This window comes from Cataglyphis hispanica, chromosome 9 (assembly GCF_021464435.1).
Source record: "Cataglyphis hispanica isolate Lineage 1 chromosome 9, ULB_Chis1_1.0, whole genome shotgun sequence".
Classification (NCBI taxonomy): domain Eukaryota; kingdom Metazoa; phylum Arthropoda; class Insecta; order Hymenoptera; family Formicidae; genus Cataglyphis; species Cataglyphis hispanica.
In genome coordinates this window covers 1,262,626-1,323,573 of record NC_065962.1, presented here as the reverse complement: position 1 = coordinate 1,323,573, position 60,948 = coordinate 1,262,626, and the positions used below count along the sequence as shown (strand labels likewise).

Below are 60,948 nucleotides of genomic sequence, written 5' to 3'. Positions count from 1 at the left end.
TCTTATTTTATTATTAATAAGTTATTTCTCTAACATAAAAAATGGAAGATGAATTTTATTTATTTTATTATGTATAATATAAATATTTTTATTCTAATTTGTTTTATTATTTGGATTTATTGCGCAAAAATGCACATATTGCAAGCGAATAGGAAAATTCGACGACCGAACATTTGCGAGCGTTTTCGTGATCGCTCAGTGTCTATCTCTATTCTCTATCCCCACGCATTTTGACTACACGTACACGCAATGACGTAGCGTTACTGTGTTAGAAAGCTCCTGATACACTTCACTTATATGATAAGTCGTTCGACAGAGTTCTTATTCTTACCGCAGCATTCTTATTCCTATGTCGCCACAGTCAAATCAAATAATTTTTGAGATATTTTATATTTTATACTAAAATATGTCAGATTAAGATACAAAATAACTCAAAAAATTCTTAATGAAAAAATACTTTATTATAGTGTTTTGGAAAGCTCTCGACATAAGCTATAAGAATATGCAATAAAAAGTAAGAGATACCATTTAAAAAATTAAAGGTATCCTTGACTTGACCTTAACGATGCCATCCAAGATCAAACCAATGATATCATCTTATGTTTCCCTCAAAATCATACAATTTTTGTTCCAAACATTTTTCTCTAAAATACTTAGTTTTTGAAAGAAAAGGGGGTATATGGGTGGTCTAGGACACCCTGTATATATGTACTTGTACGTATATATTTGTATATATATATATATATATACCGGTTTAAACATGTCCCACGATAAGCTTCTCTTCGGCTCTTCCTAGAAAAAAATTCCCTTCATACCGCACGTATAATAGATACTATTTTATAATAAATATAGCAGCCGGATATCGGCACTCATCTTTGAAATGTGTCCGCTCCCGCGATAAGCGTCCCCTGCCCGAATGACATCATACCGCCCGCGACCACAAGTTCCCCGCGCGGCTTCCCCTCGACCCGCACCCCCCTAAATATATATATATATATATATATATATATATATATATATATATACAGGGTGTCCGATAATTCGCGGATTACCCTTTAAGGGAAGATGGAGGATATTATTCTGAATAGAAAAGTCCTGTACCATTTTGTGATTTTCTCAATATTTAAGAAAATATAAATTTTAAAGATCAGCCAACGAAGTGCCGCGAAAGCTCGCGGCGCGAAGATGCCTCCCACTGTCTGCTGATACTCGGTCCGCGGCGAAGCAATGGGAGGAACAGTTTGCGAGCATGCTTCGCTATGGCAACCGAAAGAAATACACACATAATGCGCGCTCCGTTTTATGTATGTGATCTTTTCATTATGTGTGTAATTCTTTCGGTTGCCATAACGAAGCACGCTCTCAAACCGCTTCTCCCATTGCTTTGCCGCGGACCGAGTATCAATTAACAGTGGGAGGCATCTTCGTGCGAGCTTTTCGCGGCACTTCGTTGACTGATCTTTTAAAATTAATATTTTCTTAAATATTGAGAAAATCACAAAATGGTACAGGACTTTTCTATTCAGAATAACACCCTCTACCTTCCCTTAAAGGGTAATCCGCGAATTATCGAACACCCTGTATATATATATATATATATATATATATATATATATATATGTATGTATGTATATATACAATTATAAACATATAAGTACATATATATACAAGTATGTATATATATATATATATATATACATACAAGTATATACGTACAAATAAATATATATATATACATAGTTATAGGGGGGTGCGGGTCGAGGGGAAGCCGCGCGGGGAACTTGTAGTCGCGGGCGGTATGATGTCGTTCAGGCAGAGGACGCTTATCGCTGGAGCGGACACATTTCAAAGATGAGTGCCGATATCCGGCTGCTATATTTATTATAAACAAGTAGTATTACACGTGCGGTATGAAGAGAATTTTCTAGGAAGAGCCGAAGAGAAGCTTATCGTGGGACATGTTTAAACCGGTACATAAAGGCGAGCGCTGATGTCCGGCTGCTTTATAAACATTATAAACAAATAGCGTATATTGCACGTGCGGCCTGAACGTTGAGAATTTTTTTCTAGGAATAACCGTTAATCGTTATCGTGGGACATGTTTAAACCGGTGCATAAAGGCGAGCGCCGATGTCCAGCTGCTTTATAAACATTATAAACAAATAACGTATATTGCATATGAGGTCTGAACTTTGAGAATTTTTTCTAGGAATAACCGTTTATCGGCGCTGGTATAAACAAAAGACGAGAAAAGGAAAGAAGGAGATGTCTTTTTAATATTAATATAATTTTTCACATGCATGCAACCATTAGTGCTGTGTCTCTCTAACTCATCGCCTTACGAACGCCTCGCGCTATCCTTCTCTAACGTATCCCTTTACGAACGCCTCGAGCTATCCCTCGTCCACCGGTCGCGCCGCGATTATATCTATTAGCGATATTATCTATGTTATATGTAAGGAAGGCAAGCGAAAGAAATAGATCACAAATAGATAGAATCATTTTTTTTCATTTTCTTTTAACACATTTATTTATATTACCATACATCATCCCGTTTCAAGGTTTCACACAAAAGTTCATCCACAGCATAAGCTACTAATTCACAATATAAATTCACAATATAATAGATGTTTTATCACAAACGTCGCGCAAAATTTTGACTGCATCTTCTCTCTCATGACACTAAGCATATTACTTTGCAAACATCGAACAAATTGATCAAAGCTCGCATTTACGTCTTTTATATTCTCATACAATGATGACTTCATCAGGGGTTCTCTTGAAGATCAACTCGTAAAGACCAGATGTGCCGGCGTATCGTACGCCGATAATAATGTTATCTGCGTTGTCCACGTCAAAACGTTTATTACCGAACATCATTCCATGTGCCTCGCCCGTCCATAAGTGACCATTCAAATATTATTATTTTTCTACAAAGAATTGCCATGTATTAGCGCCGATGTCTGGCTGCTATAATTTATAAATACTATAAACAAAATAGACGTCGCGCCTATTTATAGACTCTCGAACGTTAGAAAGTTAAAACCGTGTGGACGCGAAGATAAACAGACGGATCGGATATTCGAACTCTAAGGTCTACACAGCAGACTTAGGAATTTCTAAACAAAAGATAATGAGAAGAACGACGCATTCACAGATGATTCGATAGCCGAATAAAATATATATATATATATATAATGAAGAACGAAGGGTCAACACTGCAGTATACGATTTGAGACGGTATACATCAGTCGAAAAAAAGTTGTAACGATGCATCCCCCCATCGTTCCCGACACGTCGCCCGTCGGAAGTCTGCCGCCCGGCGAACACCAGCCGGGCAAGAGCAGAGGCGCTTAGCGCCCTATTTTTAAAGCTAGTGTTTATGACAAACACTATTTGTCATAAACAACCGAGCGCCGAACGGCACCGTACGTTTCCGGCGAACGCCGAACGCCGAACGCTCAACGCCGGAGGTCCCGCGTCGTTTCTTCCACCCCGAGGGGGATGTGAACGGCACGGGTGTCGCGACCGCTCCGGAAGGGTATAAGAAGCCCGACCGACCACCAGACCATACCAGACCGGCACCTGAATCCGCTCGAGCAGTACGCTCCGAGATAATACCAGAAACCGATCCAAGCCGTCGAAAGACAGTGAACCGGAGGTTGACGAGTTCGCAGCCTCCGTCGAGTATTCTCGACTATCTGTTCTCGAGACGAATCCCGTCTTAAAACACATCCGTAAAGGACAGAGAGTGGACGAGCCGCTTTCCTCGAGGATTCTCGAGCATTTATGATCCGTACATCTGACCGTCCGAACTCCGCGCACAGACGCATCCCACGATCTCCATCTGGGAACACGCGCCGCGTCACCGACATCGACGCATAAGAACGACTGCAGGCCTGACACCTTGCAGTCCGCGCCGAACACCCGGCCGCATACGATACGCGCCTCACCTCGCGTATCTCGCACGATATCGCTCAACGAGATATCGAAGCATTGACACGCGTTGTCAACACGCGCCCGCCTTACCGCGCGCACCTCGCGCCTACGGGCACACACCGACAACACGCGCCCGTTTCACCGCACGCGCCTCGCGCCACGAACCGGGCCCATTAACCAGACGCGCAAAAACACTGTCTAGACCGGCGTCATAACAGTGCGCTATTATTGTATCGACTAGTATAAAGATTATAACAGCTGACCATTGTCTTCGAGTGGCAAATAAACGACGTACATATCAATTCACGTACAATTGTGTTTCAACACCTTCACGAATCCTGATCCTGATTGCGCTGTCCGCGCACGCGAAACCGCACGTAAAGCGGCCCGTTACAAAGTATAGCGGATACGGTATTGTGTGTTCAGTATAGAAGAAGATTTTGTGATAATCTTTGGTGATAATCTAGAAAAATGGAACAGATAAACAATAATAATTTCGAGGCAATATTAGACGAGTCTGATGAAGATCACGCATTGTTCGATGATAATAATTATATTATAGTGATCAAAGTGAGGACCTTACGAAAATAGTCGACAGGGTAGTGTCTCATTCGGAAATCATTGCGCTAAATGGACGTACAAAGTGTTGCACCATCTACTTTTGTTATTCCACAGATGGTGCTTTAGCTTTATGCACTTCGTGCATGATTGCTGTATCAGAAACTGATTTTTCGGATACATGTATGCTATTCGGAAGCATGTGATTGAGTTACATGATGCAGTGGATGGTTGATTCTGCTTCAATTGCAGCAATCCATTGTATCAGAGCTTTCCGTAATATGTGCCCAATTTTTACACAATAAAAAGAAGAAAAAAACATGGAAAACACCGAACAGACTGAACGCGACCTGTTGGAGCTGCCACCGCACCAAGTCACTACCTTAGGCGAATATTTCGCGTGGACGCAGTGGTGCGAAGAATTTATCAAACAGCTCGAAGAAAGTAGTCGTGCCAAGCGTCCGCGACTCTCGATCGGAGTTCGACAATCTTTGGTGGCCAGAATCGCGCGACTCGAAGGTGTAAAGACTCGATTACAGAGACAGTTTATAGTGGTGGTGATTATAGTGGTAACAATAACGCGGAAAGACTCGTTTGGGGAGAGATCGATACCACGTTCGAAAACAGCATATTGACCGGTGCGGTGATTAGCACAAACTATATCGAACTATATCGAACCGCGCCAATTTCTCAAAAACATTGTGCTCGAACACGTGCAAAACGCGATAAAAAAACATTTTAATGTGAAAGTGAATACTATGTTCAACGGCGAGTTTGTGACAGGTGACAAGCGAGCAAATAAAAGCATAAATACAAGAAAATATGAGCTATTTCGCACATCAGATTTATGCAAATGGTACGAGCGGCGCGTTATCGAGCCCACTCTAGCATCGCTCGAAGAATTTCAAGAACGCGGCAGTGGGTGGGCTTTGTCGCGAATACTTGATTTAACTATAAACATAAACAAGTATAATCCAATGCACGCAGGATGTCAAAATTGTAAAATTACCGCAAGAAATAATGAAGAAAAGAGCGATAATAAACATCTAATGACAATGCGTATTTCGCGTGGTCAGTGGTTGCTGATCTATATCCAGTTGAAAGAAATGCAGAACGAGAATCATCGTATCCACATTATACGATAGTGCTGAATCTCCAGGACATTGAGTTTCCAGTGACTGTGAATCATATTAAAAAATTCGAACGTGCCAATTATATCTCCATAAATGTATATTGCCTCGAAGAAAAGAACATTGTCAAAAAATGCACAAAAAATATATTTGCGATTGGTACGTATATTTAATAATAATAAAAAATGCAATATATATATAATATATACAAATAAAAAAGTAAATAAAAAAAAATTTTTTTTACAGATGTTTACACTATTTTGAATCCGACAACAAGTTGCAGTCACATACGGTGGACTGTAGAGAAATGAACGAGTGCGCCATCCGTTTACTGAACAAGAACGACAAGCGACTCGAGCTTCGACAATTATAACAGAAAGGAACGGCTTCCATTCATTGTTTACGCTGATTTGGAGTGCCTGCTAAAGACCAACAGTGATCCGACGACGTCTATGTTCACATTTCAACATCATGAGGTATTTAGTGTATTACATGCAGTGTTCGTATGACGAAACATTATCCGCGTATCGCTCTTATTGCGGCGCCGATTGTATTGCATGGTTCGCCGACGAACTTGAAAAATTAACGCACCGTGTAAAAAATATAATATCCACGAATGTCCCTATGGTAACTCTCTCGCACGAACAGTGGCAAACATTTCGCAGCGCGACGCATTGTTACATTTGCGAGAAAACATTCGCACCGGATGATACACGAGTACGCGATCATTGTCATCTGACAGGGCGATATCGAGGTCCCGCGCATTCAAGTTGCAATTTAAATTATAAGGACTTTTTTTACATTCCAATAATTTTTCATAATTTATTCGGTTACGATTTTATTATCAAGGAAATAGCTACAGCGTTCGAAGGGAGAATCGACGTATTACCGATAACAAAAGAAAAATATATATCTTTTACAAAAAATGTTAAACTTGCAGAAGAAAAAAATTATATCAAATTGTTTTTTAAATTCATATAAATTTCTTTCAGCCAGCTTTGACAAATTGGCATCTTTTTTAAATAAAGACAAACTTAAAATTTTAAAATCGAAATTTCAAAATGAAGACAATTTCAATTTATTAACACGGAAGAGCATCTTTCCGTACGAATATATTGACTGCGTCGACAGGCTGGAAGATACGTGTTTACCACCGCGCGATTTACAGTTCTTTGACCGATGACACTATATCCGAAAGCGATTACGCGCACGCCGAGACTATCTGGAAGCGGTTCTCCATTCGAACGCTAGGCGAATACAGCAATTTATATTTAAAACAGGTGTCTTGTTATTAGCAGATATTTTTGAAAATTTCCGCAAAAGTTGCATTAAAAGTTATGGCCTCGACCCCGCGTATTACTTTACTCTTCCCGGTTACACGTGGGATGCCATGTTGAAACATACAAATATTACGTTCGAATTACTTACTGATATCGACATGGTTATGTTTATCGAACGGAGGATACGCGGCGATTTGAGTCAATGTTCCGGCAGATACGCGCATGCTAATAACAAGTATATGCAGTCGTACGATCCATCAAAATCTTCATCGTATTTGATGTACTTTGATGTAAACAACTTATTACGGATGGACAATGTGTCAGCCATTGCCTTATGCCGATTTTCGATGGGTCGATGACATCTCTGATTTTAATATTAGCGCGATCGCTTCGGATTCGCCAACAGTTATATTCTCGAGGTCGATCTGAAGTATCCGCAATATCTTCACGATGCACGCTGATCTACCGTTTTGCCCGATACGCGATAAACCTCCCGGTAAGCGGAAGGACAAGCGGGAGCTCCTCGCGACATTATACGATGAAAAGCGTTATGTCATACACTATCGCAACCTGCAGCAGTGTACGCGTCATGGTCTTCACGTCACAAAAATACATCGTGTATTGCAATTTGCTCCGCATGGCTCCGCGATTACATCGAACTCAATACAAAATTTCGAACACTCGCGAAAAATGATTTCGAAAAAAGTTTGTACAAATTAATGAATAACGCGGTATTCGGTAAAACTATGGAAAACGTGCGCATTGATCACATTGATGTAAAATTATTAACAAAGTGAGATGGACGATACGGTGCAGAGGCAATGATCGCAAAATCGAATTTTCACAGTAAGAGTGTCTTCTCTGAGAATCTGATCGCCGTTGAACTGCGCAAACTTGAGGTAAAATTCAATAAACCGATCTACGTCGGTATGTGCATACTTGATATATCGAAAGTGTGTTTGTATGAATTTCATCACGAATACATGTTACCGTTATATCGCGAAAATTGTAAAGTCATGTACACCGATACAGATAGTTTAATTTATTACATTAAATGACGATATATATGAGAATATGAAACGCGATATCGATAGATTCGATACGAGCGATTATCCGGCTAACAACATGTATAGTATAGCGCTCAAGAACAAGAAAGTACCGGGTTTAATGAAAGATGAAAATAATGGCGCGATCATGACCGAATTCGTTGGACTTAGGGCAAAAATGTACGCGTTGCGAGTAGATGGTAAAAAGGATACGAAAAAGGTTAAAGGCGTCAAAAATAACGTCGTTGCAAGAACGATAACGTTTGACGATTACACGCGATGCTTGAACGAAGAGACTGAAATGACACGTCAACAATCGTGTATTAGGTCAAAATGAAGTATATACCATCCGCGAGACAAAAATTGCTCTGAGTCCGTACGATGACAAGCGATATATCGTACCCGAAACGGCCGATACGTTATCATGGGGACATTATCGGATACCTTTATGAAATACAATGTAGCGTAATGTAATGTAATGTATAATGCATGTATGTGTGTGTATGTATATATCAACTTATCGATAAGTAATCAAGAAATATATATATATATATATATATATATATATATATATATATATTATATCTATTTATATATATATATATATCCATTTTTCTTTTATATATATATATATATATATATATATATATATATATATATATATATATATTTTAGATATTTTATATGTATTTCATATTTTGCATATGTAAAAATAAATACAGTTTGTATTAATTAAACGACATTGTCCTTGTATACCCAAGAATTGTGCGATCCATCGAATTCCAGCCATTTCACGTAAACCTCATCACCCTTCCTGTGCATTACTTTCTCCACGAGGAACACATCCGAATAATTCGCGCGACGCAACTCGTACTCATAGAACGCTCCAGCGATGGATTTTCCGCGATAGTCCTTGAGTAGATAGGTTACGAAATTAGTACGCTGCACTTTAACGCAACTTTATCTTAAACACCTCAGTGGTCCAATTCGGTGTATAACCTTTGTCGAAAATCGTCTTGTATTTGCTAACGCGTACCGAGTCACCTATTTTGAACTTTGCTGGACCCGCTATTTTTATTGCGCTGTATACCGTAGCCAAGAGTTTTTCGGTGATCGCGGGGGTAACATCGACGGGTCGCATACCAATCGTTCGATACTTGCGCGTGTTGTAATTCGACACGAGTTGCAGCAACTCATCCACCCATTTGTAAGATCCGTTGAGCGTAAACATCTTCTACATAGCGTGTTTTAGTGTACGATTGAATCGTTCGACGACCGATGCCTTCAACACCGAATATATGGAATAATGATTAATGTTATGTTTCTTCATGAGGCGTTGCACATCGGTGTTGTAAAATTCCTTCCCCATATCGGTTTGCATGTTTTTCGGACATCTCTTACTATCTCGAATTATTTCAACGATAGCATTAGCCGTCTCGCTTCCACCTTTACTCTTGGTACGGCCCAAGCGTACTTGCTCAGCACATCGATGACTGTAAGTATGTAGTGATGGCCTCTGTTGAAACGCGAGTACGGACGCATCTCGATGATGTCAGCCTGCCATAGGTCATCGTATCCCTGCACTATGATGTGTCTTCGAGGAAAATTTCTTCTCGCCGGAGTTTGCATGCAATTTCTCGACAAGTCGTAGCTTCTCAATATTTTTATCAGATTTTAACAATGTCATATTTTTAGCGATGCGACTGGTCTCTCGGCGCGTAATAATATGTATGAAAAAATTACATTATCATTTATATCTCAAACTTTTTTTTTCCAAGGTTTATCCTTCGCTTGTCGAGGCATCGTTTAATTTATAATAATAACCAGCTTCGCGAAGTTCCTCGATGATCGACAAGATTTCGTTATCGTGACCGTTATGACCTGCTTGGCGCGAAGCGTCGAGCAATCATAAACGATCCACCAATTCGTTGAGATTGTTCCAATGCACGTAATAAATCTTATTGTCGGTTAGCGACATCGCGCATGAATACTCCTTTTCCAGATTTTTTCTTTTTCGGTTCGATCGACATCAACGGTGCGATTATTAGTACTTGTATCCTGTGTTGCCCCGTATTCGACCATGCGCATCGTGATTGTCTTTATGCTCGCTCGTTGCCAACAGCATGCTCTTGTACGTTTGCTTATCATCATCTATATAGATGACATCATCAAGGGTTCTCTTGCAGATCAACTCGTAAAAACCAGGTGTGCCGGTGATCGTACACCGTCGATTATGTTATCCGCGTCGTCTACGTCAAACGTTTATTACCGAACATCATTCCATCCTGACCGAGATAAACACCAAACACGTTGTCCATACTGCTATGGTGATCACCGCTCAGGCCAGATGTACTTTTGATCCAGTGGACCTAACTGATCTTGCAACATTTCTTGACCTTCTGGCGTTTGCAATTGATTTCGAACGGACGAGTCGGTGGTTTCGAAAACATCCTCGCGAGCAAGTAATTCGGGCATCGTAGGTACAATTCTCGTTGTTGCAGACGGTGTAGAGGTTATCGGCGGTTCGTCCAGTGGAATGTCCAATCGTTTTGATTTATGCGGTGTCGCTGAGTGATTCGATCAGATGTTAGATTGTTTTTCTCTCTTTTTCAGTATCGCATCCTTCTCACGCTTCTGGATGATTAACGGTTCGATCTCCGCGTCGATGTTACTCCCCGGCTCGTTCTTTATCACGATCGAACTAGAGTTTTCGACAATCTTTTATAGCAGTCCGATGAGAGGTCTAAATTGTCTGTCTAATATCCTCTTCGATTTTACCGGTCTTCAAAGCGCGATGTTTCTTGCGAATCGATTCGCTCGTTTTAGCAATTTTCCTCGCAATCTTCTCGCGCTCACAAATACCCTCGCTGCCAGCCATATCGGTAGAGTGTCAATTTTTCACGTTTCACCACGATGTATCGGCAACGACTAATCTCTTTGCGGTATCGCGAACACGTTAAATCCTTTTCTGTACCGACCATCGTTGAGCGAGCTGTTTTTGTCTATCACTATAAATCCATACTTGTGCTACCAACAATCGCGATACAACGCGCAAAATTTATCGTACGATATATCGGTATTCACGTGATTGTTATACATGTTTCAAGTTGGTACCATCCTGTTTGAACAGAATCAGCAGGTTCGCATTGTCGCGTATCAGATGTTTAGGTATTCTTGCGTACGTCTGACAGAGATAAAAGCAGTCGACGCTCGAGTGTCGACCCATTGAAAAGTACTCTCTCACCGCATTTTGCTTATCGCATGCCACATCATCAAACACGAAGATGGAATTTGGACGCGTCTCGCTCGGCGAAATGATGTCACTGTTGTTGCAGAATGTAAAATAACCAATTTCGTCGATCGATGTCAATAAATTCTTCAGATATCGATATTTCGGATGTCGAAGCGATTTTGAGTACACGTACACTTTCTCGAAACGTACACCGTGTGGACTTTCTATCAAACTTATCAACACGTTGGTTTTACCGCAATTCGAAGGACCGCAAATGATACCGCGTATAGTAGTCGGTAACATTGTACTATGCTTGCGCATCTTCGCGTTGTCCCCTATCGACTGTAATTTATCGTCACAATTCGTCACATTGATTATCGCCAACGTTTATCGCACGAATTTCATTTTCACACTGCCGTCTGAGAGGGCAGTTAGATCGAACGCCTATTTATAGGTGTGTGAAACTGCAAATCGCTCAGTAGCGAAAATGTTCATCTTGCTATCAAAACCTTTCGATATTTGCAATTTGAGCGCCGAACAGTTACAATTTGTACCGAAAATCGTTTTGCTGCGAATGTGCGGCGATCACATCCATTATCTGTGGGATAAATTTCCGGAACATATAAAGGCGGATTCGGAGGTTCAACAATATCGTCGCTACGAACATTACAATCAATTGTGGCAACGAACGCATCGACGGGCCAGCGCCGTTGATAAAAGATTACAGCGAATGTCAACGAAAATAGGTAGAGGCCTATTAAATCGCGCGATAAACGCACTTCCTATCGAATTACATATTCCTGGCTATCAATTTTGCGACCAGGGTACTCATTTGGAAAAACGATTGGCGAGAGGTGATCAGGGTATAAATCCATTGGACGCGGCGTGCCGCGAGCACGACATTTAATACAAAATGCGTATTCTCGGAGCACCGATCTCACTGAGAGACACGCGGCTGACAGGATACTCACTGAGAGAGCGCAAAAACGCATCGTCGCGAAAGATTCGATTCTGAGTGAGAGAGCCGCAGCTACAGTTGGGCAGCGATGAAAGCTAAGACAAAGATCGGTATGGGTATGAAGACGAAGACGAAGAAAAGGACGGTGAAGAAACGGATACTTCCAATAGTGAAACGAGGCGGTGTATTGCCGATTTTACCGATATTGAGCGCGCTCGGATCCTTGATCGGTGGAGCGGCCGGCGTGGCAAAAGCGATGAATGATAGCAAAGTCGCGCGGCATCAGCTAGAGGAGCTGCAATGCCACAATCGCGCGATGAAAGGTCACGGGCTTTATCCGTACAAATATGGACAGGGATTGTATCTCGGCCCGTACAAACGTGGACAGGGCGTGGTAAAGAAAAAAAAAAGTCAAAGAGATGTTAAATATGCCTATGTATGGGCGTGACAACGAACATACAATTAGAACAACTAGCAAAACGTATGCGTATACCATTCTTTAGAGGTGTTTTTATGCGTGATTCTTTACCAATCGGTGGTATACGAGAGTGGCATCGTGAATTTGAATAACACCAAAGGACCAGGTACTCATTGGGTGGCCTATGTAAAGAGAGAAAATCGCGTTATATATTTCGACAGTTATGGCAATCTTCGACCACCGAATGAATTGGTGCGATATTTTGGACGGAACGTGACGAATATACAGTACAATCACACACCTGTTCAAACTTATGATTAGAGTATCTGCGAACAATTGTGTCTGCAGTTTCTTCGTATTATCGACGACGATCGGTATGAATTTAAAAGCCTGACGATGCGCTGTTAAGACTCAGTATTTGTTAAACAGTTTTCCCGACATGTCTATGACATTAAGGCTGACTGGGAAGAGTAGCGACCATGCGGCATACTACCATCCGCCATAGATTTGAGCGACGATGAGTACGAGCTCGGTCTAACAAATTTTAAGACTTATCATACGATGTCGAACGTGAATTCCTCGAATAATAAATTTTATTTCGATAAAAATGACACGGAAATGTTACGATTCCCGAAGAATCGTACGAGATACAAGCCATACATGAGTTTTTAAAACGTGAAATTTTACGGAAACGCCCGCGAAGCGTGTTTCGTTCCGACAATAGTGTTGATAAACGCTGTGATATCCTGTCAGGAGAAGAGACCGTTCGAGTGGACGATGACGAGGACGAAACTGTAGAATACCCGATTAGTACTCCGTGCTAATTATAATATGATGAATAGCGAGATTAGGTGCGCTTTCAGAGTAAACTTTAACAAACCCAACAACATTGGATCTTTATTGAGATTCTCGAACCGCATATTACAGCCGAGACAATGGCATCAATCGGACGTACCGATTAATGTCATCAATGTAAACATTATCCGCATAGAGAGTAACGTGACCGCGGGTGCGTACAGTAACGACAAACGCGTTCATACGATACATGAATTTTCACCGAGCATGCCGCCAGGATATAAGATATCGGAAAGGCCTGCGCAGATCATTTACCTGCCGATCATTGCGCGGAGAATTACAGAGCTAACGATACGCATCGCGAATCAAGACGGACGATTGCTCGATTTTCGAGGAGAAGAGATCACCATCAGATTGCACGTACGACGGCGACAAAATTAGCATGTGATACATGAGATGCTCGTGTTGAATGACTCGAAGAAGAACGTGAGATATAATAATATCTTTACGGTACCGATTCATGATACCATCCGATCATCATCATCATCATCATCATCACCATTGCGCTACAAAGACGAGAAAAAAGCTCAGCGCGTCGAACATTGAATTTTTACAATCTTTGGGTTTCGCGATACGAAATATCTGAGAAAACATGACCGATATCCTTTAACATTGGAAGCGAGCCAATCTTTGACGATCGTATCGTACTCACACGTACAGTTCGTATGCCAACACAACATTTGAACACAGCGACGAGATACGAATACCCATACAACAACAGGATCTGTATACATTGCCGTATGAGAGTTTTTTATACATTGAAGGAAAACTAACGCTAAACAAACCTGAAAGATCTGATGTAACTCTGGGAAATAATTGCATCGCGTTCATGTTCTATGAGATATGAACTTGACAGTGTGGAGATTAATCATAACAGAAATGAGGAAATAACTAGCATTCAAGAATTATGTAACGATATCATCCGATAGAATCGTTATTATGAGGAACGTCAGCTGAGAAGCGCAGACTACTGCGACTGGATACTTTAATTTTTGCGTACCACTCTACATGTTATTGGGATTTTGCAAAGATTACAAACGCATTGCGATTAACGCTCGTCATGAGTTGATTTTAATACGATCACGCAACGATAATTGTCTGATTGAAAATTTGGCATTGGAGCATTAACATATTCAAGACACAATGGCGAATGCCACACGTTATATTGAACAAGGTCAACAAGCTGTCGATGCTGTTCGCCTTGGAAAGCGGACGATATCTCATCATTTTCACTCGTGGGATCTGTACGAGTTTCTGCTATTGCAGCGTACAACTAAACATTTGTGGGCCATTATGACCGCGATTCAGCTGGAGAAACCGCGATATGTTGTCTTCGCTCTGTAGACAGGCCGAAAAAATGTCATGTCTAAGGATACGAGTCGATTCGACGACTGCAAATTGAACAACGTGAACTCTATCTGAACTTGGAATGTTATCCGTACGACGATATGAATTTGGATTTCGATAAAAACAGATGGTCGATTTTGTACGACACGTATCAGCGTTTCTGCAGAAATTATTACGGATACGAGTATCTCGAGCCGAGTCTCACCGTCACACAGTTTCTACGCAACGGTCCGTTCGTGATCATCGATTGTTCTTGACAAAACGAATCGGTCAAGAGCGCAACTGTGGATGTAAGATTGGAATTCGAGTGTAAGGAGAACGTGCCGATGAATACCACTGCATACTGTCTCATCATACACGATCGTGTGACTTTAATACAACCTGTTGACTAACATTGTGCGGGAAATCACCTAAGTGTGGGGGCATAAGACGATATAAAACCTATAATGCATTAGGATCAATTGCAGTTTTCTTCTCGACGTGCTGATATGAAAAACGTTATGTCCGTACCAGCGTTCGTGTACTTGCAAGCATTCCTCGTCGGAATGAAATTTGTCGTAAAGGAAGTGGCGGTGCTAAGAAAGGGGACCGTTCTGGCGTATTACCTATTTACATGCCCCATACCATGGAATCTTCTCACAAGATCCGACAAATCATGTGCTTCCTGGCTGATTGCGAATCACCATGGATTATAATGGGAAGACGGAAACCGTGCAGCATGGCTAAACGTTTAATTACATCGACCGTGCTTGGTACTGAAAGGATGACGAGACGTCGACTCTCGTGTACGTCAAGGGATGTCAGAAACGAGAATGGATGGTGGACTTGCTTGAAAATTATGCGAGAAAACCTGATTATCGAGACTTTGGATGCTGATTATGATGATATTGATTCTTTAAATAATCTAGATGTTGCTAAGGGAGCGGCGCACTTGGACATAGTACAATTGGACACGGTGAAAATGGACACAAGATTTTGCACACGGTTCAATTGGACATAGTGCATTTGGACACAGTAATTTTGGACACAGTAGTTTTTGGACACGTAGGAAAATACGTATCGTTTACTTGGACACCGCTCACTTGGACACTGTTTCGTTTGGACACAGAAAGACGTTTGTTTGGACACAGAAAGACGCGCACCATTCGTTTGGACACCGTTCATTTGCCCACTGTTCGTTTGAACACCGTTCATTTGCTCACTGTTCGTTTGGACACCGTTCATTTGCTCACCGTTCATTTGGACACCGTTCATTTGCCCACCGTTCATTTGGACATCGTTCATTTGCCCACCGTCCGTTTATTTGACATACACAATGTAGCATGTACTTTGTAAGCTATTAAGGGATTCACCTTGCCTATCGGCGGGTGCAAGAGGGGGGCCGAAGGCCACCCTTCCACTCCCCCGTGTATGTGTGTGTGTGTGTATGTGTGCGTGCGTGCCTGCATACGAGCAGTTTCCAAACGGACAGTGGGCAAATGAACGGTGTCCAAACGAATGGTGGGCAAATGAACAGTGTCCAAAAAAACGGTGGGCTAATAAACGGTGTCCAAAAGAACGATGGGCAAATGAACGGTGTCCAAGTGAATGGTGCGTGTCTTTCTGTGTCCAAAGGAACGGTGTCCAAATGAACAGTGTCCAAGTAAACGGTGTCCAAGTAAACGATGCGTATTTTTTTACGTGTCCAAAAGCTGCTGTGTTCAAAATTACTGTATCCAATTGAACCGTGTGTAAATTCTCGTGTCCATTTGCACCGTGTCCAAGTGAAGGCCACTCTAATACTATAAGATGTGAAAAACATGTTAAGAATTGCGCATTACAGAATGTATTAAAAATATTTAACTGGTGGTCGCAACGTCAAAAAGAATTGCGATATTTTTAAAAATAAAAATATGTAAACATTATTGATATGTTTTATCTCTTATTCTCACCACTCTTTTCCTCGCGAGGCGTTTCTAAGAATTTTTTTCAATTGGCTGTCTCTCCACTCTCTTCAATTTCTAAACCTTCAATTGGCTGTCTCTCCCTTCTCCTAAATTTCAAAGCATTAATCTCCCAACACATCATACTTTAAAAAAATAAACGTATACTCGGTTTTATATGATCAGTGTCATGTCAACTGCTCTACTTTTCATAACCGTTCTACTTTTCATAACCGAGAGACAAAATGTACTCCGCTAAAAAAAGTAGCAATAGTGGTAAACTCTCCGCTGAAGGAAACAGCAATAGTGTTAAACGCATGAATTATTATGTTCCTCGAGATGAAATTAAGTCGTTCAAGAAACCGCTTGATTCGTAAGTATCACAAAATGTTTCATATATTTTTTATATATGTTTTTTCCATACTTTTCCATATTTAATTGTATTCTTTTTTTCAGACGTGATAAACCTCGTTGTATACCACGAATTTTGGTACGCAGATTTGCATTGACCCGCACGGCGTATAAAACTTGGGCATTCGAATCAGCGTGGGACCTGAGTCCTTTGTGGAATTACATCTTAGCGATATCCGAGGAAATCGCATAATATTACTTCATGAAACGTAAGAAATATTCATCAAAAGACGTGTCGATATTGAGCGATTCCTGCAGTCGAATACACCTTCTTCGCTAAGAATTGAATATCTAGTAATGGAACATGTTAAAATACATGATGCAAGTGATGTTGTTAAACTTACAGTAGACGATTCTTGCTTATACATGAAACCAGCAACTATATTATTTTTATTCGAACTTGAACATTGTGTAAATCACGAATATTTAAAATTGTATGAGAATACAGAAAAAATAGGTAAATGCGAGCTTTGATTAATTTCGGTTCGGTGTTTGCAAAGTAATATGCCTAGTGCCATGAGAAAAGATACAGTCAAAATTTTGCGCGACGTTTGTGATAAAACATCTATTATAGATTGCTAATTAGTAGCTTATGCTGTGGATGAACTTTTGTGTGAAACTTTGAAACGGAGTGATGTATGGTAATATAAATAAATGTGCTAAAAGAAAATAAAAAAAAAATGATTATCTATTTCTTTCGCTTCCCTTCCTTACATATAAGATAGATAATACCGCTAATAGATATAACCGCGGCGCGATCAGTGGACGAGGGATAGCGCGAGGTGTTCGTAAAGTGATGCGTTAGAGAAAGATAGTGCAAAGCGTTCGTAAGGCGGTGAGTTAGAGAGGGTCAGCGCTAATGGTTGCATGCATGTGAAAAATTATATTAATATTAAAAAAGACATCTCCTTTTTTCATTTTCTCGTTTTTCTCCTTTCCTTTTCTTTATACCTGCGCCGATAAACGGTTATTCCTAAAAAAAAATTCTCAACGTTCAGACAGCACATGCATATATACGTGCAATATACGCTATTTGTTTATAATGTTTATAAAGTAGCCGGACATCGGCGCTCGCCTTTATGTACCGATTTAAACATGTTCCACGATAAGCGTCTCTTCGGCTCTTCCTAGAAAAAAATTCCCTTCATATCGCACGTATAATAGATGCTATTTGTTTACAATAAATATAGCAGCCGGACATCGGCACTCGTCTTTGAAATATATCTGCTCCCGCGATAAGCTTCCCCTGCCCGCGATAAGCGCGTGACGTCATATCCCCCGCGCCAACAAGTTCCCCGCGTGACTTCCCCTCGACCCGCACTCCCCTCAGAGGACCAGAGTTAGAACCGACCTACTATACCGATCTATCATCTGTTACAGTTTTTTCCAAGTCAAGTGATACTGATTTTTACTACACAGCTGATTTTATTTTGTCGTTTTCTATGCTTATGCCTACATCGTATATTATGGCGATAGGCTAATATTAACAAGTATTAATAAATCTTACTGGAAAACATTTAATTTTTGAATAACTTAATTAAATATTTGACTAATTATATAATTATTAATTATTAATAATAAATATTAATAATAAATAAAATTATCAAAAGTAATAACAATACACTGGAAAAAAAGTCTTGTTGCATAAAGAATTTTGGTAGATTCAACTAGTACATCTATTCGAAAATGGACGAAACAGAATTCTTATAGAAATTAGACGAGCATGATAAATTTTTTAGTTAATTCGTCAAAAAATTTAGTAGATAACTAAATTCATTTAGTTACGTTATCAAGAATATCTGATAGATCTAAATTCATTTAGTTAGATTATCAAGAAATTCTGGTAAATTTAACAGGAAGGAATTTATTTCACTACTAAATTGATTTAGTTAGGTTAATAAAACTTTTTAATTATAAAACAAATTTTTTATTTGGTTGGTATGGTTTTTATAAATAATAAAATAATAAATTTATATTGAAAGTATATATATATATATATATATATATATATATATATATATATATATATATTTATATACAGGGTCCGATAATTCGCGGATCACTCTTTAAGGGAAAGTAGAGGGTGTTATTCTGAATAGAAAAGTCCTGTATCATTTTGTGATTTTTTCAATATTTAAAAAATATTAATTTCAAAAGATCAGCCAACGAAGTGCCGCGAAAAGCTCGCGGTGCGAAGATGGAACGGTTTGCGAGTATGCTTCGCTATGGCAACCGAAAGAATTACACACATAATGCTCCATTTTATGTATGTGATCTTTTCATTATGTGTGTAATTCTTTCGGTTGCCATAGCGGAGCACGCTCGCAAACCGCTCTTCCCATTGCTTCGCCGCGGACCGAGTATTAATTGACAGTGGGAAGCATCTCGCGCCGCGAGCTTTTCGCGGCACTTCGTTGGTTGATCTTTTAAAATTAATATTTTTTAAATATTGAAAAATCATAAAATAGTACAGGACTTTTCTATTCAGAATAACACCCTCTACCTTCCCTTAAAGGGTGATCCGCGAATTATCGGACACCCTGTGATATATATATATATATATATATATATATATATATATATATATATATTTCATACATTATATTGTGTACAATTGTTATATCATTATTTTTCCAATAGAACAATATAATATACAAAATTTTATTAGATACGATACTAACTTATATTATAAAAAATTATTATTAATATATTAAAAAATAAATACAGAAAAATTATTATATATGGAATTGACTTATACCATAAGTGTGCCACAGGGAAAAAATTATTATATATTATACCATTATTTTTTAGATTAATTATTATACCACAAGTAAATAAAAATGCTATACCACAAAGTAACTTAAAATACTATATTATTACAAAAAATATAACCATACTTTATTACTAATTATTAATAATATTATTATTATAAATGACTGTAAATTTATAAAGCATGTTTAATTGAGACCAAAAGTATTCCACTTTTAGGTAAACGTGCAATAATAGCAGGAAAAGGATGACATAAATTTTCAACAATCACACAAGACATTTGTGATAATATTTCAACTTCATAACCATGAAGATATTCGCAAAATTCTATATTGAAAAGGTTTTGGCATACTAAACATAAATTATTAGAATCATTACAAGAAACGTGTCTCACAATACCAAACTGAGGAAGATGATTAGTACAAATATTTAAAACGACACATAAATCAGGTTTATAAATAATTCCTCTAAATTCAACCCAAAAAACTTCTAAACATTTGCCCATAAAATTTGCTGTTAAAGAGTTCTTAAATGTATAGAAATTATTTGAAAATGAAATGTTATCCACAAAAAGTATTGGACCTAGTTTCTGATTATCAATCAAACCTCTTTTACATAAAGATTTATAACAAAGATAAAACTGTTCTTTTGTTGCAAGTGTTATATTTTTACGAGAACAGGTAGCATTTGTAGCAAGTTTCAATAATCGATTTTTTTAATTCAAATCGTGCAACACTTAAATGAGACGGAGGTCCACTTTTTTTCAATATAGTTTTATAATGTGTCATGTTATGATGTTTTGCTTTTAGATTATTCATAAAAAGATTGCAATATTTTATATTTGATGTTCTTCTACTAATACTTCAAACAGTTCAGCGCATTCTTCTTGGAGATATTTTGCATTAACCAAATCATGAATCTTACGTAAAATCAAATAATATTCCCATACATCATCATGGCAAACATCTTCTCCAATAATAAATGGAAATAAAAGCAAAAAATAATTCATTTCACTAGCTGAAAATGATAATCTCTTCTTTTTCACATCATCTTCTCTTAAAGGTGGAAGTCTGTTAGAAATATTATTTGATGCATCAAAACCTTTTAAACGCTCATTTAAAGTATTAAGAGATACATTTTTGATATTATAAATATAGTGATATAATATATGGCTCATCCCATATTTATACACTCCTTCATCAAAATCATGCATTTTATCTACAGCAGCATTAATTGTCATATGAAAATAATTAACTTTATTCCATACACTATTTTCTTTTACGCCAGTTTCCTTTATATTGTTCAAAAGGAGATCATTATTATAATTTTGTTCAGTGCGCAAAAGAACTGTTTTTTCAACTGGACATAAATGAGAATCATTTTTTGATATTTTACAGAACCGACAAAAATAGCATTAAAACTTTCAGTGAAACCTAAAGCTGAGCTTAATCCGAGATTGTCACCCAAAACAAGACCTAAAACAAAATAAATATGGAAAGAGCCTACTTTTGTTTGTATTTCTAAACCTTCTTTCTGTAAGTAATTTATTTCGTCAACAAGAATGGTAAAGATGCTTGTATTTGAGAAATGACTTCAGTCAACTGAGTGAAAAAGAAGAGCCATAAAAATATTTTTTAGCTGAGAAAGAAACTGAGGAGGTAGACATGGAATAGAATAAAAAACAGCTCCAAGTTTTTGAATTGAAGCATGAGATCCAAGTGGATTGCATACTTCAAGATCGTCATAATAAATAAAAAGAGGGAGGACTGTTTTTCCTTTAAAAAATGCATGTATTTTATATTGCCATAATTCGCCTTGAATAAAATTAGATATTATACCTTTTTCTTTTGATAGACTATCCATGTAGTCTAAAATAATTTTCAAAACTCCAGGAAGAGATAAAAAACTCTGAAGAACCTTTCTCATAGGTATAAATTTGGCTTTAATATTGCATGTTTTTTTCATTATTCTATGTTGAATTATTTTGTCACGAAAATAACTTCCAATAATATATAATCATGGGATTTGATAAAATATCCACTATTTTGAAAGTTTGTCAATTGAAGATACTCTGTTTCCATACCTTTAAAAGATTCTTTGAAAAGTTCTTTGAAAAGTTCTAATTTACTTTGTATTTCATCCAAAATATTTTGATCTACTGATTTACTTTCTAAGTAAGAAATAAGTGATGAATTTATCGAGTTTACAATAATATTCAAAAGATCACGAGTATTATCTATAATATCCTGTACAATACTCCGAGAGAGATTAGGATTGGCATAAAATTTGACTACGAATGATAAAGCAAAATCCTGTACATATTCAACAGCATTGTCAAATGATTTATAATTTTCATTGTCACTAATGTTTTTATCAATATCGTTACTCTCGTTTTCAAAATCGTTATTTTGTTATAGTTTTTTTATTATTATCAGCATTTAAACGATAATTTGATGATACTGAACGGAATTATGGAATGTGAGTAAATGTTTCCGAAATGATCGCCATCCATTGCAAGCTCTCAAACATTGGTGTTCGGGACACTTAATTTTTCCTTTTAAATTTAGTTTGTGATAAAGTTGAATATGAAGGTAAAATGCTTTTATCGTACAAAGAGTCTCAACCTTACATGCTTTGACTATACAACGAGGCATATTAATGATTCAAATATTTATATGATTTAAAAGATAAGATTTATTCTATCTAATAATAATATATAATTATTGGATATTATATCAATTTCTAATATGATTTCTTATTTTTTTTTTAAATAATTTTGTTTTATTGTGATTTTTTTTAAAGAATGCTTTGATTAATTAACGTTTTGATTAATAACAAAATTAAAAACACTTTGATAAGAGAAATAAATCTTAAAGATAATATCAATAATACTATACAATAATAAGGTAGACAATTAATCCATTATATTTTCTAAATTTTTTAGTTCTTTACTTACTTGTGGTATAACTTTATCCCAAGAAGTTTTTAATGGATAAAGACCATGAGAAAATACCAAATTGTTTCACCCTGTGGTGGATAATGTGCATGAAGTGCATGAATTGCTTTGAAACAAACATCCACAGCAGTTTTGCAATCATTAAAATGATAGTAGTTTTTATCAATCACAATGTAGAAATCTTTACATTCAGCCAATGTCGCTCCAACAGCAATAATTAAAGGTTGAACTTTATATTTCATGCGTTGTGCTTTTAAGATGATTCTTTCCATAGATGGTGCTAAATCGTTGTTTACATGCCAAAAATACATATATTTTAAAGATTTCAAAAACAATAATTAAAATGTAATTATAACTTTATTTAATAATTATAATCATTGATAAATTAAATATTTATTGAATAAGTATAAATCTATCAAGTATTTCTTGAGCGTTTGGCTTCCACCTTTTATTATTTTCTAGTTGTACTGGAGTAGGAGTGAAAAGATTTCCCAAACTCATAAAAATAACAAAATCACTTTCATCTATGAATAGAAACAATAATTTATTAATAATTTATATTAATTCAGCTAAACAAAATATCATAAATTTAATTTTGTAACCTATTTTTGTTATATTTAAATATAATACACATATACCTTTTAATTTCAGAAGTGTACATATTTTTTGTGAGAAAGAAGGCCATTTACTCCACATGTGCAAATCATAATTTGAGTATAATTTGTTAAAATCTGATAACAGCTAAAAGTGAAATCAAATTCTTATATTAAACTTGGAATCAAAATAAATATATTCAAATCATTGATATCTATTTTAAATTTGTTGCTCACCAATATATAACCAGTACTCAGTTACAAAACACTAAAGTCGTTTATATAATCAGAAATAGTTTGTGTACTTTGTGTATTTTTTATAGTATATAAAGTCTAGCTTCATGAGTTGCTTCCCATCTCGCCTTTACATCCTCAAATGGTTCCTTATGAGTGCGTAGCCATTCTAATTGGCCTTTAATATTTTCACTTACAACTGAAATTAGAAGTATATGTGTTTATAAAAAGAAAGAACATAATTTATTTAAATATTCTTAAAAAATAAGTAAAAATATACTTGGTGCAGTCTGAGTCTCAATTGTATTTCTGGAGAGAGGAGCCAATCCATTATTTCGCAAACTTCGTAAAAAGTTTACGTGTTTATCATACAGTTTATCTTTGGCATTAGATTTTTTGTTAAGCAATTTTTTGTAGGGAACATAATATGTTTCCTGAAAAAAATATTAAAAATAGTCTAACATGTAGCAGTAAGACAATATGTTTATACAATTAATAAAAAAAAAACCTTAACCTCTTCTGGAATATACTGTGATATTTGTTCAGCCAATTCTTTTAATCGTTCTTGATGTATCCTATATAAAATATAAAAAATATCAAATATGACAACCAGTTAGAAATTGAAATACAAATATTATATTTATTATATTTATTATTAATTATTATATTTATTGAACTTGCCTCATAACAGAATTCTTTGTAAGTTCATGTTTTGTAATAGGATGCATAAAGTTTAGCTCTTGCTGCATCCTTCTTTTCACAATTAGAATTGTTTAAAACTTGGTATGCAGCTTTTGCATCCAGATCTATTTCAATGATTTTGAGAATATCCTGGTTAGACAAAGAATTAAAAAGTTATTTATTTGAGCACACTAATTATATTCAAGAATATTAAAAAATATTAAGACAAATAATTTTTAATTTTTATAAAGATTAATTAATTTTTAAAAATTTTTATAAAAATGTATATTATTCATACTTAAAAAGAATAAAGGTTTAATTAGTAGCTAATTTAACAATAAAGCATAATATTAAAGATTATAAAATAATATTGAAATATTTTTAAATATTTTAAAATAAAATTTATATTATTTAAATATATATTTATCATATTTACATTTGTTGTTTCTTTCTCTTTACTTAGTAGTGTATGTGCAAGATTAGATTGAAGACAGTCTTTTTGAATTTCTTCTTCCAAGCTGCTAGAAGAAGTAACATTTTTAATAATATTGGCAGAAGTGTTCAGAAAGTGCTGAGATGAGTCATTTTCTTCAATGTTTGATACAACGATGGTTTCAATCTTATCTTCATCAAAAAAGAATTTGTGTTTCAACCTTATTTTCATTTAAAGATAGGATTTGTGGAGAAAAAGTAACCTAAGGAACAATTGAAAAAAAAGAACAGGAATAACATATTATGTTTTATTTCCCTCATAAAAATATTAGAGTTTATCAACCTAATGTTACATATATCAAGCAACATTACAAAAGTGTTTGTTTTATTTTAAATGCAAAATTACATAAATTAATAAAAATAAAGAAATAAAATCAATAAAATAATATATAAATTATTTAATGTATAAAAAATTATATTATCTTTAATAATCTTCTTAATGTAAATAAATATTTTTAATACTGCAAAATTACATGTATGCAAATTTATACGAAAATATAATAGGCTAATAAATAAACAAACATTTTAGATATTTTAAAGTAGACAAAATTGATGCTTTATTGCATTGTCAATATCATTTGGAAATAAACATGGCCATTTAGTTAATATTTGTGTACTTATACCTCAAGTGTTACGATTTTATGAGCTTCCAGTTTTTTTTTAAATTTTACTCTAGATCCTGTTTTAGGTAAAAGTGATAGTAAATCTTTTGCTTCTAAACAAATGAGCGCTTCATAATCTATTTCTTGTTCTAAAAAAGAATTTCACACATATCGCAAATAATAATAATATAATATGCAAATGTTACGAAGAAATAAGTATAGAAATCCAAATTAATGGATCCAATATTACTAACCTTTAAAACTTCTATATATTTCTCGAAATTCTATTCTCGTAGAAGAGACGAAGTTTTTTTATCTGCCATTCCTTGTTTTCACCAAGATAAACACGACACGAAACAGAACAAACGTGCACAATAACACAAAACAAAAGATTCGATTATTGCACTGTTTCGCGTAAGTTGCACAAGTCATGTCAAACGGTCCCGGACCTCGGTAACGTTCGATAGCACGGGAAGGGATGCTGCACACAAGTTACAATCGTGTATATATGCGCCACGTACACAGTCGTAGCTTGTGTGTAGCATCCCCTCCCATGCTATCGCATGCTGGCCGGTCTCACTGAGGCCGGTCTCATTGCGATTAACATCAATATAAATAGAAGTTTTGTAGATTCAACAAAAATATTCAATCAGATCCTTACAGTAAACTCTATCAAACGGTGTAGTTATAAAATATCGAATTCTGTCATGATAACCAAAAATTCTGCTTTGTTTAACAAAAATGCATTTTACCAGAAGCATTTTGTTGATACAACAAGAATATTTTTCTCAGTGCGCGAAACCCCCCCCGTCCCACGCCTCTCTCGCCATACGTACCCCGTCTCTGCTACCGCCGTGCCGTCTCCTCACTTCCGAGATATCTTTCTATCTTACTTTTTTATATACCCATCTCTCTTACTCTTTCAGCGTTTCTTAAGAGCGAAGTGGGCTAGAAGCGGCCTAGATTACCTACTAACATTGTATGCTATGCGCTGTTACGTTTAATAATGTTATTCAAATTGTTATGTTATAAAAAATACAATGGTGTAATATTTTAATTATATGTATAATAATTATAAAAATAAATGTGAGATTTTTACTTAAATTGTTTGATTTTTTCATGCTTTCTTTTTTCGACGATATGACGTCATATTTCTCCACCACGCTACCTGTATTTTTCAAGACGCCACTATTATCACCTCCTTGGCGTCGCCATACGTCTACTTTTCTAATTCACTAAAATCGTTGGTTCCCCACTTATGCTTCATACAATTCTAATTTGTCAAAATTTTGAAGAATCCTTTCCAAAAATCAGAATAGCCTTCCGAAAAAAATATAAAAAGAGAAGCCTTAGGATTTAGAGACAGTTTTCCTTCAATCTTCGCTAAGAAATTTCAGTTATCGGCAAACATCGTCTACTGTACCTGCTCGGAATATCCATCAAGTTTCTCACGACAAAAATTTACCGGAAGGACAATAAAAGTAAGTGTTTAATAATAAATTTTATTCGTTTTAATACTTTGCTTTTATTTTAATAACATTTATTAATTAATATTTTTGTCTTTTTTGCACAGTGAAAACTAGATCGGGTAAGGAATATTTTTATATCCCCACTCCCTTCAAGCAATGCTGTCTCGGGAGGAAAAAAGGAACTCAGCCCATGAACGAGCCCGATATTGTTTTCGTCGGGTGTTATAAAAAGAACATCGGGCGACTACCTTCGCCGACTTTTCTTCGGGTTTGTTACTCACCGGTATACCTTCGGGATGATTCTCCTCCATCATCCCCCTCTTCAGCAATAACAATTATTTTAGAGGATACACCTCCCGCTTCACCTCGAATTTCATTGGACCACATCCCCGACGGGGAATTATTAATCATGGTCGAGGAGGCCTTCGCCGAAAAAAAAAAAAATTTGTTAAAAGCAAAAGCTTCTTACTATGTACATCTTTTGTAAATGCTATAAATATTATATTTAACTGTAAGTCATTTGTACAAACCATTTCTGTAGCATAAATAAAAATGTTATTAATCTTAAATATTACCTGAAAACGTTTAATTTTTTCCTTTTCTCTCCTTCCTTCTTTCCTTCCTAGACTCTGCGGCGCCATAACTCTTTAAATCTCCGCTAGCGTATCGTCTCCGACGACGACATCGCGTCTATCTGCGTTGCATGACTCGACCGGAGGGACAATCATGTCCGATCATGAACGCTTCGTATTTCGTTTGTATAGCTAGATATCTGATAATTCCACACTAGACGATTTTTCTTTTTTCAGCAAGAAGGAGAGCGGGCGACACGCTCGCTGCAGTACGAAGTTTTTCCGTAAGAGCGGTCGAAGGCGAGAGATGCCGTATGTCGAGCGATATTTTTCGATTTTCCATAGGGCGGGAGGAGGAGGGGAATGCAATGGGACAACTCTGCTGTCTTCGGCGCTCGATATTTTACCGGCTGTTGACACGTCGGACATCTTGTCGACTTTCTCTCTCACGCTATTTTCTCTCTCGTTTTTCCAGCTCGTCGGAACCAATCAAACAGCCGGCCACTATAGGAGAAACCAATCGGAGCGCTCGGTCGCTGGGCCGGAGAGACCTACTCCTCGCTTAAATGCCATCTAACTCTCACTCTTGTAAGATTTCAGTTAGCCCACCGCACTAGGACCCCGACCAGAAAAGCAGAGGACCCAGGTTCAAGCCCGAGTATTTCCAGCCCAGGAAAAAATAAAAAAATTTTAAAATTGCCTCGTGGACGTCCACGACTCCTCACTTTTAAAAAATTTTAAAAATTTAAAAATTGCCTCGTGGACGTCCACGACTCCCCACTCTTAAAAAAAATTTAAAAATTAAAAAATTGCCTCGTGTACGTATGTCCACGAGTCCCCACTCTTTTTTTCTCAGGTACCTGCGCAAGGGGGGCAGGGGGGACGGGAGCACAGCGGGGGGCTAGCGCCAGGGGGGAAAAGGGGAGTCATTCCTGTCTCACTATAGTGGCCCCTGTACTACTTATATATATATATATATATATATATATATATATATATATATATATATATATATACACCATAGATACTCAAGTGTATTAATAAAAAAATTTAGTTTATATAAAAACAAATATATTATTATTAATATATTATTATAAATATATAATTAACTAATTTCTATAAACCACTTTATTTTATTTAAAATTAAATTTATATAGTTTAAAATAAAAACATTAATTTTGTAAATTAAAAATAAATTAATTTAATTTTATAAATATAATAAATTTTTAATTAAAATATAAATAAAAAAAATAATTATTATTATACCTTTAATCTCCAAAATTAATATTCTAATTTAAATTATTTCTTGATATTTCTATTCATGCTTCCTTCTTTACATACATACAACTTTTTAAAATATATTATAATCTTTTTATTAATTTATTACCTATATACATATACATGTAACATATTTACATAAACATATACATAATATATGCAACATAACATATGCATATATATATATATATATATATATATATATATATATATATATATATATAGTATATAATAATATATTTGTTTTTATATAAACTAAATTTTTTTATTAATACACTTGAGTATCTATGGTGTCTGGAGCATCTATGGATATATATATATATATACACCATAGATACTCAAGTGTATTAATAAAAAAATTTAGTTTATATAAAAACAAATATATTATTTATATATACAAATATATTATATATATATATATATATATATATATATATATATATGCATATGTTATGTTGCATATATTATGTATATGTTTATGTAAATATGTTACATGTATATGTATATAGGTAATAAATTAATAAAAGATTATAATATATTTTAAAAAGTTGTATGTATGTAAAGAAAGAAGTATGGATAGAAATATCAAGAAATAGTTTAAATTAGAACATTAATTTTGGAGATTAAAGGTATGATTTAATAATAATTATTTTTTGACTTATATTTTAATTAAAAATTTATTACATTTATAAAATTAAATTAATTTATTTTTAATTTACAAAATTAATGTTTTTATTTTAAACTATATAAATTTAATTTTAAATAAAATAAAGTGGTTTATAGAAATTAGTTAATTTAAATAATTAATTAATAAAATAAATATTAAGAAAATTTTAAGTTAAAAATAAGGAATTTAATAAAAAATTAATTAATATTGATATTTTAATTTTTAGATATTTATATATAATTATTTTAATTTTATTAATTTTTATATATAAGTTTATACTGGTAGTATTAATAGTAGTAGAGTTAATAATTTTAAATATTTCTTTTATTATATATATAGTTTTCAGTATAATAAATATGGAAATGTATATAATTTATTATTTAGTGTTTAGAGTTTGTGGGGGGTTTTAGGTTTGACATTGTTAGTATTAGTTGTTCGATTTCATGGAAATGAATTATACTATTTATTTAATATTAGAAAGTTTTAGATTTGGAAAGTTTAAATTAACTGGAAAGGTTGATATTAAATTTTATTATTAATTAAAATTATTAATAATTTTAATTTACTATTAATTATAAGAAATTAAATAATTTGAAAAATTTAATAAGAGGTAGAGAATATTTATGATAAAAATTTTTTTTATGGTTATATTTATATTATTTATATTAATAATAAAAAATTTAAAAGTTATATTTTATTATAATATTTGTTTTTTAATAAGATTATTTTTTTATTTAAATTTATATTTAAAGATTTAATTTGATTTGATATTAGAATATTATTGGGATACGATTTTTTTTCTTATTATTTATTAATTTTACGAATATGGGTATTGGGGTTGATATTTTTAGTAATTCAGTATAGGAGGGAAAGTTCATATGAAGATAGGCAAAAAGAATAAAAAAAAATTTTAATATTTTTAATAATGTTATTAATTTTAATTATATTTTTTTCTTCTATAAATTTGATTGTATTTTATTTAATATTTGAGTTGAGATTAATTTCAACATTTATTATTATTGTTTATTGAGGAATAAATTTCGAACGTTTAAAAACTTATTATTATTTGTTAATATATACAATATTTATTTCATTACCATTGTTACGTCCAGACCCTTTAGAATCAGAGTCAGCGGGAGGGCGTAACCTATTTAACTCCGCTAGACAAACGCTAGACAACGAGTGTCTCGGAGATGAACGAATTGACCGGGGCCTGAGACAGGTCAACGACCGGAAAGGTCGCTTTTACTCTGTCAGTAGGCCGTTCGTTCGGTGGTCCCCTTTTCGGTAAAGGAACTAAATCCTTATTACCCGGGACGGGACCTTGTGCGATCTCGGGAGATGAGATAGGGAACGAGTTAAACAAGAAAAAGAAAATTATTTATACATATCAAATTTTCACATTTATTTTATAATAAAAAGAAAATTAAGAACAAAAGAAGAATTATATAGATTATTTAGATAAACATTGTTACTTAGTTTATTACTTAGTAATTATATATTGCTAGTAAGTATATATTGCTTATTAATTAATTCTTATTTAGATGTTTTTGTGCGTATGTGTGTGTGTGTTCTACGGGATTTCCTCTAAGATGCAGGTAGAAGGGGGGAATTGCCTCTACAGGATTTCGATAGGAACAGCGACAAGATGTTTACACCCCGGGACGAACCACGGGATTACGCTGTCGGGTAGGCCTTCCGTTAATGCAGTCCGCAACTCCTCGAGGTCCACCGGGCCGGGCCCTATGCAGATGGCTCCGTCCGGAAGTGGGTCGTAAATCGGGGGGAACTGGCCCAATATCCGGAGGCGGAACTGGTCCTCGGAAAAGCTTTGTCAGTGGGGTGACGGTTCCCGTTCGGACCGAGACGAGTCCTCGGTCTCTGAGGATACTCCCTCTGCTTCGTTGTCGGTATCCCGTAGTTCGAGGGGGTCTTCCTGGTAAGAGGGGCGATGAGGGAAAGAATAGGGGGAGTCACTCAAGATAATAATCGAGGGGGTGGGCGACTCCGATCTTAAACGGGTAGAGAGGGGTGGAGGAGAAGTATCTGGGGTAGGGGAGCGAGGAGTGTCAGCCGTGGATACATTAATATTAATATTGACGTTAATATCGCTTGAAGTGTTAGTTTCCGCCTGAGCCCGAGTCAACCTCTTCCTAAGCCGTCTATTCCGACGATTACGCGCACGCTTCACCGACGCACGGGAGGAACGTTTCCGATTTACTCCTTCCACTGAGGGAGGATATAATAATAATAAAAAAAACGGTTTCGGGATATAAAAAAAATCCGAAATAATTCTTGGGGTTTGCAACGAACTTGATAGTTGATAGAAAGGGAGAGTGAGAGAGTGAGAGAGTCACGGGTAGCTCCGCAAAATGCGAACCACTCTTGGTGACTGATAAAGAGTTTCGGAAGTATGGGAAGTAGAATAGAAACGTAATAATAATAATTTAATTTTAATGAAAATTCCAAATTGTTAATAATCGTAGTATTTAGTTAAATATTCAGTAAAAATTTAGTTAAGTGATTAAACCCAAGAATTATTTTGGGACTAATTAGTTGAAGAGTGTAAGCACTTACTACTTATTGAGTGCGATGATACTTGGTTTGTAAGTGTAATCTGGTAGACCTTGGCTTGCGAGCTCGTCGGATGGAGGTTGGTTCTCTCACCACAGTCAGGTTCTTAGCTGGTTCGCAAGGTCTTTTTAACACAAGATTCACTATATATATATATATATATATATATATATATATATATACACTATATAATAAAATTTTGAATCGAGAGACGGGTCACTATGAAGTTTTCAGGTCCTTATAATTCTGCGGCGCAAAGTCTTTAGCACAGCACACGATGCACTTCGACCAAATTGTTGACCAAGTATATCTTGGAATGAGATGCAGTTAAGTGACTGATAACTTCTTGAGGGAAAAGAACGTTAGAAAGTGTGACGCGTGGTCTTGTCCGACGTTTTTTAAGCCCTTTTGCTCCTCCTCTCCATTGGTTTGTTAATCTATTTTAACGAACAGTTGTTTCTAATCACGCCCTCCAATTTTTCCTAGGGCGTTGCTCTAGATTCTTAGATCATAGATATTGGTGAAGATCTTCGCTGAGTTTTGACCAATGGAGAGTAGTTGCTATTGGGTGAGGGTGAGGCTTTCATTTTACGGATTGAGTCATGCCCAGTTTGCTTTAATCTCCTAGGTTGACATTTTACTTGAAATTTATGATAAACAGATAACATAAGAGGGTGGTCTGGCAGGCAAGCATGTGGTGTCAAATGTCGCGAGTTTTCAACTCCGGATCGTCTATGCATTGTTCTGGACCTCGCTCTGCTTTTTGCTTAAAGTTCTTGGGTCTGATACTTGAGCTTGAGCTTGGATATCTCGCTGTCTGTTTGTCGTTCGCTTCCACATGGTTTTATATTTTTAACGCTTGACCGTCTGTTATCTTTTGTTTAAAATTCTCGAACCTTCAGAGTTGTAACGTTAAATTTATAGATCCGCTGACTTTCGACAGCGAGATTACACAGTCCTGCTTCCCAGACTTCGCCTGCTTATTTTTTCTGTCGGTATTTATACATAGTATTTCTTAGAAGGTAAATTTATGTCGCTAACGGATTTTCGATGAAATAAAACAACCATGCGGTCTGCAGGACCCAATAATTTATATATTAGAGAAGAGGAAAAAAAAGAATATTCGTGAAGTCTACCGGACGTAACATAACCATCCTTATATTCTGTTGGTTCAGTGATTATTTTTACTCTTCCTTCAATGATAGCAAGCATATTCTTTCGTGGATGTTTAAAATGTATAGTAGGTGCTAGTATACCAGTTTCCATCGCTATTAAAATCTTTACTCAAAAATAACGTTTAAGTAAAAAAATAATGCATTAACTTACATATAACATTAGATTATATAGTTTTGTCAATCCTATTTTGTTGTAAATTTACCTTTGCAATTTGACAATGACCACTAGTAGCTTCTGAATGTCCAATATTCGACTTTATTGAACCCAATAACAAAGGTAGCTGTCCTTTAGCGCATAAAGCTTCATCTATGGCTCGAAGTTCTACAGGATCGCCCGCTAGAGTACCAGTTGCATGAGCCTCTATGTAAAATAACTCAAGAGGCGAAATATCGCAATCTTCGTAAAATATTTCCAATAACATTTTTTGTTTGTCAAATGATGGAAAGGTAATTCCTTCTTCTTTAAAACCATCGCAGTTGGTTTTTCCATAGACAAAAGTCGCATAAATTCTTCTTGCATTTTTTGCTTTTTGTAGGTACAATACTGCAGCTGAATCACTACGCATGTAACCACTACCTTCTTCATCGTAAGGTTTACAATAACCATCAGTAGATAGAACTCCTAAAACAATCAGCAATTCATTTGTTTCAATCAATATAAAATTGATGTATTTTGTTTAAATATTTTACTATTTAAGAATGTAGCAACTTTGAACGCAGTAATATTATCTTCCATATACCCAGGCAAAAAAACTGATGAGTGACAAAAGGATGGATGCACAAATTTATGCTAGCGACAATAGCCGCTTCGCAAATGCCAGATCGAATCATCCTGTAAGCTTCCACCATTGCGAAATGGCTCGAGCTGCAAGCAGTATCGATGTTATATGTTGGTCCTGTAACGCCGAGCCAATAAGAAATTCTGTTTCCTATCATATTCTTAGAGCATCCAAGAATGGGTAATCCAGCAATCTATTAACAATTATATACAGTTTTCATATTAAAAATGTTTTCTCTCCATATCTTTTGTGTCAATATCTTTTTGTATACGTATATTTAAATACTTTTAGAAACGCGTGTTTCTTTTATCGATATTTTTAATACTTAAATTATTAAATAACCACACAATGTGAACCACATACTTGAGGTTTTTCGTAAATCAAATCTATATATGAATCAGAAACACTTATTCCTGTGAAAGCGAAAGTTATAGTGAGCGTGCGAGCGAGCGTGCTCCAAAAGAGACAAGCGCGAAATGAAACGGCCGACGGACAACGACACCCGCGAGTATCGAGACGCGCTCGATTCTAAGATGCATAGAATCTTAACACTTTGCTATATCGTTCGTACGCGAGATACGATTGTAATTCGCACGCGGCGGATAAACAGCGATAAATCGTCTGTCTCGGAATAACTCCGGTAGTCACACAACGGCACTGAAATATGTCTATTTCACTAAACGAGACCGACTCTTTATCTCACTCGAGTAGCGTACACGCGTCAAAGTACTCTGAGCGGAATGCGCCGCGCTCGGTTGGCGGCTTGCCTTTATACTGTCATCGCCTTCTCGAAGGATCCAGAAGGTCCCCGAAATTTAGTCATTTCCGCCGACAGTTTTTAGGTGACTTGTTTGTCGCAATTTTACCTTAGATACTTCGAGAAGGGCGACGATGTTTGTTATTGCCGCGCGTTTTCGCTCGGTCGTAGAAAACGCTACCTCGCATCGCGCGCGCGGCGATGACGCGGTCGAGCGGCAACAAAAATGCGAAGTTCGAGATCGTTGCAATCTCGTAACCAAATAGTTCCGCGCCTACATCATTCCCTAGATCCACTAGATTAGTCCTAGCTCTCGGCGTCCCTGGGGTATAACCGGTGGAAGCAGGTTGCCCTATAAAAGTAGAGAGCAATCTTTTCTCACTAACTGAGGTATAGAGAGAGAAAGAGCGTCGCTGAGACGTAACACAGGAACACACTTTTGCATAAGCGCGTAGCCATAAGCATAAAGAAATTGATTGGTCCACAAACATATGCTTAACGAAATGAACCAATCAATTTCCTTATACTTATGGTTATGCACTTATGCAAAATGTATATTCCCACTATATTATAATAAAAAAAAGATATCGATTATGGTTGCGTTTTATGGCAAGTCTGCTTGTATTGCAGGTTCACCATGTGCAAGGGGCTTGTTACTTAAGATATATATATATATATATATATATATATATATATATATATATATATATTAATTAGAAACCGTAAGAGTTAGAGAATTAAGATTTGAAAAGGAACATTATGATAGAAATTAAGGGTAGTTAACAAATTGTGGACACTAAATAATAGAGAGTTAGTTAGATCGAATTAATTTATTATGAGAATTGTCTAAGGAATAAGGTCTTTTATTTAATATCAATACTTGATTATATTATGACTCTAAATTTCTGATAGAAAGAGAAGGTTTAGAAAAGAGGTCGAATGTCGCCAGGGGCACCGTAATAAGCGCTCGGCAACGATGGAATTTTAGGGAGAATGTGTAATGTCGCCAGGGCACCGTAATTAGCGCTCGGCAACTAGGTTCAAAGATTGGGTTGTGTTCAGAAAATTAGATAATAAATTTGATTTCAATTTAATCTCCTGTTGTCATTTCTTGTGGGAGGTTTTTAAATTGATAGGAAACGCCGCCAGGGCACCTCGATCAGCGCTCGGCAACTAGGTTTAAGGGTTATATAAAGAATTCAAAAAGAAAGGAGAAGGTCGCCAGGGCACCGTAAGCGCTCGGCAACGAGGTTTAAGGATTATATTCAGAATTTAGGAAGAAAGGAGGGAGTCGCCAGGAGCACCATAAGCGCTCGGCAACGATGGATTTTCGGGAAAAAGAGCAAAGTGTTGCAAGATTAAGTCAGGTTCAAATGACAACAGTAGTGTATATATTTATATATATATAGTGTATATATTTTATATATAGTGTATATATTGTATATATATATATATATATATATATATATATATATATATATATATATAGTGTATGTATTTTGCATGGAATTTATAAATCTTACTTAGTATTGATATTATGGGTGTGTTTTAAATAATAGTAGGATAATAGATTAAAGTTGACTGACTGGAAACTGTCAGCCACTTGCTAATGCTTGACAGGGGATTTCTTATTATTTAAAGGATGAAGAGGTAATTGAATGATGTTAAGGGTTGTCAGTCAATTCAAATAAAGTTTCTAATATTTATGGAAAGACGGGGTTTATAGTAATTGTAAGTACTTATCGTGATGTGGCAGGAAAATCCTTCCTTCTGTTCAAGTTCTCGTCTGTTAGGCCCTTCTCTCGTCCTTTTAAGACCTCGGTCGTGGATGAAGTAGGCCGGATAAAAGTATACAGACGTATGCACAAAGTTTTTTATTATTTCCTTAGTTTTACATAACTTAACACTGAATCGACAATTATATTAATCGAAATGGTATAGTGAATAGTACGCGAACAATGAACGAATAATACGGAGCGAATACTTGTACGAAATAGTAATGAATTAGTAATGAATAATGTTCTAATTAATTAATAATGTAATAATTAACATTAACATTAATAATTAACATGAATTAGTAATGAATAATGTTAACTAAGAATGAATGATTCGAATGCTTGAAGATCTCGTAATTGAATGCCGCTTAATTGAAAGCCCTGAAGGTTTGAAATCGCCGGCTTATATACTGTCGAAACAAAGGGTTTTCAGGCCGTATGCAGATCACGCGTTGCGCTCTGGAATGTTCTTAGGATGATTCAGTGGAGGACTTCTGAGAAGAAAGATTTTTAACAACAATTCTTCTGAGAATTATCGATCGATATGTTTATCTGCCTATTAAGTTTCGGCACTCGTGGTCGTAGCCGTCGCGATTCCGTTCGATCGCTATATCGCTCGCAATATCAGGTTTCACTGATATGAGGCCTCTTATGCGCATTCTTTTCAGCTTAATTAATATTTTATAATATAAAATCCTTAATAATATAGTTAATATTTATGCTTATTAATTTATGGAATCATTTGTTCTATTTATTTCAGTTCTGATAAGAAGTTGGCAATTTATATAAAATTTTGGCATTCTATAGTTTAAAAAAATAGATATTTTAGATAACTTATATGTATTATATGTAATATATATAATTTATGATTCCATAGAATATAAGCCTCTTAAATTTATATTTATGGTCGCTTGATCGATACTACAATAAAGCATATTAATTTTATTAAAATCATTTCTTTATGGAAGCATTCGCGCATTATATAATAACCTGTTTTAATTAATATGATTTTAATTATTTATAAAGTATAATTGTATTGAATATAGTATTGAAAGTTTTATATGTGATGTTTTGGATAAAATAATTATAAATATTCAACAAATTATAGTCAACAAATTATTATTATATACGTTTTATGATTCCATAAAGTACGGCGCATTTACTCCTCAATTTAAGAGTGAGTAATTATTATATATATATTTGTCTGTATGATTAAATATTAAAATCTTAAAAGTTAGATATTAGATAGAGATTAGATAGTATCGATATTATCGAGTATGAAACTCGCTCGCAAGTTCGTTCTTAAAGTAATCAGCAGGTTAGTTCTAGAAAGTCACTGTTGTACAGCTAGCTAGTTCTAAATAATGCTTCCTGATTCGTCGATCTAAGGAATTTCAATTCCTTGCGCCATCGATTATTATTACTAAAAGGATTAAAATATATTCGGTTTTTAGGTTAAATAACTATATGGAACTAGAATGATAAGCGATTAATGAAATTAATTAACAATTAAAATAAAAGCAAATGGATTACATAATTATTCCATAGGTATTTTGCAGGGATAAATGTACTTAATTACTAGCTAAAATATAGTTTTTAAAATTGGCAGGACGTTACACACCAAAGTACAGGCAGGGACAAGAAGCACGCGCCATACACACACACACGGACACGCACACACGCCGCACGCATACACACACGTGGTTGTGCAAGGTGGCCTTCGGCCTTCCTCCCGCACCCTCTCTACGGTAGACAAGGTGGACTTCGCTTTACAACTTACAAAGTACATGCTACATTGTAAAGTAAGATCCACTCTGCCTCTCGGCAGGGATTGGGTGCGGGAAGGGGGCCGAAGGCCCCCCTTGCACATCCTCCCGTGTGTGTGTGTGTGTGTGCGTGCGTGTGTGGTGTGTGTGGTGTGTGTGTGTGTGTGTGTGTGTGTGTGTGTCGCGTCGTGCACTTGCTTCCTATCTATGCATAGACAGTGTGGCAACTGAAATGATAAGAACGCTTGGTTTTCATTCACCTCTATTTTCTGTTGCCATTCTGCTGATTTTAACCGTCAATTAACTTAATCGAAGATGATAAAATTGGCCCTTAAGTTAACCGACGGTTAAAATCAGCAGGGTGGCAACAGAAAATAGAAGTGAATAAAAACTAAGCATTCTTATCATTTCAGTTGCCCTATTAAGTTTAATAACGTTTATAGTTGTAAAACTGACCAATCACAGTTATTCCTCTGAAGAATGAAATGACTGTGATTGGCCAGCCTTAGAACTACGGATGTTAAATCCGATTTTAGGGGTGACGTGTAAACGTAGTCAAATAATGAGTGCCGCTATATATACTGTGTACAGATACATACATGACCAAACAATCGCCAAAAATCATCTCATGAAGCGATGGTTTCTGCTTCATTCTATTTTGAAATTGAATGACAAACAACATGGCATTCGTTGTAACTGTTAATAATTTTATCGTACTGGTGTTAACACTCTCAATTTTCTTTGTTTCTTTAACGAATTCCGCGAACAGTTATTACGCATCTGCAAGAGTCGAGGTATTTCATATTTATATTAAAATAATTATAACAGATGATATGATTACTTAATAATACGCATCGCTTTTACATGAATGCAGTTTTCATATATTATTAAACGTATAATCGATATACGAGATTATTACATTTGTTCAACAAGTGTTCATTATTCGAATGAAAATTTATGTATCAAGAGATTATAATTATATACTGCTTATAAAGATCAGTATATTGTACTGTTAATGTTATTTGTTGTTCATTTTTCAGAGTTGCAGAGGTTGCTCGTTGAATCGACTGCCGGATGTCAAGCAATTTATCTTTGAGGATCTGCCGAACTAGTATCCTTTATAGTGCCATTTTATAATTATAATTATGATCATTTTATTACACACGCGCGCGCGCACACACACACACACACATACACACGTTTGTATGTGTGTATGTATGTATTATTTAATTATTTGTTATAAATATATATTGCATGTTTTAACACTTATTAATTTTTTTATTAAAAATGAGTCAAGTTATCTTTTGATGTAAGATAAAAACTAAAAATTATAGTATATAAAAGAGAAAAAAATAAGTTATTTTATTTCTTTATATTGCAATTGAAATTTTAGAAACTATCCTTAATAAATATAAATAGCAACAATGTGGAATTTAAACATATACAAGGTGCAATACCAGAACTTGTATTATTCAATGAACATGAAGAGGTTCGACAATTAAAAATTAACTTAATATATAATATATAATTGAATTTGCTATCATCAATAAAACTTTGAAAATATTGCAGGAAGTGGAACGATTGGTATTGTCTACATTAACCCGAGAAGAGTGTAATGAGCTGCTAATCTCTAAAGGTTTCAGTAAAAGATCCAAAGACAATAAGGATGAAATGTAATTCTTCAAGTTAACATGTACTTATTGTGAGAAATATTAGACTAGTCATAAATAACTCTGTGTTTTGTTTATAATTTGTTTTTAAATTTTATACTTAATAATTTCTATAGAATTTTAATATATTAGGTTGGGGAAAAAGAAATCCATTATTTTTGCGTGCCATCTACCGAAAAAATAATGGATTTCTTTTTCCCCAACCTAATATATTATAGATATATTCAAAACGAGAAAAAATCATGTTTTGATAATATTAAGAATAAGCAACATATATTATATTGTGTAAAAAATACCAAACAATATCAAGAACAAAATTGGTGTTTTTTTTTCCTTCAATTGCTATTATATTCCTATATTAATGCAGTAGAAAAGGAAGAACGGGGAATGTTTACCTAAAACCGCAATCTGTGATAGACATTACATTCAATAAATATTTTATATAGTTTATACATTTTATAAGCTTCTTTATTTACTATATTCTTTATTTCTAGTAATTCTTTAAACTTATAAAATTTTTATCACCTCGAAGAAATTAAAATTATAATTTTTTTAACAATAATAAACATCTCAAATAATCTTCAATATATATATGGGTTAGGATATTTGTAAAATTAGTATTTTTATGATATTAAGGGCATTCGAGGAAATACTATTTACGCTATTGTTATCGGCTGTTCGCGGAGCAAACTGATAGTGCTAGCAAATGCAGTCATGACGTTATTAATGGTAGCGTGCTTCGTCATAATGCGCGCTATCAATGCTATTCCTTCCGAGATATTGTGAAAGTAGCGTTAGCGTTTGCGAATTTTTTAAAAATCTTTATAAGTCGGCTTTTTACAAAGAAATTGAATTTACAATTTACAATCAGTGACATTGATAGTGTATGTATATTGGAAAGATTAAATAATATAATAAAAGATTAAATAATATAAAAAAAGGAAGTTTTTCTAAAAAGTCATTACTTAGATTTAAGTTAACTAAATTTTTAAGAGAATTTTTAGAATATATATATATATATATATATATATATATATATATATATATATATATATGTATGTATGTATGTATGTATGTATGTATGTATGTATGTATGTATGTATATGTATATATATATATATATATATATATATATATATAGTAATAAGTATAAAGATAGATTTTTGTTATTATTATTATGCAAATTATTGCAATATGTGCAAAAGCACATATTTGGCAACCAACAATTTACGATTTTGTTTTTAATAACTGTATCACAATATTATTCTAAAACTCTTAAAAATTTAGTTAACTTAAATCTAAGTAATGACTTTTTAGAAAAACTTCCTTTTTTACATATATATTTACATATATACACATATACACACACACGCACGCACGCACCCCCCCCCACACACACACATATATATACATATATATTTGTAAATATGTATGTAAATTCTCACATTTATATACATTCTTTGACTTTTTAATGTATATGATTAATATGTTTAACTATATTAGTTATGATTATATATATTTATTCCTTCTTTTTCTTTCTCTTTCCATATAACATAAATTTTATTTACAAAATTTTAAAACATAATTGATCTAACAAATAAGTAAATATACATACAAATAAATGTTGTAATTATTCCCTCCTTTCGATTATTAACAAAATTACGAAAAAAATATGCAATAGCACATTTGTTAATTAATGACTTGTCTTGTAGAATATAAACAATTAAAATTCAATAATTCAAGATTCCAAAGTATGTAAGAAATCGACTTGTAGTAAAGAAACGAAAATGAGAATCATAAGATTAAAGAACGAACGAACTTCCATTAATAGTCTTGCGAGAATCCAATTTTTATGTTATGTTATATTACAATATATACCATCGTTTAAACGCGTATCTTACTCTAGATTATATATACACACTGTTCAAACCCTTGCAGTATCATACAAAACTGCATCATATATCATTACGATGTACATTAATATTTCCTCTCTATATCCTCACTTAAAGTTATACATTGTTACGCATTAAATATGATGAATATCGATTTACATATACCTCTCTCTCTTTCTTATATAGAAATAATATATTTATATATAATACATACATACACGAATAGAATAAAGAGACTATAAAATAACAGCTGTTCAAATTCGAAAAAAATCATCTCATACTTTGAAACAGGCAAATGCTGATGAAATAATATGAAAAGTTTGCATTAACAAGTTGCACGTCATATTTTTTCAATTTTTCTAGAAAGTGGAAAGAAACAAATTTTAATTGGAATTTTTTGAGATATACATTTTTTTTTTTTTTTTTTCAAAAAATGTTTGCAGAAACTAATATAAGATTATGATTCATGGAAAATTAAATCACAAATCAGACAAAATATTACAAGTTATCGAGCAAATGGATATTTTCAAATTTAGAAGCAATGTTATGCCATCAACAGCCAACAGATGAATATAACCGCTAACCATAAAAATACTTTAGACAAAAACTGTTCTTCCTCATATTGCGGCGTGCCCCTGGGAGCTGCAAATAAATAATTTTAAATTGCCTCTTAAACATTATTTTAATTATTATCTGAAATATAGATTGATCACAAAGTTTATCTTTCATTCATTAAATGCAAAAAAAAAAATTAACAAACTTTAATTAATTTTATAAAAAAAAAATTAGAAAATTTGTATAAATTTGTATTTTACGTACATGTGTATGCATGTGTGTGTGTGTGTGTGCGCGTGCGCACGCGCGTGTATAAATATTATATAGAAATTAAAACTAAAAATAAAATTGTAACTTTTTGTTATTATATATACAGTTATACATATATATTATGCATGCACATTTTATATTATGTAACTTATGGCAAATATTACCTGCGCTTGGTCGTGCTTCTCCGAAGTTAAAAGTTGATGTAAAAAAAGCAAACGGAAAAGTGCCGATTCCGAAAGACATGTAAGAACCATCGCCGAAACCGAAACCGGAGAAGCCGACATTGGTCTCCGGCTCTGATCTTTGACCGGCTGGGCGTGGTGGTACGTTGTTCCTGAAATAAACCATTTCACTAATTAAATCTAAATTATATTATTTCACTTAATATTTTAATTTTTCTAATCTATTTTGTTTCTATTATTACCTATTTTTATGTGTATATGTATTTATGCAAAATAAAATAAATTTTACAAGACATTTTTTGTACATATTGTTAAATATAATTAATATAATTTAATTATAACATGCAATATAAAACTGAAATTAATAACTATTTTTAGTTTCGGCAGACAAAATAAATTATACCTTGGATCCTCATGCTTTGTGGCACCACGTCCGTATAATGGAATGACTTTGTCTTTGCTTATGGCAGCTTTGCATACTGGACAGACTTGCCTGGCAGGTCTGGTTTCCAACCACTGATGCAGACATGGCCAACTGCATTGTTATCACTTATATTAGCCAGATTATCATAGATAACTTTATGTCCTCTAATGTATTATGTTATTAAATGAAGTTACCAAAAGAGATGACCGCACATACTGACTACCGCATCTTTTGCAGTATCTAAACAAATATTGCACTCAAACATCCTATCATCCTTTTCTTTCTCCTCCGCAGAGCCTGCAGATCCCGACGATTTAGACGGGCCTGCTTGTTCCCTTGTCCTACTCATTTTTTCAAGCTTTCTATAATCACACATCCCACAGTTCATAAATATCCTTATATTTATAGAAAAATAACAGAATAATCAATAACTCAAGCATGTAGACATTTTTAATATTTATAAACATTTATAAATTATGTAGACATTTAATATTTATAAATATTTAATAATCTTAAAATAACTGCATAATTATAACTTTTAATGAACAGAAAGGAAAATTTATAAGTTGCACAATTTTTAATTACATAGTTGGAAATTTATCATAACTTGAAAAATTTAATATTAATGTGTTGACTATTTTGTAAGACAATATACACAAAATGACTATATCTATATTATTATAACTTTAAATTTAATTAAAATAATATCCAAATTATTTTTTATAATTATATACAATTTAGGAACAATGCATATAACAAAGATGCAAGGTTTAGTTTTCGTAAAATTACCACTCACGCTGCAATTTTTAAATTGTGTTTTGTATATAGACATTTAATATTAGAGATGCATAGTGCAAGTATACGTTTATACTTGCGAACGACATTAGATATTTTGTGTCCATGAAAAAAATATAAAATTGATATCAGAAATACAAATTTATATGAGAATTATCCAGCATACACGAAAATCTTTATTTTATATTTTCAAGATAATATCAAGGTCAAAATATTGACCCATCACAATAAACATTCTTGGACATAACAAATATACACTCGTGCATAAAATGTCATTCAATGTTGAAATTTCAAGTTATTTAACATATCTTATTAAAACATGTGATTAGAAAATAAATAATAATATAATCAGGCACAAATTTATTTTGTGCAGGCCTTTAGCTGTTTAAAAATGACAAAATATTAATTTTTATTGATATTAAATAAATTTGTGTGTATATGTGATATGCGTTCTTTAATAAATTAATGAACACATTCTTGCACTTGTCATACTATCAAACTTATCAAAGATCGAAAATAAATCGTATTATCCACACACACACACATACATACATACTCACTTTACCACGTCATTCCGTTTGTACATTCGTTAGATACACAACATTGATGCATTATTTAATGTTTGTAACTTTATCATAGCCCTATTTTCTATATTGTCTTTAAAAATATTATTTATCATATTTTTTTGTTTCCACAGTAAATCTATTCTCCAAAAATAACTACTCTTCCTTTCTTTTTTCCATAACCTTACTATATCATATTGCGTACATGCACATGACTTTCTAATTTTCATGGATTTATGCTAATACATACTCGTTAACCCGTTTTATCAATCTCTTAATCTCTTTCTGTATAATTTCTTTTACCTCTAAATTATCTGTGTCAACAGTTTTGTAATCTGTTACTGTTCTTTTTTTTCACACACATACATCGAAACAACAATCACCTCTCTCTACATGTGATACTACGTCATTATACTTATTATACATATTTCATATATCTACTAATTCCCACGCTTACATATTCACTTTATATAATTTTCTCCAACACAATTTCTCCATTATTCAATTTTCTTTCTGCTTTAATTATATATATTTTTTTCATTAAACTTTTTACATATTTATTTATTTTTATATTTATTTTACATATTTATTTATTTATATTTATTTTATCGCACTATATATATATATATATATGTTTTTCTTCTTTCCCTACTTGTCCCTCTTCATCTCCTTTTACTCTCTCTTTCGTCAATCTTATACGTCATTTCGTTTATCATCCATTCGTACATTTACAATCATCCAATTCTTAATTTTCATACCGAACATAACCCCTCTATTTCTATAATTATATTTATTCATATTTTTATATATCTTTAATATATTTCTTCAAAATTTAATAATTTTTTATATAGTATTTTATCTTCCTCCATTTCTTTTCTCAACTTTGTATACAACAATGTATTGGATGATGAAAATCACATCACTCACTTTTTGTTAGGAGGGCGGGCTTGGCCCTCCGCAACGAAATTGTGATCCTTTGTCTGTCGCGAACTACGAACTGATGCAAGTACAGAAAATATCACAGAATCTATTTTCTCGAACGGCGACGATCAGCAGGAACGGCACGTTACGTACTAGGCTAGACACATAATTGCGTGAGGCGTGAGCAGTTGAGATGTGACCAGGCAATATAAAAAGAGAAAGAGACAAACAAACAGAGACAGAGACAAAGAAGAGAGAGAGAGAGAGAGAGGGGAGAGAGGAAGAGAGAGAGAGAGAGAGGGGAAGAGGAAGAGGAAGAGAGAGAGAGGAAGAGAAAGAGAAAGAAAAAGAGAGACACGTCAGAAATTCGGTCGATGGCAGCGACGATGTTAGTTGGTGTCTCCGCGAAAGAATTTTATTGACATGTCAATTTTTACATGTGGGAAAATACAATCAATACTTACGATAATTGATAACAAATGAGATGTTTGATCAGCGTAGTAACGTAATATATATAAATACATTATTCATACATTATGTTTACATATGGCGTTTTTGAATGTAAGTTTAATCGCTCTGAGAGCGATTAATGATGTCATTATATCATCTCTGCCAATAAAAGACTTGAATTTATAGTAAAATATAGTGATTAATTGATCTAGATTGGATTAATCGTTCATCCTAAAACGCTAATAAATAGTTTAGATACCGACGAGATATTATTGGGATCTGTCCATATATGTAATACTATTATATTATTCAAGGTTCAATGCTGGTGAAAACATCACGGTGCAGACATATATCAACCTCTCGCTCCCTCGCACAATTTGGGTACTTTATACAACGCGCATGCGCTGGCATGTAGAGGCTAATCTAAAAAATGCGTCTTGTTGAAAATGTTTATTTTATTCTTTGCTATAAAACAATTAGATAAAAATACAAAATATAAAATAAAGAATACAAGCTAATCTAAAAAACTGCGTTTAATATCGTTAAAAATGTTTATTTTATTCTTTGGTATAAAACAATTAGATAAAAATATAAAAAAATTTTATTATAACAAAAATATTATAATAAACTCTATAAAAATTAATATTAAAAATAAATTTTTATAAAATTTTGTATAAACAAAATAAATTATTATAAAATATAAATTATATATAAAACTATTGGAATTATATATAAATTATAATAAAACTATTGGTGATTAAATAAAATAAGTTTTGTAAATGTTTGGTGAATATAATCATTTTTGTTAGACATCTTTTTGGCTTCGCGAGCGCGCGCACGCGTGAAACAATTTTTATGTATGATGATATTATATTTACACAGTTGTGCTCTATGATTATCTAGTACATCTTGAGATAATATATGATTTTGCATAATATCGTTAGAAAATGGAGATTATAATCTATGATATATAATATTCGCTAAAAATTGTTTTATTTTATTTTTTTGCAATTTATTTGTGTATTGCCGGATAGTTATTTCTGATATTTTACAAATTCTTTATACGTCATCAGATCGTGTTAAATATGGCCCTCTATTTTTTAGTTTGGATAACAAAAATATTTTATGACTTAATAACTGGTTTTTATAAATATCACAATGTATAATGTTATATTTACAATTAATAACAGTTTATTACAGATATATCCTGCTATGTATTGGACTATGTTATCTACATATGGTGTAAGCTGCTAAAATGTTTTTATATAATCATGATCGAAAATGAGTATTCTTTCATCAAAAATTTCTTCTTTATTTGCTATAGGACATTTAAATGTTTTTGGATTCGATAATGCATGTAAAATTTCTAAACTGTCAAAAAGACAATTGCCGCTATCAAACTCTTTTAATTCATACCTGATCAATAAACATTTGTATGCATTTTTTATTTGTAGAGCATTTGGATTATTATTAAACCCTCCACGACTTCTTATAGCACTAAAAAACGTTTCAAAAAAATCTTAAGATAATTTATATATTAATAAATACATCATTCCTAAAGACTTTAAACAATCAAATAGCGGAAATATATTTCTTAAACATATAATTAGACCAGAAAAATCAATTTTTCTATTAGTTTTTAAAATGGGAGTGCCTCTCTCATCCTATAATGTATTAATATATTCATAAAAATTTTTGGCATACAACTGCAGTTGTGCATAATTTTTAGAAGTTAATGCTGTATTAAACTTATGACGAGAAAATTTGCAATCTAACATATCATATTATTAAAATTTATAAACAAAACTCTTTTGCAGTTATTTTGCAATTAAAAAATTGATGTTTCATTGTAGAATCTGGTAACATTGATAAAAGATATAAATGATTTGTACACTTTCACTTAAAGTTTGTAATGCTAACTTGACATTCATTCTATTATTTTGAAAATTGATATGTTTACTCCTGAGTTTATTAGCAGCTTTCAAACATTCTTTTTCTTATATTTAGTAAATATTAATTATATGAATCCATTCAATTCTTTCACCATTTGAGGTTCTTAAAATTTTTTTGTTGCTTATAATATTTCTTACTAATTTTATCATAAAGCAAAAATCAAAAAACATGTAACATATTTCTGATGTAATTGGATTTATAAATAATGGCTTAAAATTACTCCCATATGTAAAATTTGCACCCAAAACAATACATATACTAATATTACTTGGAGCATCATCAAAAGTTATGGAAAAGACTTTACAATTTATTTTATGCAATTGTTCAAATGCAAGTATTAATAAATTCGAACGTTCTGTACCGTTTAATGATCTTATTAAAAAATATGCAATTGGTACTTTCCAATTATCATTTAAAAATACTGTCATAAACACTAAAGCGTTTCTAGCAGGAAGAACAGAATCGTTATCATCTACATTTCTGACTACCAAAATCAATACCACCATAAAATCTTTCTTTATCAAAAATTATTTGTTTCCTTATTGCCATTTCATCTATAACTAAGTTAATAACAAAAGGTTTAGAATTATTATCATGCATTATAATGGCATCTAACGCTTCCTTTGTGAAACCTTCAGGAGCTTCATCAACTACACGATATCAGTTCCATTGTGAAAAGATTTGGTAATAAGTTTTCCCACGTTTTTCGTACAATGCAATGTAATAATTCGCATTAAAAGTTTTCTGTTTTGATCTTGTAAAGATTTTATTTGTTTGCGTTTATTTTCATCCACTTTTTTAACAAAATTGATTTTTTTCGCTCTTCTTGATGTGCTAACGTCAGAAATAATAATTTCTGAGACATATCTAGGCTCTGTAAATAGATGCTTTTTTGGAGGAGAAGAAAAATTCTCTTTCGATGCACTAACACCAGAAGTAGTCATTTCTGAGACATATCTAGATTTGCAAATGGGCGCTTTTTTGAAGGAGAAAAAGTATCCTCTCTTGATGCATTAACATCAGAAATAGTAATTTCTGAGATTGCAAATAAGCGTTCTTTCGAAGTAAAAGAAAAGTCCTCTTCAGAATCTAAAAATATAAAATATTTATAAAAAATAACAAATAATTTGTATTATTTTTTTTTACAATAAGTATATTTTTATTTATTTCTACATAATTTATATTTAACTTACATGAATGAGAAATTTCTGATATTGTGAACTGTATTATCATTATTTACTTCAAGAGTTGAAGATATACTTTTCACTTCAAGTAATTTTTTTTTAGATATATTTGCACTTTCTATTATTGGCACATTTGATAATTTAATTGTTGGACAATTAGCTATTTCTGGTGAGGTAATTAAATTTATTGCTGCATTATTATTGATATCTATAGTGGGTATAGCTCCAGGAGATAATTTAATTTTATTCTTTATAACTAAATGCTAAGAGGTAAGTTAAAGTGATACGAGCAAATATATAAATTGGATACATCAGCTTTTTCTTTAAATCCGCAAGCTTGAATCCATTTTTTACGTAATTCTATTCTCTTTGGAAATTTGAAAAGAATAATTTAATTTTTGTTATAATTATCACATTAAGTGATTATATATTTAATCTCATTATTTGTGAGTAAACTTACTTGTGCAAAGTTGTTTTTCTTTTACAAATGTAACAAGCATTATCGTTGCTTTTTTATCACTTTTTAAAAGAAAACTTCTTAAAATCTTTTTAAAATCACTTCTTAAAATTTATATAAACTTAATGAAATTGGTTAAAGCGGGGAGCACACACTTTTGCATAAGCGCATAACAATAAGCATAAGGAAATTGATTGGTTCATTTTCTTATGCATACATTTGTGGACCAATCAATTTCTTTATGTTTATGGTTATGCGCTTATGCAAAAGTGTGTGCTCCCCGCTTAACTGATTATGATTAACTGGTTAGATTAAACTAGCTCAACAAAACGCAGCATGCGCATTGCGTAAAGTGGAATTATGGAAGCGAGATGTTGATATATGTCTCGTATGTGTGTGATATACTACACCATAATGTTTTCGCCAACGCCGCTTATTGGGAAGATACGTGACTAGCAATATAGTAGTTTACATATATGAATCTGTTGAATGAAGATGAACATGACCTCTGATAGAAAAAGGTATTATTCTTAGAGTGCAGTATCACACTCGCAATACGACTGTAAAGTATAAATACGCGAATTTATTTATCAATATTATTTATCAGTCATAAAATGCACTTATGGTTAGCATTTTATTCGACTATAAAAGTTGTTGGTTTACATGTAAAAGCATACGTGATATTGACACTGCATCCTAAGATGTATCATGTTACTTAAGTCCTATATAATTTAAACATATATGCACATATGTATATACGCAAATATAAAATTCTCAAAAAATGAGTGCTTGTTACATTACTGCTTTCAACCACGAGATGCCAGAAAGCATTTTCAGGCCGTAAAGCAATACGCTAAAGGAACAAGGATAGTACCCGATTGTCTAATATTATCTCCCAACAATCGCATTCGTGTGTTCAACATATTGGTGCTTGTACCTTCACGGACGCTACACATATATGCGATGAAAGAGAGACAATAACAATGCAATCATCTCTCTTTGTCAAGCGATCAGCGGTTGTATCTGGGTGCTCAATGTACTAGGTTGTGTCACCCACATACTGCACACATACACGGTGTAAGAGAGAGACAAAGGCACAATCATCTTTCTTTGTCTAACGATCAGTATACTACGAGAAAAATTTCCCCATGAGCTGCTCCTTAGATATATTGAGATCTAACTTATAGATCTAATGAGATCCGCATATTCCATATTTTGCTTCGAAAAAGTTATATTACGTTATGAAATTATTTTAAAAATATTTTTTATATAATTAATTATGCAGTCCTGAACAAAGCCAGATTTTGCAATTTGGTTTTTAAAAATTTATAATAAATAAAATACAATTTCTGGCCAACTGTATCTAATCCGCCATGAGCTGTACCTATTTTGTTTATTTATGAAATATTATTTTAATCTTTTTTTCCAAAAAATAACTCTGTACCGGATTGCGAACGATTCTACTGATTACAAATATTATAATTTTAATGTCTCTTTATTTTTTGGCCGTAATTCGGGAAAAGCGAATCCGTAATTCACGGCTTTCCGCGGGAGGTCTCTACTGTCTCTCCTGCCGATCCTTAAATAGGTCTGATGGGCACATAGATAACATTATCGACCATTTGACTGCATTGAAAATAATTACATGAATTATTTAATTTATAGTTATTTTAATTCAATCCAATTATATCCAATTATTATTTTATTATTAAAAATACCGATGAGATATCATTAAAAACTCATGGTCTTATAGAATTTAGTATATTATTCGAAAAAAGTTTGCCACGTGCTACTGTAGATAAGTATATCTTTGCATTGTCAATAAACATTAATTTTACAATAAAATGTTTATTTTGTTGCTCTTAAAGCAGTTACATAAAAAATTTATATATTTCTGATAATAAAACAATAACTGGATGGATTAAAAGAACGCACAACGAATATTTTTTTCAGTCACACTAAATCCCATAAAACCACCGGTCTTTAATGATATCTCGTCGATGATTTAAATGATTAATAAGTTTATAGTGTGTCCGATAACTTTTGACACATCCAAAGCATAGTATAATTCATAGACATATGTTGCGTTCCATTTCACGCATAGAGCGCATAGAGCGCATGGAAATAATATATGTTACGTGAACTATAGATTTTCAGGAGATCTATGCGTGAAACGGAACGCATCCGTAGTATATCTAGACCGAGCGTTTGTTCTTTTTTAAGGGGTGGGGGAAAGGTGCACGTAGAAAGAGATAAACTCGTTCCTCTGTTTCAATGTCTGTTCCTCGTGTACATGAAAGAGAGAGAACGTAAGGGGCACGAAACAGAGTTTATTCTTTTCTACATGCACCTTTATCCCCACTCCTCAACACTCTAGATATACTATGTTTATGGTATAATCATATCCAGTAGCGACTTCTGTTTGTTTTCTCGGTGAATAAACATCGTTTCTGAGTTTTTGATTCTTTGGTTTTTGCATCATCGAATAGTTTTGCGAATTTCGCGAGTTTTGAGCTGAATTCCAATCAATTATTCAGATTACACCGTGCTACCCAGAGTGTTTCATCTCTACTCGCTGCCTTAGTGCGACATCGTTTGCTCCTATCGGCCCCTTGTGCCATCTTACACGTCGCCACGTAAGCGTGGCCTCGGCTATATTGTTCTTCCGGTGCGCATATTACGCATTATACCTACATCTTTTGCGCAAAACGTGCAATAGCTCCTAAGTATGGATCTCTCATCTGTTGGAGCTCCTGAGAACGCATCCCAGGATTTTGCTCCAGATCCACCTAACGATAAATGCAACAACGAGGATGTCACCGAAAAAGTGTGAGAGATTATTTATAAAAATCGCAAAAGGAGCCTGCCTTCTGCATTAAGAAGTCCGCTTTCTCCTAAAAGATCTACTCTGGATCTTCTTCAAAAAGAATACTTTCGACTGCAGAACAAATACGGCTTAAATGTTAAACCTCCATTCATTGTCCTTATCGAAAAAATCTCTAGTAATCTTCCTTCTTCTACTCAGGTGCAGAACTTTGTTTTCCAAATTTAGAAAATTTAGTATATACAGTTTTATCATTTCCACATTCTAATGCCGAAGCAGAGAGAATATTTTCAATTGTTACAGATGTGAAGAATAAAAAGATGAATCGGATTGATGTTATCACTTTAGACGTGATTTGTAAAGTACGATCAAGTTTTCAAGCTAATAACATTAATTGTTGCCTTTTTAAAGTTAGTTCGGCACATTTAAAATTACACAATGACAAGAATTTATTTTCTTCTAATAAAAACAAAAATAAAAATAAAGATGAATAAAGAAATTATAAATATTTTTACTTTTTCTTGTAACTCTTTTTTGTAATATTAACATTTTAAGTACAAATTTGATAATTTCTTTTTGCTTTCGTAAATATGTTCATATTCGTATTTGTTTCGTTATCGATTTTAACATTCAATTCTCTTTTTATTCAGGTGTTAACTAATACAAGTAGTAATATAATTTTTATTCGAATTATTTATATTATTTTTAATTATTTTTTATTTTGTACATAATTATTTTTTTTTAATTATTTATTGTAATTTTTAATTTTATTTTGTGATAAAATCAATAGTGCAATAATGCCGTGCAATCTTTTTTTGTTTCTTTTTAAAATTCTTTTTCTACATTTTCTTATTTATTTATATTTATTTTTTGTTTATTTTATGTTTTTTAGTTATTTGTTTTTTGTTCTGTTTATTTATATATATATTTTTGTTTACTTATTTTTATCTGTGATTCAACATGCACAGGTGCATGTTTTATTAGTGCAATGCAAAATATTTATTAAATATTTATTTATATATTTATTTTTATATTTAATTAGTTTTAATTATAATTGTAATTTTATTTTATTGTAAAGACAAACTTGTTTACTCGTATACTTATTCTAATCAAATAATTAATTTTGTTATAGTAATCTTCTGGGAACATCTCCAGGTGGACTACAAAATAAATTTAATATTTTAGTTATATAGTATATATATAGTTTTAATTAATTTTATTTAAATATAAAGTAAATTAAATATAAAATATATATATATATTTATATGTAAATGTAAAATATATATTAATAAATACAATATGTTAAATGTATTAATATTTATATTTGCGGTTTATATGTATTATATGTTTATATATATTATATTTTATATATTGTTTAATGTTTTTGTTGGAATACTGGTGAGATTTTCTGCAGTTTCCTTTATCCTCGCAACAAATGTTGGTATTCATGTGTAAATAAATCGGCTGCAGACGTAAAAAATAATAAATAAATTTTCTATTATTATCAATATTTAATGTATTTTATTTCTTTAATAGAAACATTTTTTGATAGAAATATTCCTTATAAATTCCTTCATATTTCTTTTACCGCTAGGGGGTCTAACGATACCTCATATTTCATTGAATTAGGTACATTAGTGAGCATACGTAACGTTTATTTAGTGCGCATGCACGATTTTATTCTCACGACAGCGCATCATTGGGTTCGGATAGGACTCAGGATCAGGACCTGGTAACGATACGCTCGCCGGACCGCCTTATATACCTGGCGCGGCTCTCCCACTCACGTGATTCGGCGCGTGGTAGGTTGGTTCCCTTGGTGGGGTTCCCGCTATAGGTGCGAGTGTTTAGGGGCGCCATAGGCGCCATGCCTCTTATTGCGGGCGGATGGTCTGCCCGCGAGGCTGGAAACGGTATCGTTACATAATTAACACTGATTTGGGATTCCAAATTTCCGACACTAATAACTTAGACGCGGATAATTCTATTAATCTCCTCATTGCTCCTTATAAATTTGATGTCACATATTATACGGATGGCTCACGAGCAGAGTCTGACAATATATCCGGATACGCTGTCTTCTCGCCGGAGCTCTGTTTGGAACATAAAGATAAAATTAACAACTTTTATACTATTTTTGAGGCCGAAGCTTTGGCAATTCAATTTGTAATCAATTCCATTCTTGCCAGGAAAACGAAGATCCGCTATTCTCTCGGACTCTTTGAGCGTGTTATTTGGCTTCTCGAATACGATCATAACGGGAAAGTCTCACCCTCTAGTCTTTCAGATCAGACATTCTCTATTTGATTGTTTCAAGCAGTTTCTTGAGGATCATGTTATTTGGATACCTAGTCACAGAGATATATCAGGTAATGAAAAGGCTGATTCTCTGGCTAAAGAATTTCTGCGCCTCCCTGATCCTTTTCTCCTCAGTAAGTGCCACTACACGAACCTATATTCCTGATTCAAAGCTCTTTCTAAAAGTAATGCTACGCACATCCTTCAAACGGAAAGCCTTTTCAATAAAATATTTTTCACATACGCACGATCTGCTGTCCCCCCCCCCATGGTATACGGATGAAAGGTTCGGGGAGAATCTTACCAGACCTATCATTATTCTTATATCAAGGCTGAGAATCAATCACACTGCAACATCAAGCCATCTTTGGAGAAAGAATCATCATTGCCTCTTCGGAATGTTCCTGTGGTCATTCCTTTCAGGACCTTAATCACGTCTTCTTCAATTGTTCTAGTACACATGACTGTGACATACTCATTTCTGGATTGAAAAAAATCAACCCTACACTTACACTGGACGTTCAGACACTGGCCTTTGTCGGAGACTTGAGTACATCGCCTTCTTTTTGACTTTGTCAGTAAAAACAACTTAATTATATAAATCACTGATTTACTGCTCTATCTAGTGAATGATGTATAGACAAATCCGCGAGGAAATCTCCCATTAACAGAAGAAGAAGAAACCCAGTAGCGACAGTGAAGGCTCTTGCACAATGCGAGGCGATAGCAATAGGAATAAAGGGAACAGCGATAGAATAGAAATAATAATAGAAGTTATTGCCATCTATTGCACAACGCGATAAGAATAAGCTAACCAATCAGAAATCGTGTAATTTGCCCTTCCATGTTTTGTCACATTGTCTTGTGTGTTATATTTTAATGAATTGTTTCAAATTTAATTTGCAATGGACAATGAAGAGCTTATGTTATTTATACTATGCAAGTAGCTGTACTAGCGTTGTACACCGCATGGAAGACCGAAAAGGTCAAACGTTGGAAAAACCGTCGATGATGGGTACGTTCCATAAATAGAAGACGAGCGGAGTATGGCGATTTTGCAATTCTATTTTCAGAGTTAAAAAAAGACTCGGATCTCTCTTCATGTATTTTTTTTATTTTCATGTCTTTGAAGTCTTTTATCATAGAGATAAAGACAAGCTCGTACGAGATTTATTAAAAGTTTATTGCCGTGTTTCTGATTATTAATAATATTATCAGTGTCAAATTGTTCTTGTTCTTTTCTTGAAAACTGGTCATATAATCATCATCTATTTTTGTGTCTTTTCAATTGATCACAGTAAAAATAAGTCAAAATATAACCTAAACCTGTGGTAGATTTGAAACATTCAAAACTAGATATGCACGTCTCACACAAAAATTTGAACGCTGAGATTGGTTGATACAAGGCAATAGATATAGAATTCCAATTCGACGGAAATTTTATCGCTGTTGCCTGTTCCGTATTCCATTCTGCATTGGCATATGCATTTTCTAGTGTTGGAATTTTCTGTTTCTATTGCTAAGCTATAGCCGCATCAGACGCATTGAAAATTGAGATTGAAGATTAAAGATTGAAATTTAACCAATCAGGACAAAGCGAAATTTTAGTTTTTTTTTGTTGTGATTAGCTAAATTCCAGTCTTTAATCTTCAATCTTCAATTTTCAATGCATAATCTGATACGGGCGTATCGCTATCGCCTATCACTATCGCTATCACCTCGTATTATGCAAGGACTTGAGTTAATATAACATTCAAGCTCTTCATCTTCCATTGCAAAATAATTTGAAATAATACCATAGACATAGTATATCTAGACCGAGCGTTTGCTTTTTTTTAAGGAGTGGGAAAAAGGTGCATGTAGAAAAGGATAAATTTTATTTTTTATTTCGTGCCCCTTGCGTTCTCTCTCTTTTATGTATGCATAGAAACAGAGGAACGAGAAATATGCAGAGTTTATCTTTTTCTACGTGCCCTCACTCCTCAACACTCGGTCTAGATATATTATATAGGCCATGACACATAAAAGAACTTAAGCAGTAAAACCATAAGTAAAGCGGGGAGCACACACTTTTGCATAAGCGCATAACAATAAGCATAAGGAAATGGATTGGTTCATTTTCTTATGCATACATTTGTGGACCAATCAATTTCTTTATGTTTATGGTTATGCGCTTATGCAAAAGTGTGTGCTCCCCGCTTAAGAGTAAGGAGAGTTATCTCAATAATGTAGAGTGCAAAAAAATAGTTCACAAAAGATGTTCTGTGCGTGGCCAGATTTGCCGAATGGAATAATTTGGACCATTTTGTCGCCATGTTGAATCGTCATATAAATATAGTGTTACGTTGGTTAGTAATTAGCAAGTGTTTAGTATGAGAGATAAATAATTTTAATAATACATTTTAGAGTGAATATAGTTTAGTTACTAATTTTATTTGTAATTGCATGATATAAAACTTTGAAGAAAATTATAGAACTTGCTTTAGCATAAATTTTAACTAAACTTTTAACTTTTATAACCTAAAATTATTTGCATATCAAATTAATTAATATTAATACTTAGTTATGAGCAATATCTTTTATGTTATTAATAATCAAAAGATATATTTTTTAAATATATTCATATTTAAATATTTTCATATATTTTCTAAGTGTACTCAAATATTAATATAAATAATTTTTAGTGATAATAATATTTTTAATTTTTTTAATAATTTAAATACATATTTTAATATTCTTAATTTCTAATATAACATCATAAATAAAATAATAGATTCTGAAGTAAAATAGCCTGTTGCATCAAGGGAAGCAATTCCAGAAAAGACCAAAGTGGATTAGCAAAAAAAAGTTTTTTTACACCTCGCACAGTAAGTTATTTATGTTATATAATATCTTTAATATAATATAATCTAAATCTAATATCTTTATTTAAATTTTTTTTAAAGTTAATACATGAATATATACATTATGTATATTACATCTAAAAATAGAAATTTAATTTCTTTTATAGAATGATATGTTTATTTCTTGGTATAATATTTTGTATACTAAAAATATAAAAATAAAGAAGAATAGCAGAATTTGTGAATTGCACTATAAGTCAGAAGATATTAAAGAAGATGCTTTTTTACAAAACGATGGAACAGTTATCTATGTAAAAAGAAAAAATCCAAAGTTAAAAGAAGGAGCAATTCCCTCAATTTTTTCAATAAAAAATATATCATGTTGTCAGCAGATAGAACATAATAATAGTGATGATATTATGTTTTGTGAGTTTTCAACTGAATGTGAATCCTCAGAAATAATTTCACATTCAGCGGAAGAACCAATTTCTTCTACATCGCATGGGATAAATAACGTATTACAAGAAGAAAAAAAATCTTTTATGCAAGAAAAAGAAACAATTAAATTTTTTGCTGAAGATATCAATATTGCAAAAAATATTGAGGCTCCTATAAGTTATTGGTTTGCAAACATTAATAATTGTATGATGTAGACATATTGGGCAAATAATTTGTCATATATTTTGAGAAGTGTTGTTATTAAAACAAATATGAAAGTGCAAGTAAATATAATCAAATAAAGTAACAATATTATTTAATATATATATATATATATATATATATATATATATATATATATAATATTATTTATCTTATCAACAGTAATTTATATATATATATATATATATATATATATATATATATATATATATATATAGGGTGTATCAGAACAAGTATAGTGTCCTTAAAGGATCATATTCCTGAATGAATTCTAAAACGATTTTTCCTTTACAAAAATTCGATCTGAAGCTTAGTTTTTAAATTATAAAAAAAATAGTGAGCAAATTACGGGACGGGTACATATGGTAGGCAGGGGCGGCGCAACTCATAGTCCGATGCAGGCGTTTACGCGAGGCGCTCGTTACAGCTGATCGAGCGCTACAGTGTAGCCGTCCCGTTCACTCACTATTTCCTTTTATAATTAGAAACTAAGCTTCAGACGAAATTTTCGTAAAGGAAAAATCATTTTAGAAATCACTCAAGAATACGATTCTTTAAAAACGAACGATTGTTCTAAATCACCCAGCAATACAGCGCTCGATCAGCTGTTTGCTACGCGATGAGTGTGCATGTGTGTGTGTATGAGATATGTACGCGTATTACACATACATACACGTTTACACACACGCACACACACACTCACTCACTCACTCACTCACTCACTTTATCTCTCTCTCTCTCTCTCTCTCTCTTCTGGTGAGTTGACATGTTGACGTGTATTCTTGTCGCTCTGTTTTTGTGAGTCAATTTCCCCTGCAGGGCATTAATTCTTTTTAGAATCTGTCAAGGGCTTCCTCTGCTTGGCTTTGTGGTACAAGCAGTTTCTGTACCGGTCAATTGATCGGGCTGTTGGACAATTGCGGGGATTTTCGACTGGATTTTTTCTTGGAGTGAGTCTCATCGTTAATATTTTTCGACCTAGGCGTATTATTGTTTATGTGTGAAGGATGGATGCCGGCGTAGGAGCTGATGGGCAAATTGACAGTGGCATAGGAAGGAGGGGACTTACGAGACAGTCTTCGAGCACGGCATTGTTAAATCTTTCAGGTATGTCAGAGAGAGCAAATAATACCAATACAATGAATAGCTCGAGAATAAATGCACTCAGGGCTACGGTAAATAGATACTGAGGCTGTGTCTAGGCTGCTCTTGTCCAGCAAGGAAACGCTGGAGAAGAGAGGAATTATCGAATCAGCTTTTCGTGCATGCAGAGATGTTTTCATGGAAGTGTCAGTTTTACGGCGAAGGATATTAAGGAGGTTGTCGTGGAGATGCTAGAGGACTTCAATAAAATAGCAATAAATAGTGTGAAAAGTAACGTTAGTTTTGCGGGAGCTTCAAGTGAGAAGAGCAAATCATATGCGTCTGTCGTTGGTTCTACAGGATCTGAGGTGCTGCGTGTCTCGCAGGATCCGACGGTGGAGGTGACTGACACCATCAGCTTTCTGATTATTCCGAGTGAGAATAAGAGGGATAAATACGCCTCATCTCAGGATCATCACTAAAGATACCTTGTGCAGGGTCTTAAAACCGGCTGACTGAAGTTTAAAGGTCAGGAGAATATCTTATGCACGAGATAATGGTATCAGAATTGAGGCATTCTCTTCCATTAAGAAGATCAAGGCTCATCCTGGCCTTGCGGAGGCTGGATTGACGGGGCGTGAGAACAGAAAATTGAATCCAAGGCTTATTATACATGGAATTCCTGCCGATATATCGGGTAAAGAGATTGAGGATGAGCTCCTGGCCCAGAACCTGAGTGATGTAGCTACAAAGGACGTGAAGGTTGTTTATATTTTTACGCCAAAACAAGACAGGCGCATTACCTGCTGCATACTGGAGATTACACCAGCGGTACGAAGGACCTTACTCGAATGTGGACGGATTTATCTGCGCTACTCTGCCTGCTCATTTGCGGATCATGTTCGAATTGTGCAGTGTTATAGATGTCTTTCGTTTGGCCATATTGTGAAAGATTGCAAAGGTAAAGGATAAGGTCTTCTTGCGGACATTGTGCTGGGGCACATGAGATGAAGGACTGCAAGAATAGGGATCAACCACCTAAGTGCCTGAACTGTGAGCGTTATCATGAATCTCATGGTGACTTGGCCCACTCTGCCATGGATGCTGCAAAATGTTCGGTACTGACTAGAAGGGTTAAGAACAAAATAGCCAATACCAGTTATGAATGATATGGAGAACGACCTTGAGGACCTTAAAATTTGCCATGTAAATTGCCAGTCGCTCTTCGCACATCTGGATGAATTTCGTCACTACTTCTGCAGTGTTGACTTCCACATCTGCATGTCGGAGACGTGGCTTCGGCCTGCTATTACCGATGCTATGATTAGATTGCCTGAATACTCTCTCTTTAGGTGTATTAGAGTTGGAAGATCTGAAGGTGGAGTGTAATTTTATTTGGGGGATCATTTTCGTGCCTCCATTCTTTGTTGCTCTGATGAGTCTGTTACGGATAGCCGGTATTTATTATGGCGGAGATCATATTCAACGATAGATCTAAACTCTTGATAGCAGTGGTATATCGACCTCCAAACTCGAGTTATCTGAACAAGTTTTTCCAGTCATTTTTGGATTTCCAGGTAGGTTATAGGCATTCGATCATCCTAGGAGACTTTAATGCTGATATGAATCAGAACACCTTTAATAGCCAGCAACTTGGCTCCTTTATCTTTGAGTCGAGCTTATATCTGG

The 60,948-nt window shown here is 33.8% G+C and overlaps 3 protein-coding genes and 3 long non-coding RNA genes across 10 annotated transcripts; 1 reads left to right on the top strand and 5 right to left on the bottom strand.

The window, feature by feature from the left end:
- Positions 1–23,253: 23,253 nt before the first annotated feature.
- Positions 23,254–24,224, bottom strand: LOC126852080 (uncharacterized). Its single transcript, XR_007687782.1, has 5 exons — positions 24,163–24,224; positions 23,929–24,082; positions 23,652–23,847; positions 23,460–23,562; positions 23,254–23,345 (listed from the first exon to the last, which is right to left on the bottom strand). It is a non-coding gene; the product is annotated as an uncharacterized LOC126852080 (long non-coding RNA).
- Positions 24,225–24,335: 111 nt separating this feature from the next.
- LOC126852085 (uncharacterized) lies at positions 24,336–25,516 on the bottom strand. Its single transcript, XR_007687787.1, has 3 exons — positions 25,445–25,516; positions 24,766–25,024; positions 24,336–24,479 (listed from the first exon to the last, which is right to left on the bottom strand). It is a non-coding gene; the product is annotated as an uncharacterized LOC126852085 (long non-coding RNA).
- Positions 25,517–32,750: 7,234 nt separating this feature from the next.
- On the bottom strand, positions 32,751–34,977 carry LOC126851841 (fatty acid synthase-like). The gene is made up of 6 exons (XM_050596180.1): positions 34,973–34,977; positions 34,301–34,391; positions 33,899–34,130; positions 33,362–33,780; positions 33,120–33,261; positions 32,751–32,857 (listed from the first exon to the last, which is right to left on the bottom strand). Exons 1-6 carry the CDS (start codon positions 34,975–34,977, stop codon positions 32,751–32,753), a joined length of 996 nt encoding a protein of 331 aa, XP_050452137.1.
- A 3,798-nt stretch (positions 34,978–38,775) lies between these two features.
- LOC126852048 (selenoprotein M-like) lies at positions 38,776–39,970 on the top strand. Its single transcript, XM_050596529.1, has 4 exons — positions 38,776–39,029; positions 39,276–39,346; positions 39,655–39,724; positions 39,805–39,970. Exons 1-4 carry the CDS (start codon positions 38,904–38,906, stop codon positions 39,910–39,912), a joined length of 375 nt encoding a protein of 124 aa, XP_050452486.1. The 5' UTR covers positions 38,776–38,903; the 3' UTR covers positions 39,913–39,970.
- Positions 39,971–41,736: 1,766 nt separating this feature from the next.
- Positions 41,737–45,680, bottom strand: LOC126852032 (E3 ubiquitin-protein ligase RNF185-like). 2 transcript variants are annotated; one of them, XM_050596501.1, is made up of 5 exons: positions 45,514–45,680; positions 43,423–43,590; positions 43,208–43,339; positions 42,787–42,956; positions 41,737–42,439 (listed from the first exon to the last, which is right to left on the bottom strand). In XM_050596501.1, the coding sequence occupies exons 2-5, from the start codon at positions 43,575–43,577 to the stop codon at positions 42,342–42,344; spliced, it is 555 nt and encodes a 184-aa protein (XP_050452458.1). In that variant the 5' UTR covers positions 43,578–43,590; positions 45,514–45,680; the 3' UTR covers positions 41,737–42,341. The 2 variants fall into 2 exon arrangements, with proteins under 2 accessions (XP_050452458.1, XP_050452459.1); XM_050596502.1 differs by lacking the exon at positions 45,514–45,680 and adding an exon at positions 44,890–45,009.
- A 1,048-nt stretch (positions 45,681–46,728) lies between these two features.
- On the bottom strand, positions 46,729–50,292 carry LOC126852064 (uncharacterized). 4 transcript variants are annotated; one of them, XR_007687757.1, is made up of 4 exons: positions 50,229–50,291; positions 49,555–50,111; positions 49,104–49,260; positions 46,729–48,999 (listed from the first exon to the last, which is right to left on the bottom strand). It is a non-coding gene; the product is annotated as an uncharacterized LOC126852064 (long non-coding RNA). The 4 variants fall into 4 exon arrangements; XR_007687756.1 differs by having other exon boundaries at positions 50,215–50,290; XR_007687758.1 differs by having other exon boundaries at positions 49,104–49,461; positions 49,555–50,292.
- Positions 50,293–60,948: the final 10,656 nt, after the last annotated feature.

Bases quoted from the DNA above. Each gene is read 5' to 3' on its own strand.
- LOC126851841 (XM_050596180.1), bottom strand. The intron at 34,131-34,300 runs GTATGTGGTTCA...AATTGTTAATAG, and splicing joins TGATTTACGAAAAACCTCAA to ATTGCTGGATTACCCATTCT. The intron at 33,262-33,361 runs GTAAATTTACAA...TTTTGAGTAAAG, and splicing joins GTCATTGTCAAATTGCAAAG to ATTTTAATAGCGATGGAAAC.
- LOC126852032 (XM_050596501.1), bottom strand. From the start codon at position 43,577: ATGAGTAGGACAAGGGAACAAGCAGGCCCGTCTAAATCGTCGGGATCT. The intron at 43,340-43,422 runs GTAACTTCATTT...ATAACAATGCAG, and splicing joins ATGTGCGGTCATCTCTTTTG to TTGGCCATGTCTGCATCAGT. The intron at 42,440-42,786 runs GTAATATTTGCC...ATTTATTTGCAG, and splicing joins AGAAGCACGACCAAGCGCAG to CTCCCAGGGGCACGCCGCAA.
- LOC126852048 (XM_050596529.1), top strand. From the start codon at position 38,904: ATGACAAACAACATGGCATTCGTTGTAACTGTTAATAATTTTATCGTA. The intron at 39,030-39,275 runs GTATTTCATATT...TTCATTTTTCAG, and splicing joins ACGCATCTGCAAGAGTCGAG to AGTTGCAGAGGTTGCTCGTT. The intron at 39,347-39,654 runs GTATCCTTTATA...AAATATAAATAG, and splicing joins TTTGAGGATCTGCCGAACTA to CAACAATGTGGAATTTAAAC.